General features: G+C 39.5%; 2 protein-coding genes and 1 non-coding gene across 10 annotated transcripts; 2 read left to right on the top strand and 1 right to left on the bottom strand.

The window, feature by feature from the left end:
* The first annotated feature begins 6,845 nt into the window (after positions 1–6,845).
* On the top strand, positions 6,846–17,271 carry ZBED3 (zinc finger BED-type containing 3). 8 transcript variants are annotated; one of them, XM_043592566.1, is made up of 4 exons: positions 6,846–6,978; positions 15,103–15,238; positions 15,859–15,989; positions 16,094–17,271. In XM_043592566.1, the coding sequence occupies exon 4, from the start codon at positions 16,111–16,113 to the stop codon at positions 16,810–16,812; it is 702 nt and encodes a 233-aa protein (XP_043448501.1). In that variant the 5' UTR covers positions 6,846–6,978; positions 15,103–15,238; positions 15,859–15,989; positions 16,094–16,110; the 3' UTR covers positions 16,813–17,271. The 8 variants fall into 8 exon arrangements, with proteins under 8 accessions (XP_043448501.1, XP_043448436.1, XP_043448455.1 ...); XM_043592520.1 differs by lacking the exon at positions 15,859–15,989 and adding an exon at positions 13,520–13,592 and having other exon boundaries at positions 6,853–6,978; XM_043592510.1 differs by lacking the exon at positions 15,859–15,989 and adding an exon at positions 13,520–13,669 and having other exon boundaries at positions 6,853–6,978.
* Positions 13,255–13,392, top strand: LOC122496853. Its single transcript, XR_006300967.1, has one exon. It is a non-coding gene; the product is annotated as a small nucleolar RNA SNORA47 (small nucleolar RNA).
* A 14,269-nt stretch (positions 17,272–31,540) lies between the features above and the next one.
* Positions 31,541–61,318, bottom strand: AGGF1 (angiogenic factor with G-patch and FHA domains 1). The gene is made up of 14 exons (XM_043592490.1): positions 60,743–61,318; positions 57,725–57,827; positions 56,440–56,639; positions 55,082–55,246; positions 51,882–52,070; positions 49,335–49,665; positions 48,216–48,327; positions 46,957–47,008; positions 44,174–44,275; positions 43,143–43,308; positions 41,294–41,376; positions 37,568–37,695; positions 35,843–35,942; positions 31,541–33,768 (listed from the first exon to the last, which is right to left on the bottom strand). The coding sequence occupies exons 1-14, from the start codon at positions 60,950–60,952 to the stop codon at positions 33,568–33,570; spliced, it is 2,142 nt and encodes a 713-aa protein (XP_043448425.1). The 5' UTR covers positions 60,953–61,318; the 3' UTR covers positions 31,541–33,567.
* Between the last annotated feature and the right edge of the window lie 10,771 nt (positions 61,319–72,089).

Raw genomic sequence — 72,089 nt, 5'->3', positions numbered from 1 at the left:
GTGTCCTCTCTCCATGTGTTTTCTTGTGTGTTCTTTCTTCCTGGCCTCCTTTTCTTCCCTTCAAGATGTGGTAGTAAACAAAAAGGTAGTCCTGACTTTAGACGTAAACATTCCTCAGTGCGTCTCACAGCAACAAGGTTTGATTCTGTCCATTCAACTGTATGTATGTTCACAGAAATTGCAACTTTGGGGCCAAGTGAAGTGGCCAGAAAGTGCACCATGGGCCTTTACGAGGAATTTTACAGCCCTAAGAGAAGAAAAATGTAAAATGTTATCAGGTGCGCCCTGCAAGCCTCCCACAGTCAGAGGCATGGAGTGGTCCATGGCGAATGGATGCACATAGACCACAACAGAACACAGGATAGGGAACCAATGGATTCTGCAAAGGTATTGAAATTCTGAGATAAATCCTTGTACTATTTCTTCCTAACAGTCCTGAGAAATAGAAATCCTTGTCTAATGCCTTGCTGAGAATTCCCATAGGAAGGGCCGCCACCAGTGCTTTCTTCTCGTTCCAGTGACCTGGAAAAGGCCCCCTGGGAAGCACTACTTTCTAGAGGTGAGTACACAGGCGTGTTACTGTCTGAGCAGGAGCTCAGTCTCTTCAAGGACACTGAGGCAGGTAAAAGATAGCAGGGAGATGGGGGAGTTACTTATTACTAAGCCATCATCCACCTGTTCTCTTGGTTATTACTTTCCGCTACATACTGAACAGTGTGAATCTTAAAAAGGTCTCGGCTCTGGTCCACAATATTGCAATACTCCAACAGGCCTACAGGTCTCTAGTTTGTGTTCTTCAAACACAGTTCCACTACTTCCCCAAGGCGGTATACTTAAAATATAAATGTCACTATTAATGTTCTTGCTTAAAACTTCCTTCAGGACAAACTTCAAGCTTAGTTCACTATGTTTCGAACAAAAAAGAAAAGTGCATTTATATGTAATTAGAGTGAAAATGTAAAGGTTCAAAGATACGTCTAAAAGTTTCATAAATCTTCAAGCAAAAAGCCAACCAATGAAAAAAGCATAAAATCTATGTGAACATTTTTTCTAAACATTAGATGGCAGAAAATGATAGACATAAAAAATGAAGAAGTTGGGTCTGAAAAAACCTAGAGGTGAGGATTGAATATAGTCTACTATGTGGGAATAAGTTTTGTTACAAGTGTAATAGCAAGTATAAAATGAAAACATTATTTGAAAGACACATTTATAGTTAACAAACTAAGCCTCTTCATCTTGGTGTGCATTTCTTTCTTACTCTCCCTGTTGCCGGGGCCTCACTTCCCATGATCACCTCTCAGACCACCTGCATTCAGTTCTTGTCTCAGTCACTGCATTTGGGGGGACCGAAGCTAAGAGAGTAGGTACCAGAGTGGTCCCAGAAAGGAGAAGCTTAGAACCTCCAAACCTCAGGATGGGATTCTGGACCTGGGTTGTTTACCCACCTGATGGTAACAAGAACCCCATTTCTGGTTGTAAGGGAGTGATGATAACTCTTGGTGGGCTGTAACAGCAGGAGAAAGATTCTCACCTGTAATGGATTAAGATGAGGAACAGATGAAAGAGGAAATGTTGGTTTATTTGGTATCTTTGGCTGATTCTATAAAATATACACATCCAGAAGCAACTAGCCTGATATACCATTAGAACAACCTATTAAACGGTCAGCTAAGATGTCATTTAGGGAATATCCTGTAGGGATAGGGTGCTGTCCTCTAAGGTAAATTGTATGCATTAAATCAATGATTTATGGGTCTGTGTCCCCAATAACTAGAATACACGGGTTCTCAACACTGTGTACGCTTTCAAGCACCACAAAACCTGATGTCTATTAATATGGGTATTAAAAAGTAGCTAGATCAGAATGAAATCTTGACACTTGCAACAACACGGATGGAGCTAGAGAGTATAATGCTAAGTGAAATAAGTCAGAGAAAGACAAATACCATGTGATTTCACTCATATGTGGAATTCAAGAAGCAAAACAAATGAACAAAGAAAAAAAGAGACAAACCCAAAACAGCCTCTTAACTATAGAGAACAAACTGATGGTCACCAGAGGGGAGGTGGGGGGAGTGATGGGTGAAATAGGTGATGGAGATTAAGAGTACACTTATCAAGATGAGCAATGAATAATGTATAGAATTGTCCAATTGCTGTACTGTACACATGAAACTAATATAACCCTGTATGTTAACTATACTGGAATTAAATAAGTAATGAAGTAAGTAAATACATACTTTTTTAAAGGTAGCTAGATCATACCTGTCTCCCAATTCTCAGCTCTTCAAATTACCTTCCACTTTTCTCTAGGTCAGCTAAGCTGTAGTCCTCCTAAAAGAGTAATTCTGAGAACACTTTTCCAGTCAGTCTTCCCCATTCCATTCCCCATTCCAGGAACTCTGTTCTCCAAGTTCCGTGTCTGATTTCTCTTGGCAAACTTTTCTTCCTCCCTTCCTTTTTATCTTTTCTTCCCTCCTTTTTTCCTTCCTTTCTGCTTTCTTTCCTTCAAATTCTGCCAAGATGCATATAATTCAGGAAAAACTAAGTATTCCAGGGCATCAGGACAAAAGGAAAATAAAAGATTAGCACAGGAACTGGTAGGTGTTACAAGTTGAATTGTGTATCCTTCCCCCTAGAAAAAGATATGTTGACATCTTAAGTCCAGGTACCAAACCTGGGGTTATTATTTGTAAATAGAATGTTTGCAGATGTAATCAAGTTAAGGTGAGGTCATTAGATAGGGCTTAATCCAATATGACTGGGGTTTTTATAAGAAGGAAACCTGCATACAGACACACAAAGGAGATCATGTGCAAGAAAGGTGGAGACTAGAGTGATACAGCTGCAAAGAAAGCAAGGATGGCTGGCCACCACCACCAGAAGCTAGGAAGAAGCACGGAAGGATTTTCTCTACAGGTTTTAGAGGGACCATGGCCTTGCTGACACCTTGATTTTGGACTTATAACCTTCAGATCTATGAGAGAATAAATTCCCATTATTTAAGCCAATGAGTTTGTGGTACTTTGTTACAGCAGCGCTAGAAAACTAACAGAGTAGGCATCCCATATTTGACTCAGTCTCTTCCTAGCAGCTGAAGCAAGGAAACAGTTTGTGGAATGATCCACAGTGTCCACAGGATTAAACAGTCCTATTTGCTCAGGGGATGCACAGCTTTTTATGACACTGAGAGATCAGAGAATGGTCTCCTTTACATCCTACAGAAAAAAAAAAAACACTGTAGGAATCAATGGACAACATGTGGATGACATCATGACACTAGCCCCAATAAGAAATTTTATGCAGCTATTTCCTACAAGGTGCACATATAGGAATCAGAAATGAAAAAGGAGACATTACCATCAACCTTGCAGAAATAAAAAAAGTTAATTAAGGAATAATAGGCACAACTGTACATCAACACATTAGGCACCTTGGATGAAATGGACAAATTCCTAGAAAGATACAAACTACCAAAACTGACTCAAGAAGGAAGAGATGGGGGCGCCTGGGTGGCTCAACCAGTTGAGTGTCCAACTCTTTATTGTGGCTCAGGTCGTGATCCCAGGGTCAAGGACTGGGCCCTACGTTGGGCTCCATGATGAGCGTAAAGCCTGCTTACAATTCTCTCTGTCTCTCCCTCTGCCTCTCTCCCCCACTTGGGCGTACTCTCTCACTAAAATAAAATTTTAAAAAAAATTTTAAAAAGAAAACAAGAAGGAAGAGACGATCTGAATAGACCTATAACAAATGAAATAATTAAATTAGTAATTAAAAAACTACTCATAAAGCCCAGGCCCAAATGGCTTCACTGTTGAATTCTACCAAACATTAAAAACAAACAAACAAACAAACAAACAAACAAACACCAGTTATTTGCAAACTCTTCCAGAAAGGAGGAAAGAATACTTTTCAACTCATTTTATGAGGCCAGTATTACTCTGACACCAAAACCAGACAAAAATGCCACAAGGAAACTACAGACCAAAAGCACATATAGAATGTACCAAAAGAGTATGGTCCAAGTACACAGCTCTATAATTTTATGTCTTTGAGGTAATTTCCATAAATAGTTTTCTCACAATGGGTTTTTGGTAAGGTCAGACAGCAGATTTCAAGGCTATAATCTTTGGCAAGCATCTGGTGAGTAAATATTCCATGTTACCAATGAAATGCAGGTCTTAATGCTTTGCCAACTTCCAGAGGAGGGGAGAGAAATGAGGTCTTCTGATGAAAACTAAATGTTATTTATTTATTGTTAAATGTATGATGGGGGCTCCTGGGTGGTTCAATCAGTTAAGGATCTGACTCTTGATTTCAGCTCAGGTCACGATCTCACAGTTCAAAAGTTTAAGCCCCATGTCAGTCTCTGTCTCTGTCAGTGTGGAGCCTGCTTAGAATTCTCTCTCCCTCTTTCTCTGTCCCTACCCCACTCATATTCTCTCTGTAAATAAATAAATAAATAAATAAATAAATAAATAAATAAATAAATAAACTTTAAAAAAAATAAATGCATGATGAAGGTTAGGGGAACTGCCACTACCAAAACAAGAATTGAAGAGCATTTTTCTTGCTGAAACTTGAAAAGTGTGGGGCAAAGAAGAAGAGTTATTAGGTATTTGAGAAATATTTTATAATTTATTTAAAAGTTAATTTAAAACTATAAGAAAGAGGTTTTAGATTATAAGAAAGTTTAGGCATTGAATCAAACACAGAAGATAAACAGACTCTGTTTCTCTGGACTTTGAAAATAAATCCAAAACACATCTTGCTAGGATAACAAACATGTAATTTCAAGAGTCCAAATCCTACCCTTTTTCAAATTTTGGTTAAATGCTGCCAGTAAAAAAAAAAAAAAAGGAGCTGTTCTCAAATTGGTGTGGCACTTGAATGTTTCCTCTTATATAACTTTCCACTTTCTTCTTGAATTTGTCTTACTGTCTTACTGAAGTATAATCTTCCTGAGGGCAGGAATGGTCTCTCAAATTTCCAGACTCTTACTCGGGTTTAGGACAGTGCTTTGTTCACAACCAGCACTTAGTAAAAACTATTCTATGAACTAATGAAAATATCATGTACCTCATTACATGATTTTTAAAGTACTCAAAGTAATAAAGCCTGTTGTTAGGGGCACCAGGGTGGCTCAGTCGGTTAAGCATCTGACTTCAGCTCAGGTCATGATCTCATGGTCAGTGGGTTTGAGCCCTGTCAGCTCTGCTGACAGCTCAGAGCCTGGAGCCTGCTTTGGATTCTGTCTCCCTCTCTCTCTGACCCAGCTCACGCTCTGTTCTGCCTCTCAAAAATAAATAAACGTTTAAAATAAATAAATAAATAAATAGGGACGCCTGGGTGGCTCAGTTGGTTGAGCGCCCCACTTCAGCTCAGGTCATGATCTCACAGTCCATGAGTTCGGGCCCCGTGTCAGGCTCTGTGCTGACAGCTCGGAGCCTGGAGCCTGTTTGTATTCTGGGTCTCCCTCGCTCTCTGCCCCTCCCCAACTCATGCTCTGTCTCTCTCTCTCTGTCAAGAATAAACGTTAAAAAAATTTTTTTAATAAATAAAGCCTCTTATTAAAAGGATTGCCAGATAACAATAAACTTTAAAATTTTGTTTATGAATTAAGTCATGAATAAGAGATGACTTAACCAGATTCATTTATACTAGTTACTATTCTTTTAGGCAGACATCCACAGCATTAAGTATCCTTCTGAGAAGAAAAACATTAACCTGATAGTTAATCTTCACATTGCAAAATTATCCCTTTTAAGACATCCAACCAGTTTCTTCTGAAACCATTCTTGGAATGGTAAGGAGAAATTTCATTAATAGGCTTTGAAACTTAGAAAAATGTCTAATTGAAAAAAAACTACTTGAACCAAAGCATATAAGTGGACTATATTATTGCAACCAAAAATTTCCTGTCCTCCTTTTAAGAGAATTACACAATCTCTGCCCATTGTCATATACCTTGCAAGGTTTCCTTTTGAGAGTGTACTTTCTGGCCCCACTGACAACAGGCTTTGTCATATGACTTGCTTTGGCCAATAAAATGTGAGCAGAACTGAGGCGCACAGAATGTGTTTTAAGTTTTAAGAGCAGCACCTACCAGTGGTGTATAAGAGCTGACTGTAACATTTCCAGAAATTTGGCAAGCCACTTGTTAAACTTGTTAACAGTAGCTTGTTAAAAGTAGCTTGAAATCGGCCATGGTGGGTTTTTACATCATAGGTGAGTATTTACATCATGGAAACAGCAAACACTACAAACCAGGACTCCTCTTCCCTCAAAGTTGATTCCAGCACGTGGTGAGGTGAGTGCGTCCCAAAAAAGTTGATCTTTGAACCTGGAGCCTGGAGTGAATGAAACTAGTGGAATAGAGCCAAAGATACCTGCAGCAGATATAATTTGCTTGAGAAATGAATCTTTGTTATTGTAAATCACTGAGTTGTAGGGGTTGTTACCTCAACATAATCCATGAAAAGGTGACTGATACCACTAGCTAGCGTTAAGTTTTAGAGCACCAACGAGCCCAACCTTTATCTGTCCAGACCATGGTTCAGTTGGCAACAACTTGAACCATCAGACTCCTTGAACCTGAAAAGATGCAAACTGCACTCAGACTCCAGATAGGAATCCAGGTCTTGAAAGGTTAATGTAAAAGTATAAAATAAAAATTACATTTTCTAAAAGCACTAAACAATTGTATCATTTTTAAACCTTGGCAACCACAAGTCTGTCACTCGTGGACCTGGATAGTTAAGGAGTGACTCCCCAGTCCTTTCCCCTATAGGCCACACGTTACCACCCCACCCCACTTTTACCCCCAGAAGCGTGAATTGAACGCTGTGTCTTTAAGGGAGACGCGCGCAGTGGTTTCCGCACAGGACAAAATGTCTGCGAGGATCCTGAAGGCGACCGGGCGATCCCAGACTTCCAGCCCGCCTTCCGCTCCCGCCACGCTTCGGGGGTGATGGGGTGAGTGTGCGCCACCACGCATGCTGTGGCGCTCCCGGAGGCTGGGTCAGGGCGCGGCAGGCCAGGGGTGGGGGGAGGGGACCAGCCACAAGCCTCGGGGCCGCAGGTGAGCCTTCGACCCGCAAACGCCAGTGTCCGCTATTATCACAGGCTGGCTGGTGTAGAGGCCGCCGGACGTGCCCTTCCTTCGCTGTGGTCAGGTTGTTCCCGGTGTAAAAGATGCGTGTGGCCCCAAAGTCTGAATAAAGGCACCGATCAGCTTCTTTTAGCACCTCATTTTGCTCCTCCACAGTATCCCTTCAAAAAAGTTATTTGGGAATATCGAAAATCATCTGCTCTCCTTTTTAGTAAAATTGCCTTTTTTGCAGTCACACTTTTAACAGTGCAAGTGGTTGGGTGCCCTGTAGTGTGCTCTTTCTCTGAGACTATCTTAAGGTCTCAAATTTTGGAGAAGAGAAAACGGAATGCGAGCCAAATGCTCAAACAATCCCTGCCCCCACTTCCATGATGCTCAAACAAAAGAATTTTCTGATCCTCCCTAAGTACACAGGAGCAGTTTGCTGTAACTACTGACAGTAGCCAAATGCCCCAAGCTTACCAAGCAAAATTATTTTTCCTTCTATGAAAGAAAAAAATAACCACCATCCGAACTTGTAATTAGCCCAGACTACATGGATACGGTGTTTAAGAGAAACTGTTGTAGAGTGAGCTTAATAAATTAACATAATTAGGGTAATTATTTTATGCACTTCGCATTAATCTATTATTTGTACACCCTTTTTGGCCAAAAATAGCTTGAGGCAAAGGACAATAAAAAGGATACAACAGGGGCGCCTGGGTGGCGCAGTCGGTTGGGCGTCCGACTTCAGCCAGGTCAAGATCTCGCGGTCCGTGGGTTCGGGCCCCGCGTCGGGCTCTGGGCTGATGGCTCAGAGCCTGGAGCCTGTTTCCGATTCTTGTCTCCCTCTCTCTCTGCCCCTCCCCTGTTCATGCTCTGTCTCTCTCTGTCCCAAAAATAAACGTTGAAAAAAAAAAATTTTTTTTTAAAAATAAAAAATAAAAAAAAAAAAAGGATACAACAATGTGTAAAATGGCCAAGAGCCAAAACAAGGAAATTCTCAATTAAAAATTCTTTGTTACAAAGGCCTTCAAAGTAGGACAGCTTTAAATTCTTCTAATTCATATCAAAGTATGCATTTTACAAGACAAAATGGATCAACACCCTTCCTTTCAGGAACATATGTATTAAAGTAATGTAGGCCTGAACTAAAGGTCCACTTCAGGGTAGAAAATTTTCATTTAAAAAAATGCATTAATAGAGAATACATCAGAGCCTTTTAGCTAATGGTAGAGGTATCTAAGAGTTTGGCTTAAGACATGTAGAGAACATCTCTGACTCTCCATATAATTAGTTGTGGGTCCAGTAAATTTTTTTAAAGTCCATGTGTAACCTTTATCTAATATTTTCACACTTATCCCTTTCTTGCCTGAGCCAAGTATCTACACTTTACTTGGTTTTTAACTTCATCAAAGTCTTCAGCCTGGTGATTCCAGACTAGTTTTTCTAATTGTCTCGATTTGTTTATAAACAGATTAATTCATTAATTAATATTAGTAAACTAATATTTCTACAGAGATGGACAAGTAACAGATGAGTGAATTGTGTTTTCCTTGATATTTGGGTCAATTGTCAAGGCTAATTATTTGTTTTAATTATTATGTTCTGCTTTGATTAAAGTTACTGGTGGATGAAGTAAATGAAAATGTTTTTATTGTTTCCACACAAATCTATGTGGATTTTGCATTAGTGTCAATTTCTTACTAAAATCCAGGCTCAACCTACACATACTTGTTTGTAATCCTGCTAGATTAATCCATCTGAAGTGACTGGCCTTGGGTGTGGAAGGACAAATACAGCTATAATTCCTTATTCCCTTTTGAGAACATTGCCTGGTTCTTTGGCCTTTAGCCTGCCTAATATGTTGTCTATGTTCAGGTTTAAGTGTAAAATAAAAAAAATTAGTTTGTTTTATAGGATGATTTTTAATGTTCCAGTCATGTTTTTTATGTACATACACACATATTTACACAAATTACTCATCCAGGTTTTGATCTCCCTTATTCTCTATACTGGTATTCAGGGGGGTCATACTGAAGAATCTCCATTTTAATCTGATAGGTTTTGAGAAGACTGGAACTTCAGAGAACTGCAAATAAAACTTTAAATGCAGTTTGAAGTAATTCATGTGAATTTATTATCTTTCATGGACTTTAACTTCTTACCATCCCTTCCAGATAGTGGATACTCAAATGAAACTCCCTTTGGGAGAGAGCAGAGGGTGGTACACTACTACTCTCTCCTCTTCCATGAAATAACAAAAATCTGCTTTTCTTTCAGCTTGTTTCCCTCTGAAACCAGACTAAAAAACTTCTACTGTTCATTTCATGCTAGCCGCTTTTTTTTTTTAAGTTTACTTATGTATTTAGAGAAAGAATGTGCACATGAGCTGGGAAGGAGCAAACAGAGAGGGAGAGAGAATCCCAAGCAGGCACCATGCTGTCAGCACAGAGCCCAACGTGGGGGTCGAACCCACAAACCAAGAGATCATGACCTGAGCCAAAACCAAGAGTCAGAGGCTGAACCAACTGAGCCACCCAGGTGCCCCTAGCTACTTTCATTTAGCATCAAGAAATTTTATTTTAGGAGCACCTGTCTGGCTCAGTTGGTAGAGCACCCGACTCTTGATTTCAGGGTCTTGAGTTCAAGCACCATGTTGGGCATGGAGCCTAGTTAAAAAAAAAAAAAGAAGAAGAAGAAATTTTATTTTAAAATATCAGCTGGAGGGCACCTGGGTGGCTCAGTCAGTTAAGTGTCTGACTCTTGATTTTGGCCCAGATTATGATCTCAGGGTTTGTGAGATCGAGGCCCATGTCAGGCTCTGTGCTGACAGCATGGAGCCTGCTTGGGATTCTGTCTCCCTCTCTCTGCCCCTCTCCCACTCATGCTCTTGCTTTCTCTCAAAATAAATAAATAAACTTAAAAAAATAAAATAAGAGCTTGGAGGTCTAGTTATAAGACTAAAGAACTTGGTGAGAGTTAGCACTAGTGGCAATGTGTTTTTGGGCCCTGAAGGAGGTGGAAAGGGAAGAGATGCTGAAGCAGGAATCTCTGCATGAACAGTTGTATAGGGTCCCCAAGGCCTACCCTTTCCCCAGCATGGACACCGTGTGATGGAATTCACCCTCATGAGTGAACACTGCTCTGACCTTTACCACCTGTATCAGAATTATTGCTGGAAGCATCTCTCCTCACCAGACGGTAAGCTTCTGGAGGGGATGGACTATGTGGGTCTTCTCTTGGCATCCTGGGTAGTAAGCCCTTGCCTGACCCTGAGCAGGTGCACAATGAGCAATTTGAATGAGAATGGATGGAGTGAATGGATGTAAGCAAAATAATCACATTCATTGGCACCTTTCTTATAATTTAAAAACTGTTTAAGCAGAAGAGCACCTAGGTGGTTCAGTCTGTTGAGCATCCTACTTTGGCTCAGGTCATGATCTCCTGGTTCATGGGTTCGGGGCCCATGTTGGGCTTTGTGCCAACAGCGAGGAGCCTGCTTTGGATTCTGTCACCCTCTCTCTCTGTGCCTCCCTCACTCATAGGTGTATATTCTCTGTCTCTCAAAAATAAACATAAAAACAAAACAAAAAAACCACCTCTGTCTTAAAAAAAAAACTAAGGAAAAATTTAGGGAGTTCTTATTTTTCATTTTCTTCATATTAGCTAACCATAAGTTAATAGGTGTGTGTTTTTGTTGGGTACTTGGTAAGGAAGAAATGCATATCAAAGGGCTCCAGGAAACCAGACCTCCCCATCAATTTTTTTTTCCTCCATCATTTTCTACCTGAGAGGTGAGCAACCTAATTTGCATGCAGGTCAATTTAGGAAATAAGTTTGGTTGGGGAGGGAAGGTGGATCTGTGATTCTTTGTTTTTTATATTCAAAAACCCTCAAGGGAATTCTTCCAACTTAAACTACCTATTGTAGTGAATAATAGAATGTCAAAGAGAGAAATAACACTGCCTTTAGCTACTAAGATCTTAATGTAGGCATGTATGAACAGTAAATGCTGGTAGCTTCTTTTTGCTCATGTCTTGAATTTATATGATATAGCACTGGAGAGTCCAATAGTGAGATCATCTGCATTATTTGATTTCAGCCACCAGTTTAGAGGCAGATAATCTTATCATTTCCCTTGACAGATGGAGAGATTAGGACTTGGTGAGCTGGGCCTAAGAAAAGTAGAGTCAAGTCATTACATTGAATACAGTGTCCCTTGAATGCCTGCCTGTGCTAGGGAGATGAGTGAGGTGTGGATCAAGACTCCTTCTGCTCAGGCAGGGCACAGCAAACCACCTGATATCGAGCAACCCTCCACACTGGGTTCCTTCCACAGCCAGATGGCAGCACCCTATGCCCCATCGGACTGATCCTCCAGTCTCCATAGTTAAGGTTGCTTAGCCCAGCCTGAGCTCACATACCCAAGGATTGTTTCATTAAATTATTTTGTATTTATGCTGTCACGAGCACTCTGTGAAGGCATGTACACAAGTTCTGTCTTTCCACAATGTCAGCTTTATTCAATCATAAAGCAAGGTTAACATAATTGTAAAGCAGATTCAGAATTCCAAACTCAAAGACGTTTCACTACGCATTTAACTTGGCATCGTACATGACACGCAAAACAAGAAAGATACAGTAAGGGTAAGTTAATGAATGAAATGCGAAGTCAGTCCATGAGCACACAGCTGGGATGAGGCCTTGACCAGTATGGGTCCACTGAGCGCTTCCTGCTTACTGTGTTCAAGCAGTGGAAGATCTCCATCACTTTCAGAGATCAAACGAGCAGAGCCTTCAGTGGCAGTTGCCTGATGCCAGTGGGACAGGGAAGGGTCAGCATCTGGAGAATCTGGCAATTTGCCTCAACAATCTTCCCTTTTTAAACGAGTTTCATCAGTCTAGCCCTTTCAGACTTCTTCTGGGTCTAATGATTATCGGTTCTCCTTTCTTCCAGGCTCCCTTGGTTTTGCTGGTTATCAGTTCTGGGTGCCCCCAGGCTGTTAACAGTTTTAGCAGTATCTGTTCTCAGCTCATCACCCTTGTCTGCTTTCTTGATTCATTACATCCTTGCCTGACATGAGTGACTCCATCTTGCTCTCTACGTATGTACAGACCCTGCCATATATGTAGTCTACCTAAATGTGTCCACAGATGTGCATGCTTTCTTAGTACCTTTTTCCTCTTTTGTGTTGGATGCTTCCCTTTCTCCTTTCACACTAGCTGCCACACCCTCAACCGTCCCTCAACCAACCGTGTATCTCCTTATTTTTCTTCAGATATATATAAAATCTTAATATATCCTACACAGATCTATATATTATTTAATAATAATGACATATTATATGTACTTCATCTGACTTTTCTCCCTGTAGAATTCCTCCAGAAATCCCTCTAGATCATCTAGCAGAGTTCCAATCCATGCTTTGAATGGCTGCACAAAATTCCCTGGTGTGAACACATTATTTACCCAGCTATTCTCTGACAGGTGTTCCCATGTTTCCAGTTTTTTGACATCCCAGATAATACTGTAGTAAATATCCTAATACATTACTTTACGTATTAGTACTTTTAGTTCTACAGAATAGATTCCCAGGAGTGGATCCCTGATTATATTTATTTTTAATTAATAGAAATTGCCAGATTTCTTTCCTAAAAGCCTTCACATCTCCACTAGTAACGTATGAACGTATCCTTGTCTTTGCCTCCCTTCTAGCTTTGGCTGACAGACCTCTTCATTTTTGTTAGTGCGAGGGATCTGAGACCTTATTGTTACTTTAATAGCACTTCCCTGAATAGAAGTGATGTGTATCTTTTCACATATTTCTTGGCCATCTAATTTTGTTCTTAGGTCATTTGCCTATTCATATTTCTTGCCCATTTTTTATTGGGTTATTTGTCTTTTTCTTGACAGTTTGTTAGAGCTCTTTGTGTATTAGGGTTGTGACTGAAGATGCTAACTAAGGCTTCTCTTCCAAGCCAAGATGGTTGGCTAGGAGGCTTCCCTCCCTCTGCACTGTAGGAAAAGTCGAAACAAGCTGAGGGGTTGTTTAGCAGAACTAGGAAGGCTGTTATGACTTGTGGCCACAGACTGCTGGTCACCGTTTAGATACTTAGTCTGAACAGAAGACTGTATTGAGCCAGAATGTAGCCGTATGCGGAGGACTGAGAAGGTGAGGCAGTTCAGTACTGTGCTGCCTTCCACCGGTTAAGACCTCCGAGAGCGAAGGCCTGCCAAGGCAGAGGATGTCCCTCTGCTGCCCTTGGAGGGGCAGCGCTGTGCTGGCCGACATTTGTAGTGCTGCTTGTCCATGGCTCAGATGAGGTAGTCCACTAAGTCTAAGTCCACTAAGTCTTAATTCTGATTAAGACATCAGAATCAGTGCTTCTCACTCTTTTTTTCCACCTTCACTCTTGTAACAGATGGCATTCATGTATGTGGCACTCCTCTGGGCATTCCAGATTTTGAAGAAACCCAGAGACATCTTGCAGGGAGGTAAAGCATGACTAATTGTTCACCTCTGGTACTTTTAGGGGCACATCAGTAATGATCACTCTCAGAGTGTGGCACAGGTAAGACAGTCTACAGCTTATGCATAGTTTTCAATCCCCAGCTCAAGAAAGCATATCAGAATTCAAAGTAATAGTCTTGATATTCTAGAATACCTTTAAATCTCTTTTAATTTATAAAAAAACAAGGATTCATAATACTATTCTCTCCACTTTTGTTTATGTTTAGCAATAAAACAAGGAACTCTGAAAAGAGAAGATTCCAATGTAGACGAAATGGAATTCTAAAAAAAATTTTTTTAGGTAAATTTGGGTAACAAAAACAAAGTCTAATACTAAAATCTGGTCTGTTGACTACCCATAATGTTATATAACCATAATGTTTACTAAGCGTAAAGAAAATTATCCGTGAAAGTGGTCTGTAACTCCCCTCCTCATCCTGTTACTCCCTTTTTGTGGACTTCAGGGATTTAGTAAATCTCTTGGAGGAAGTCTAGCCTTTAATTTTTAAAGATGTTTTATAATAATTGGCCTTCATGAGTAACCATATTCAAATCAATGCCTAATGTATCAGAAGATATGTAAATAGCTATTTCTTTTGTTAGAAGAAGCCTGGTACTTACTTGTCTTTTTTGATGATTCTGGTAAATTCCTTCTTTTTTAAAAATACGAGCGATATGTTAAAGGTCATGCCTGAGCCTGATTACACTTGCTTGGTGGGGGAAAAGTGAGCTTTGGAAAACTGTAATGTATCTGTAACAAGAATCTTAGCAATTGAAATAAAAGCTTACGCTAAACACTACTGCTATTATAGCAACTTATTTTTCCAACTTTGCCTTCCATCATTCCCAGTTAACGTTTAACCAAAAACATTCTGGAATTTTATCATCTGCACTGTTGCTGGTTCAAAGCCTGACAGCATGAATGGGCACTGGCTATCTCACGGCGCATTGATATTGGCCTTGATATTCCCCCTGAAATAAATTCTCAGAAGAGCTCCAAGTCTTCCACGTGTTCTCTTACTATTTTTAAAGTTCCAGAACAAAGTTGTTTAGAATCACACATTTGGTCCTTTGTGAAGCTACTTTCTGAAGAATCAACTTCACCTTTTCTATTCCCCCTCGGTTGGTAGGTTATTGCTATGATAAATTGTTTTAACAGAAAAGACTTTGCAGCGACAGTCATTGGGTTGTGTTTGGATCCTTTTAACAACATACACGTTGGACAGAGCAAGTAGCTCTTACTTTTCTTTATTTTCTTCCTTCATTAAAAGTAGTGATCAAGCCTTTTATCTTTTAAATATATAGAAGGGAACACTGCATTGTGATGAGCAATAAAGAAAACAAATTTTGTTTTGTAACTGGAGCACCTGTGACAGGGTCAGAAAAACATGAACACTCAAACATGGTGCTAGCCAGCATTTCTAGTATCTATGTTTAGGGGGCGGTTTGCTGAATTTCTTTTACTCACTGCTTGTCCTCTGAATTTACTCCTAGCACTGCTGATGGTTCTTCAGAACTCAGGATTCCTGCTCAGTGTGTCCACCTGAGAACTTACATTGGCTGGAAACCATGAGGCAATGACAGGGACCCCCCAAGGCCGACAGGACATGGCCTAATACCTAATTTAAAGGTAACGATTTAGAAAACTGCTTTGTGTTTTTGTTTTCCTAAAGACATACATTTTTAAAACTAAAGTTTTAGTGGTTTTTAGTGCTGCCATTTTCCTCATAAGCACGTTGTTTTTAAATTCACAAAACAAAGACTTATTTTGAAAAAAGTTCCCTCATTGAGAGGTTTTTAAAAGGCTGTTCAACTGGCACTTTCCCCCCTAAAGTGTAAGAAACACATTTTTCATTCCCAAAGCTTTCTTTTCAGCTCGTTTCTACAGTTTGTTCCCTAACACTAAGAAAACAAAACGGACCCTTGCTCTTATTCTGAAAAGGCAGTACATTTTTAAGAAGAAAAGGAAAGGGGCACCTGGGTGGCTCAGTCGGTTAAGGCTGTGAGCTCAGCTCAGGTCATGATCTCACATCACAGTTCATGAGTTCGAGCCCATGTGGGGCTCTGTGCTGACAGCTCCGGGCCTGGAGCCTGCTTCGGATTCTGTCTCTCCCTCTCTCTGCCCGTGTTCCGCTCACGCTCTCTCTCAAAAATAAATAAAAGCATTAAAAAAAAATAAAAAGTTAAAACTCATACATACAAGAGCACTTATTTAGCTGGTTTTTCCACTGAAGAAGCTTGGCTTCCCAGTTTTTAGTGTAACTACCCGCTAGCTGCGGACCCACGTGATTTTGAAGAGCGTTCCTAGTTCAGGGAAGAAGGCCTGGACACGTTGAACATTTTCTGAGGAATAAACCGTTAACACTGAAAAAGAACCCCAGGTACTACCCGAACGGAAGGGGTTTCCTCAGTTGTGAGCGTGTGTGTGGGTGGGTGTGGGTGTGTGGCTGGCGGCGGCCCTTACCTGTTTCTCCCTCGAACGCAGACGCCGCCGCGGAGAGAATGAGGAGTGACGAGCCGACGACGCCCATGGAAGAGAGCGGCGCGCCAGACGACGCTACGGCGCAGGGCGGCCCGTGTCCCGGCCTGGCCCCGGCCCCTCCCGGCCGCCTGGGGGCGCCCTACTGCGAGGCCTGGGGCTACTTTCACCTGGCCCCCGCGCGCCCGGGCCACGCGGCGGGCCAGTGGGCCACCTGCCGGCTGTGCGGGGAGCAGGTGAGCCGCGGCCCGGGCTTCCACTCGGGCACCCCGGCGCTGTGGCGGCACCTCAAGAGCGCGCATCGACGGGAGCTGGAGAAGAGCTCCGCCCGCAGCTCGCCGGCCGCCGCCCCGGGCCCGCTGCCGCCGCCGCCGCCTCCTCGCGGGCCCTCGGCCGAGGGCGACTGGGCGCGCCTGCTGGAGCAGATGGGCGCGCTGGCCGTGCGCTGCAGCCTGCGCGAGCGCGAGCTGGCGCGGCGCGAGGCGGCGGTGGAGCAGGGCGAGCGCGCCCTGGAGCTGAGGCGCAGGGCCCTGCAGGAGGAGGAGCGCGCGGCGGCCCAGGCGCGGCGGGAGCTGCAGGCCGAGAGGGAGGCGCTGCAGGGGCGGCTGCAGGAAGTGAGCCGCCGCGAAGGCGCCCTGGCCTTGGCCTCTACTCCGCTGCAGACTCCGCTCAAAGAAGAGCCCTTGGGGGAGAGGGACGGCTACATAATTACCAAGGTCCTGTAGGTCTGGGCCGCTTTCCACTCCCAACCCCTCCCGTGCCAGCGCTACTCCAAGAGTGGTCCACGGATCAGCCTCACCTGGGAGCTGAATCTCAGGCCCACCAAGATCTACAAGTGTGGACCCTTGAGAAGCACTTAGGAAACCAGAGCAGAACCAAAAATCACTTAATGCTGTGTGCCCCGCCACGCCCCAGGATGCCTGGGAGCACCAGCTCCAGGGCCCTCCTTTGCTGTTGGGCTTCGGTGCAAGGAGGTGGTTTTCCTGCAACTCCTTTCGGAAGGACAGCTCCGGCCTATATTACCCGGAGTCCTGTAACTTCCATACGGACCAAAGACTGCCACACCACGTGGCTGGACACCCGCCAGGGCAACCCAGGGTGGAGGGAGCACGGAAATGAGGATCGAGCGTTTTATCCAAGGAGAGTTTTATTCGTTTCCTCACGAATAAATCTTCGGCAAGTTGGCTTTGCCAGGCACGAGGTTCTGAAAAGGGGGCCATTTAGCATCCACAACTGTTCTTTACCCTGTCATCCTAGTGCCTCATCAGAACAATCTGGGAGAACCCCTGTTTGCTCCCCAGCTTGAAGAGAGCGCACCCCAGCTTGAAGAGAGCGCACCCCAGCTGTTCCCTTTCCGTTGAAGACCCAGTGGCGGCTGTGGTGCGTTTGTGCCTTACGCTTCCTTACTAGCAAAACATGAGCTCCTCCCTCCTGAGGAAGGGAGCTTGGTTCCCCACAAAACAGTCCTCACTTCTGGGCCACAAGAGAAGACCTCTCTCCCATCTGAGGTCACCTTTACTTCTTCCCGTTTGCATCCATTCCTCTTCCACCTTTACTGGACCTTTGCTCCATTACCGTTTCTCCTTTCCTCTCATTCCCTCTCTTCCCCAGACTACTCTGGTTCCTCAGCAACAAGTCTCGCCTTGTACTAAAAAGAAAGATTTGCCCAGCTTGACTGTCCCCAGCTTAACACTACCCAAGAGGGGTCCAGTCATCCTTGCTGCCTGTATTTCCTCCCCATACTTAAGTCCTTTCCTGGAGGTCAGCTTCCCATTCTACACTGGACCCGTAAGCTGAATAGAATTTGTTTTGAGCCTTCATCTTGCTAGTAAAATGAACACCCACATATACCCTCCACCTAGACTGAACACTTGTTAACATATTGCCTTATTTTCTCTGCCCTCTATCCCAAACATACATGGCATTTCATCCTGAAGTATTTCAGTCTATATATCCTAATAGCCTCTAATACAGAGTCCTTAAAATTCTCCATTGTCTCAAAAATGTCTTTTTATCTTTCTTACAAGACAGGGTCCAATCAAGGTTCATACATTACTTTTTGATAACTTTAGTCTCTTTTAGTCTAGAATAGCTCTCTTATTACTTTTTTTTCCATGACACTTTTTTTTTTTTTTAACATTTATTTTTGAGACAGAGCATGAACGGGGGAGGGTCAGAGAGAGGGAGACACAGAATCTGAAACAGGCTCCAGGCTCTGAGCTGTCAGCACAGAGCCCGACGCAGGGCTCGAACTCACGGACCGCTAGATCATGACCTGAGCCGAAGTCGGCCGCTTAACCGACTGAGCCACCCAGGCGCCCCTCCATGACACTTTCTGAGAGTCCCAGCCCTCTGGCTTCTAGAATGCCCTTTATTCTGGGTTTGATTGTTTCCTTAAGCCAATTTACGCGCTCATTCTTGGCTCATCTGCCTCTGTGCCAGTGACTCCTGACTGCCTCCAGCCTCACGTTTTCTTCCCAAGTTCTGGCTTCATGTCCAATCCCTGCTGTGTGTCTCTACCTCTGTATAGCGTGCCACTGCAGATGGAAAGGGCAAATCTCTTCAGTTCCACATCCCCACCCCTCACCCGATTATAACATTTATGGGGCTCTGAGAAAGTATTAGGTATATACTGCACACTGTACATGTACCATCCGACTCTATTCTCACAGCAGCTCCTTGAGGAGGTAATACTGTGCCCACTTACAGCTAAGGAAACGGAGATAGGGGCTAAGTAGGTTGTAAGTAGTAGCTTTGAGATCCAAATCCAGTCTATACCTCCAGATGCCCTGTTCCTAGCTGCTGCACTATCTCCCTTGCTAGTCACTGTGTGAACACCAGTTTCCTCCCTAACTCTAATTCCAGGTATACTGGCACCATGTGCCAGAGCTGTGCCAAATGCTTTATAATAAGTGCATGGGCAGCAACCCCATGACCTAATTATTCTTATGCCCATTTTGTAGAGGAAGAGACAAGCTGAGGGAACTAAGTAATGATGAAGGAGAGTGGGATTTGAATTCATCTCACTGAGGGACACCTGGGTGGCTCAGTTGGTTGAGCATCCTACTCTTGATTTTGGCTCAGGTCATAATCCCAGGGCCGTGGAATCTGTGTTGGGCTCTGCTGAGCATGGAGCCTGCTTAAAATTCTCTTTCCCCCTCTGTCCCTTTCCCCCACTCACACTCTCACTCTCTCTAAAAGAAAAAAAGAAAAAAGGTTTGAATTCATCTCACTCAATCCTAGGCCCCTAATATACTGAGGCTATTTCTATAAAGTGTCACACCTTCTTCCTTCTGGTGCCACCTGCTAAGCTCAAGCCTCACGTAGCATTCATCTGGGGTTCATCTTCCCATCCTCGTCTTCCCCAGTTGCCCCCTTCCTAACACTCAGCTTGGCCAAAGGAACTGTTCTAAGCCAGCATTGATTATATGCTCAAAGCCCCCACCCCCAGCCCCATCACCCATCGTTAAGCTTCAACTCTGTGGCCTGACATTCAAGTGCCCCCACCCTGGTGCCAATCTTATCTGTCCCTTCCCCTACATGTATTGTATGCTCCAGCCAAACTAGACTCTTTGTTCTTCCTGACTGTCCTGTTCTTATGGCCTTCCCTCCACTTAAAATGCCCCCTCAAACTCTGAGTATGAAAAATCCCACCCATTTCAAAGACCATGCTCAAATTTGACTGCCTGCATGTAGCTTTCCTTGATTTCTAATTTAGGGACGATTCTTTACTTCTCTGGGTTCATGGCATTTTGTATGTAAGTGTCCATTATTGGGCTGTTTGGTTTGAATCCAATCAATTGTACTAGTATGTCATTATCAGGAATGTTTTTCTTAAAACATTTTTTTTTTTCATTACACAAGTAATGCAAATGCAATGCCCCAATCTAGGAAGAAATCAGAAAACAACAATCCCCCAGGGAGCCTGGGTGGCTCAGTCAGGTAAGCCTCTGACTCCAGCTCAGGTCATGATCTCACAGTCCGTGGGTTTGGGCCCCTCATCAGGCTCTGTGCTGACAGCTCAGAGCCTGGAGCCCGCTTCAGATTCTGTGTCTCCCTCTCTCTCTGCCCCTTCCCAGCTCACGCCGTCTCTCTCTCCTTCAAAAATAAACATTAAAAAAAATTAAAAAAACAAAACAATCCCCCAAAGTCTTGTCATCTCAGTAAAACTTCTGTTAACTTTTTAATGTATTTTATTCTTTTGTATTCCATAATTTTTACATTATTCTAATAATAGTATTTCTATTAAGTATTGAAATTTAACTTCTTCACGTGGATTTGAAAGTTGGGCTATACTATAGGAATTTGAATTTTTAGAAGGGAAAAAAAGCTCCTACCAATGTTACTCTTCTATTCCACCAACTGTTAGAAGCGTTAATACCAGCAAAGACTGAATTTTAGAATTTTAACTGCCTCCTCAAGAAAGATGACTAATGGGAGCACCAGTAGCCTCTGTTTAGGGGACGGGGGAACAATATCAGGGGCCTGATAACTTAGTGCTGGTTGTGGGAGAGATTTTACTTTCTCTTTTATATACTTCTGCCTTGTTGTACTTTTTTTTATACCAAGCATGAATTACTTTTATAATCAAAAATAAAATAATTCACATTTCTCAAATGAGAACTCCTGACCATCAGCTTTCTACTTCCTTAGTTAAAATAAACAAAAACTCCAATACAAGGACTGATGTAATCCCCACTTCTAGAAAAGCCTAGAAAGAAACGCAGCCCTTGTCCGGTCTATCATTTGACAGAGGGGGGACAAAGAAGCCCCAGGGTGGCTTGCTCTCAATCAGAAGACTGCAGCTATGGTGGTTCACCTGACTCCACCCTCAATAGATACTGTGCCTCTTTGGCCTTGAGGACTTATGCTGGCTTGTCCAGCAAAGCATGAGGGCTGTCAGGACTCATAAGCCTGCATTGGCCTCTCTGCCTGTGTGTGACACAGTCGGCTCACAGAGTTATCCCTGGCAATGGGTGATAGGGACACACCTCACCTATATTGGCCGGGCTTCCCTGACTTATGTGCCTGGGCTTACTAAGAGCGTCATCCAGGTGCTGCCTTTGAGAGCAATGCACACAGTGGCAAGGTGGGTGGCTGGAATGGGGGTGCACAATGCCCTGAACCCAACTCCTGAAGGCCTGCCATGACGTAAAGTGATCAGTCACTTCTTTCAGTTAAAATCTGTCAGGGAGGAGAGGGAGGCAAAACAGAGTACTAACAGCCAAGGCTGAAACAGCTAGGGCCCTTTACACACCTAAGCTGTCATCCTGGGAGCTGCAGAAGGGGAGAAAGCTTGGCTTGGTTTGAGCTGAGTTTCTATTTTAAATGACTCCATGTCTTTAACGTCTTGGAAGGAATTCATAAAGACTGGGCTTTGGCTTTGCTGCCACTCATCAGGGAACTATATATCTAAATGTTTGAACTTCTTACTTTTCCACAACCTGAATCTGTTTCTTTGTCTGAAAAATGGATGAGGTCATCATTCAAGTCCTCTTTGGCTGCTGACATGGTATGATCCCATGAAATAGTCAAACATCAATTGTCCTTTGAGTCAATGAGTTGTTCTATTTAACTGGATTTTCTTGTTAATTGCAAATTTAGAAATAAATGTTGAAAGTGACATGCCTATTAGTAAAAAATAATACTAGTGGGTCCAACTTCTTCCATAGTACTGAGGTACTAACTCTATCACTCACTCCCTAGAACTGAAAATGTGTACAGCAGTAATGAGTACACTCTCTTATACTCACTCTTTTTGTCCTCATGACACCCTGCAGGTAGGGCAGGTTTAGCTGCCCATATTTTACAAACGAGATCACATACTCCAACAAGGTGACGTGGTCTTTCACCTGGTCACTTCACCTTGTTGAAGGGTGTGGCCTCACACCATAGTTTGGAGGTTGGAGCTCAATCCACGGATCCTGGGCATACCTGGGGCTAGAGCTGCACCTCCTTCCAGGCCTCCCTTCTGCTCCACCCCTTCACCAGTGCTATCCTGGCCAGAGCACCTACGGACACTTGGGTTGATGCTGGCTCCTCTCCACCCACAAGCTCTTGGGCTGATGGTAAGCCAGGCCTTAAGGAAGTGAGGTTGGCCTTTGCGTTAATTTCTTACTGCAGCTGTAACAAATTACCACAAAGGTAGTGGCTAAAAACAACTCAAGTTTATTACAATTGCAGGTCAGAAGTCTGAGATGGAACTCAATGTCAGCAGGGCTGTGTTCCTTTCTAGAGGCCTTGGGTGGGAATGCCACCTTTTCCAGCTTCTGGCCCCTTCTACCTTCAAGGTCAGCAAGGGCCAATCTTTCTCTGATTGCATCACTCTATTACCCTCTTCCATATTTACTGGACTCTCTCCTTATCTTACTGTTGGTTAACAACCTAATTCTTTCCACAACTTTAATTCTTCCCTGCCAGGTAACATATTGATAGTTTCCAGGGATTAGGACATAAACATTTGCTGGGGGGCAAGGGTGGGGGTCTATTATGTGCCTACCACAGCATTATCCTGCCTGGCTCAGGTTTGAGGGTACGTGAGAAAGGCAGAGCTTGAAGGGGGGCCCCTATTCTCCAGAAATCAATACTTTAGTGGGGTCCTAACCTTCCCTGCCTTGTAAATCTGCCTCATGCAGGTGCAGGGAGTACTCACAAATTTTTCTGAGACAGATACCTGAAAGGTGGGTGTGAAGGATGCCTTGGGGGTTAATCAGGGGCCTCCATAATGTCGAGAACTAAATATTTAAATATCTGAGCACTAATTAGGATCTGGCTGACTAGGAAGGCCAGGTGGTGATATGTGAAGAGCTGATCAAGCCTTTGGAGTCAGATATGAATTAAAATTTAAGCTTCAAAAAAAAAAAAAAAAAAAGAGAACTCAAATATTACAATGGAGAAAAATATTCAAATACTTTTAAAAAATCTCAGTTCCCAACCAGGGTATGTTAGGTGTCACTTTGGTAACCACCTTAACCTCTCTGAAACCCAGCTTCCTCATCAGTAGAATGGAGATAATACATACCTTACAGAGTTATCATAATGACTAAGTAAGATGTTATTCAGGCAAATTCTGATACACAGTTTAAACTCAGTAACTATGCCTTCTTTCTCTCTTACATGAATGGGAGTGCAAAACCAATCCAAAGGATCTCAGAAAGAGCAGGTTCCCTCAGATGATTCCTGAGAGCAGCTGCTCACAGGCCACAAAAGTTGGCCAAGTCATTTTCCTTCACGACAGAACTCCTTTTCTATCAAGACATAAGTTCCATACCTGTTATCGCAAATGAGCTAATCCAGTCAAAATTCTGTATGACTTGTGACTATAAAGTAGTCTGACAGTCTTATAAGTGAATATACGAAAATCTATCCATCTAAGTGCTTTTCCCTTCAAAGTAGTCACTTTGAAAGACTAAATAGTTTTGGAGCACCTGGGTGTGGCTTCAGTCGGTTAAGCATCTGACTCAATTTTGGCTCAGGTCATGATCTCACAGTTTGCAGGTTTGAGCCCTGCAATAGGTTCTGTGCTGATGGTGTGGAGCCTGCTTGGGATTCTCTCCCTCTGTCTCTCTTTCAAAATTTCATTTAAAATATGAAAAAAAAAATCAGATTAAAAAAAAAGGAAAGACTAAACAGTTATTCCAAAAATGTTTCCATGCTTAAAACGTCTCTGGAACTCCTCTTTTAGAGTTGCTCTCAGAGTCTCTGACACATTCTTTAAACTATAATTAAGTTGGCAAATACTCACCTTTCCAGGAAAATTTTGATTTTTGAAAAAAGCTGCCAGTCATTCAGAACCCAGCCTGATAAATACGGTAGATGGTTAACCAGATTAACATTTCAGGCTAATAAAGTGTGATTATAATAAAGCAATCATTATTTTTGTGTGGTTCATAAATTGGTCTTCATAGTGTTATATATTAAGGTTAAATAAAGGTAGCTTGGCCATAGTAGACATTAAAGCTCACTTTAGTGGGTTTATGATGTGAATTAATTCAGATAGCACTGGGAGTCATTACATATTTAAAAAGTATTAAATGCTTCTTTTCATGAAAATCTTAATTATGACATTCTCTGAAATCTGATTTCATAGTATTAAAATAAAGGCTTTAAGGAAAAGCATTAAGTGCTAATGAAAGCTTTATTATTTCGGTATATATTCTCCTGGGCCTTTGGTCAAGATAAGTAATGATCAGATGAATGAGTTGGAAACCTTCCTGGCCTCTGAAGTCTACTAGTAATTGGAAGCTAAGTAACACACTGTCACTAGCTTGAATACATTTAATAATATTCCACCAACTTCTCCCTGTCTTTTGCTTTCTGGACAATGAAATACCATGGCATCTTAACGCAGATGAAAAAAGGTAGCAGGCAGAAGACAATGTATGCCTCCATTCACATTAACTTCCTCCCCAGGGTGTCTGCTTCTCATCTTCCAGGGACTTTCTGATTTACATGTTCTCCATCAACTCCAATTTCCAATGACCTGATTCATGGTTTTGTTTATTTTTGTTTTGTTTTGTTGGTACTTCAATGATTTATCGTTCAGACTAAGAGGCACAATACCCAATGTCTGAGTAGGCAGAGTCACTATCACTCTCAGGTAACCAGAGGAGATACATAATTGAATGAAGGGCTGCAGCCTCAGTAAGGTTTTACTGTTGTCTATATATCCAAAACCCTCAAAAACATGAATACAAATTTTTTGAAGACAGAGATGATAAGATTCCCCTAAAAAGGTCCTGTTTAGGGGCGCCTGGGTGGCGCAGTCGGTTAAGCGTCCGACTTCAACCAGGTCACGATCTCGCGGTCCGTGAGTTCGAGCCCCGCGTCAGGCTCTGGGCTGATGGCTCAGAGCCTGGAGCCTGTTTCCGATTCTGTGTCTCCCTCTCTCTCTGCCCCTCCCCCGTTCATGCTCTGTCTCTCTCTGTCCCAAAAATAAATAAACGTTGAAAAAAAAAAAATTAAAAAAAAAAAAAAAAAAAGGTCCTGTTTAGAGACAGATCTGAAAACATTTGAAAAACACAAATTGCTCCCCTCCCACCCCAAGAACTTTTGCAAAAACTCTGAAATGAACAGACACTGTTTTGTTTAACACTCAGGAACTATCAAGGGCTTCATGTGACCAGTTGGCCTTTACATTCTACAAATACCATCTAAAAATAAGCTCCAAGATGACAGTCTTGTCCCATTTACTACTGTATCCCGAGTGCCTAGAATAGTGCCTGGCCTGTATTAAGTGCCCCAAGGTTATCTGCTGAATGAATGCGTGCTGTTGAAAGATTTTACTGTCTGAAATCTAGTTCCTCTTTCAGTTCTCCCTATAGTTCTCCTGCTTCTAGAGTGTAATGAACACCAGGGTGGGCCTGCTAAATGTCCCTGTCACCTTCTCCAGAAGCTTCATTCCCAAAGTCATGCAGAATCCACCCCTTCTTGGAGGATGACCTCAAACGGTCACATACAATACCTTCTACCCTTTCTCACTCTCTATCATCTACTAGTTTCCTGCTCATTCTGCAGTACTCGTTAAGAAATCCAGCTCCTGGGGGCGCCTGGGTGGCTCAGTCGGGAAAGCGTCCAACTTTTGCTCAGCTCATAATTTCACAGTTTGTGAGCCTGAACCCCGTGTCGGGCTCTGTGCTGACAGATTGGAGCCTGGAGCCTGCTTCGGATTCTGTGTCTCCCCCTCTCTCTGCCCCTCCCATGCTCATGCTCTGTCTCTGTCTCTCAATAATAAATGTTTAAAAAAATTTTAAAAAGAGAAAAGAAATCCGCTCCTGTAATCAAGACAGTATGGTACTGGCACAAAAACAGACACTTAGATCAATAGAACAGAATAGAGAACCCAGAAATGGACTCATAAATGTATGGCCAACTAATCTTTGACAAAGCAGGAAAGAATATCCAATGGGATAAAGACAGTCTCTTCAGCAAGTGGTGCTGGGAAAACTGGACAGCGACATGCAGAAAAATGAGCCTGGACCACTTTCTTACACCATACACAAAAATAAACTCAAAATAGATGAAAGACCTAAATATAAGACAGGAAGCCATCAAAATCCTAGAGGAGAGAGCAGGCACAAACCTCTTTGATCTTGGCTGCAGCAACATCTTACTCAACACGTCTCTAGAGGCAAGGGAAAACAAAAGCAAAAATGAACTACTGGGACCTCATCAAAATAAAAAGCCCTGCAAAGCAAAGGAAACAATCAGCAAAACTAAAAGGCAACCGACGGAATGGGAGAAGATATTTGCGAACGATGGATCAGATAAAGGGTTAGTATTCAAAATCTACGAAGAACTTAGCAAACTCAACACCCAGAAAACAAATCATCCAGTGAAGAAATGGGCAAAAGACATGAATAGACACTTCTCCAAAGAAGACATCCAGATGGCCAACCAACACATGAAAAAATGCTCCACACCACTCATCATCAGGAAAATACAAATCAAAACCACAATGAGATACCACCTTACACCTGTCAGAACAGCTAACATTAACAACTCAGGCAACAACAGATGTTGGCGAGGATGCGGAGAAAGAGGATCTCTTTTGCATTGTTGGTGGGAATGCAAACTGGTGCAGCCACTCTGGAAAACAGTATGGAGGGTCCTCAAAAAATGAAAAATAGAACTACTCTACGACCTAGCAGTTGAACTAAAGGTATTTATCCAAGGGATACAGGTGTGCTATTTCGAAGGGACATATGCACACCAATGTTTATAGCAGCACTATCAACAATAGCCAAAGTATGGAAAGAGCCCAAATGTCTATCGATGGATGAATGGATAAAGATGTGGTATATATATACACTGGAGTCTTACTCGGCAATCAAAAAGAATGAAATCTTGGGGCGCCTGGGTGGCGCAGTCAGTTAAGCATCCGACTTCAGCCAGGTCACGATCTCGCGGTCCGTGAGTTCAAGCCCCGCATCGGGCTCTGGGCTGATGGCTCAGAGCCTGGAGCCTGTTTCCGATTCTGTGTCTCCCTCTCTCTCTGCCCCTCCCCCATTCATGCTCTGTCTCTCTCTGTCCCAAAAATAAATAAACGTTGAAAAAAAAAATTTTTAAAGAATGAAATCTTGCCATATGCAACTACGTGGATGGAACTGGAGGGTATTTCGCTAAGTGAAATTAGAGAAAGACAAGTATCATATGACTTCACTCATAGGAGGACTTTAAAAGACAAAACAGATGAACATAAGGAAGAGAAGCAAAAATAATATAACAACAGGGAGGGGGACAAAACATATGAGACTCTTAAATATGGAGAACAAACAGAGGGTTACTGGAGGGGTTGTGGGAGGGGGGATGGTTTAAATGGGTTAAGGGGCATTAAGGAATCTACTCCTGAAATCACTGTTGCACTATATGCTAACTTGGATGTAAATTAAGAAATACATTAAATAATTAAAAAAAGAAAGAATTCCAGCTCGTGAGTCAGCCTTCTTATCCACACCTATCTATCATCACCTCAAGGAGTGAAGAGGACCCATCCACTTATTTGCCCCACTGCTCTCACTTCAATAACCACCATACCCACTCCAGAATGCTACTCCTAAAACTGTACCCTTCCTAGGGGTAGCAGGGCATAACAACACAAAAAATTGCTAATATTTGAGGACTTATTATGTACCGGGCACTGTTCAATACGACATAGGCCTTATCTCAACTTCCCAGTAACTCCATGAAGACTAATTAAAGTATACAGGCTTAAATAAACTTTTAAACATCACTCAGCTCAGGAGTGGTTGAGCTGTAATGTGAATCCAGGTCAGTCAGACTCATAAGCCGGTGCTCTTAATAGTCCACTGGGATGAAAAGAATAAAGATTTAAACCCAAGCTCTACCACTCTGCCACACAGACTTTTTGGAGGTGCCTGGGTGGCTCAGTCAGTTGGGTGTCCGACTTAGGCTGAGGTCATAATCTTGCAGTCTGTGGGTTCAAGCCCTCCATCAGGTTCTGTGCTGACAGCTCGGAGCCTGGAGCCTGCTTTGGATTCTGTGTCTTCCTCTCTCTCTGCCCCTCCCCTGCTCATGCTAAGAACAGATAAATATCAAAAAATTTTTTTGAAATAAATAAAACATAGAAAATAAAAAAAAGTCTCCAAATCTCAGTTTTCTAACTCATAAAATAGTGGCAGGAATTAAGAAGATAATATACATTAAGTGCTTAGCACAGTATTTGACATAGCACAAATGTGTGTTCCATTCATCCTACCACAAATGCTCACTGAACACCTCCTAAACATCCAATGCTGTGATAAGTACTGAAGATAGAGCAGAGAATAAGACCAAAAAGGTCCCTGCCTTCACAGGTCTGCACAGCTCAATAAATGGGTGCTCAATAAATACCAAATAGAGGGGGAAAAGCCCTCACAGAGGTCTGTCAGCCTCCACTCTGCCCCCCTTCAGTCAGTCATAGCTAATTTTGCTATAAAGTGATATAATGAGAATTAGATTCTCTGCTTAAAATCCTCCAGGAATTCCTCACTGATGAAGAGACAAAAAACCCAAATTTCTTAACACAATATTTGAGAATAGCTGTAGGTATGTGTTTCAGTTCCCCTCCCCACTGGCTCCTCTTTTGTTTTTTTTTAATTTGTTTTTTCTTAATGTTTATTTATTTTTGAAAGAGAGAATGTAAGCGGGGAAAGGGCAGAGAGAGACAAAATCTGAAGCAGGCTCCAGGCTCTGAGCTCTCAGTACAGAGCCCAAAGTGGGGCTCGAAGTCAAGAACTGTGAGAAAATGACTTGAGCTGGTATCAGAGGCTTAATTGACTGAGCCATCCAGGTGCCCCTCCCACTGGCTCCTCTTAAAGAGGTAAAACCTTTCTCCATATGAAATCTATCTGGAAGTTTGAATTGTAAACCAGTCAATGTAGACCAGTTCTGGTAACAACACAAGAACAAGAGTCACCAGTTTGGCACCTCAACCTCTTCCCACCCCCATCACCCATTCTCTCTGCCTCTGTCTCTCTCTGTCTCTGTCTCTCTGTCTGTCTCTCTCTCTCTCTCTCACACACACACACACCTGCAGTTCTGTAAGGCAGTGTCAATGTCATAGATTCTGTCAAACCATCTGAAAACCAAGCTTTAAATCCGTATTTTTCCAACTGTGGGACACAGGCCATCAGTGGATTATACAATCAATTTAGTGGCTGGAATCAGTGACTTGGAAAACAAAATAAAGAGTCCATTATGTGAACTAACAGCTAAGTACTGGTGTATAAAACTTGCTATAAATGCATACACAAGACACATACTGAGCTGTCATATAAACTGTATTTCTTAACATGGACCATGGTCAAAATGGTTTGAAACCCATTACCTCATACCCTCTATGTAGCCTCAGTTCCTTCCATGTTTCCTCAGTCACACAAAACCCATCTGTATCAAGCCGCTTGCAGTTCCCCAAGCCCACCTTGCTCTTTCACTGTTTGCCTTTAAGTACACAAGCCAGGCTGGGTACTAGGAATACAACTGTGAGAAAAACCCAGGCCTTGCCTACATGACATGTAAGAATCTAGACAGACAAATGCTATACTAATCACATTAATATATGTGAACTGAAATAAGTAGTCTAAATGAAACAAATACAGATTTTCAAGAACATTTATCAAAGGCAATCCAGTCTACTGGACAAGGGAGGCCTCCCTGAAGAAAATCAATTAGCAGAGATCTAAATGTCAGAGTTAACTATAAGGGTATAGGAAGAACATTCCAGACATACCAGAATAAAAGTGGCCTTAGGGTAAGAGAAGGTGTGGCATGTTTGAGAACTGAAAAAAAGGTTCCTGCTCTGACAGGGACCAGAAAAGCTGGCAGTGGCTAGACCAGGTAGAATGTTATGGGCTAGGATTTTGTTTTCTGTCCTCAAGAGTAATGGAAAGCCACAGGAGGATTTAAATAGGAAATGATGAAAGAGGGGTTGTGAAGACACTGTCCGTGCCTGCAGCGTAGAAGATGGACTGGAGGGAGGACAGAGTGACTGCAAGCCGACCAGCCGGGAAGCTAGTAGAATAGTCCATGTGGAGGTTCCTCAAAAAAATTAAAAATAGACCTACCCTATGACCCAGCAGTAGCACTGCTAGGAATTTACCCAGGGGATACAGGAGTACTGATGCATAGGGGCACTTGTACCCCAACGTTCATAGCAGCACTCTCAACAATAGCCAAATTACGGAAAGAGCCTAAATGTCCATCAACTGATGAATGGATAAAGAAATTGTGGTTTATACACACAATGGAATACTACGTGGCAATGAGAAAGAATGAAATATGGCCCTCTGTAGCAACATGGGTGGAACTGGAGAGTGTGATGCTAAGTGAAATAAGCCATACAGAGAAAGACAGATACCATGTGTTTTCACTCTTATGTGCATCATGAGAAACTTAACAGAAACCCATGGGGTAGGGGAAGGAAAAAAAAAAAAAAGACGTTAGAGTGGGAGAGAGAGCCAAAGCATAAGAGACTTTTGAAAACTGAGAACACTGAGGGTTGATGGGGGGTGGGAGGGAGGGGAGGGTAGGTGATGGGCATTGAAGAGGGCATCTTTTGGGATGAGCACTGGGTGTTGTATGGAAACTAATTTGGCAATAAATTTCATGTATTAAAAAAAAGATGAACAAGAAAATAAATAAATTTTACAACACTATTAAAAAAAAAAAAAGAAAATGTACCAAATTAAGAAATAATCTTTAAAAGAAATTTTTTTTTTACATTTATTTATTTTTGAGAGACAGAGCACAAGTGGGGTGGGGGCAGAGCGGAAGACACAGAATCCAAAGCAGGATCCAGGCTCTGAGCTGGCAGCACAGAGCCCGATGCAGGCCCTAAACTCACTAACCATGAGATCATGAGCTGAACCAAAGTCAGATGCTTAGCCAACTGAGCCACCTAGGCACCCCTAAGAAATAATCTTTAACATGAAAAGTTGGAAGGTGTTTGATTTGGGTGAGCCATTAATTTTCATTAAGTTCAGAACAGAATAAAAATGAAACATCACAAGTAAAAACTTTTAAAAGCAGGGAGAAAAGTCATTATGAGGAAAAAGTGCTACCTAGCTATTTAATTCTACAAAATAATTTCTTTATTTTACTCTAATGTTGACGGTTTCTTCTCTTCTCAAATTTCACCAGCTTCTCATGTTCTGGCAAAAAGAATTCAGCAACTTGTAGCTCCACTTAAAATAAGCCTTTGGGTAGCCTAGGTGGCTCAGTTGGTTGAGCATCCAACTTCGGCTCAGGTCATGATCTCAGGGTTTATGAGTTATAGCCCCGCATCAGGCTCTGTGCTGACAGTGCACAGAGGCCGGAGGCTGCTTCGGATTCTGTGTTTCATTCTCTCTTCCCCTCCCCCACTCGTACTGTCCTCTCTGTCTCTCAAAAATAAATAAATGTAAAAAAAATTTTTTTCAATAAAATAAAAAAATAAACCCTTAAAGGCTACCATAATTAATTTACACTGTGTGAATATAATTTAAAATATGAGACACAAAACAATTTTATGTGTAATCCAAACTACATAATTCACATCTACGCTTCTAAACAAACAGAAGCTCACATCTCTGTACTTTTACAGTGTACAAACTGCTTTTATATACATTTTCTCATTTTCTATTCAAGACAGACACGTGAGATAAATATTATTCTTATTTCACAGATGGAAATAGACTTAGACATTATTCAGTCCTTTATCTACCATATAGTATAGCCCTGAGACTTTAGATTTGCAAAGGGTTTTAATAACATAAATGTCACATATATTTCCATTTTTATCACCATTTTCAAGTCTCCATTTTCTTAACAAAAGAAAGCAATGAAAAAAGTTTTCTACAATCTAATAATAAAAATGGGAAATATTATATACACAGTTGTACTTTATTCAGTGAGTAAAATCTACCACAATTCTACTTTGGGCCTCCTATACTATTACCTATATACAGGGCCCAAGTGCCAGAAACACATGTAAATTTTTGTTTTCTATTTTAGAGAAAATAATGCAGAACACTTCTGTTGCCTTCAAGTCTAATGTACATAAAGAAGTGCTGGGTTGTGTAGGTGGCTAGAAACAATACAGAAAATGAGTTTTTGCAGATCTGGAGTTACAGGGCCTCTGATTATCCCAGTTTAGGCCTGTAGGGTCTTGACAACTTGTTTGGTCATATGTCCCATGTTTTGTAATAAATTTTTCTTTCCCCACACTCCTCTTTTCTTCCTAAGTACCCTGTACCATCCAGAGTAGAAATTCCAACAGGGCGTCTTTCTTTCTGAATTATCTTCCCCATTACATACTTTTTTTCAGAACTTTCTTTTCCTATTTCTAAATCTTGAAGATATTTCTTTATAGTAGATGAGGGGGGAGCTATAGCTGATATTCACTGCCAGAAAAGAGAAAGTCCCAGCAATAATTTCCCAGCAAAAAGCTGAGACAGAAGTTAAATGGAGAGGAAAAGAACAATGATAACTGGCAGGGCAGGGACATCTGTACTCAGAAAGCTGCACTGCAGTTCTCCAATATTTGAAGTTCTCCTGTTGTTACTACTCTGCCAATTTAAAGAGAAAATTCTGGCTGGTCGTGAGTTCAAAGCAGACCAATATATTTAAAACATTGGTTCAATGAATCACTCTTTTTGATATTATGATTATAATGTTTTTATTGCATTTGAAGACATTTTCAATAAATATCTTGAGTTTGAGGCCTGGGCTAGGCAATCCTTTTGCAATAGAAATCAGATTTCTCTGGCACAACTCCATTGCCAGCAATGGGATTTATCAAAACTATAAATGCCAGCACATGGAATATTTCAATACTGTACTCAATTGCTCATATCTAAATATTTCAGCTATAAAACAAACCAAGTGTAAATGCTTATTATATAGTACAAACCAACAAATTCTTCACAGAAGAAAACAATGAAAGACTAATTTTCTATAACATATCACCTGTTCATTAGTTCTTCAACAATATTACTTAGGATATTTTAGGAATAAAATTTATGCACCACTACCCCTGTTTTCTCAACATTTTCCACCTAGGTTCTAAAGGGCATAAACAAGGATGCTTGTAATCATACTTGTTTTTATAAACTTCCGATGTTTCTCTTGTTGTATATCTTATAATGATGAATATATGGAGACAAGGACAAATGTACATTTAAAATTACTGGTTATATGAATTTTGCTTATATGGGTCTTATAAATGACAAGATAAAATAACAAAGTCTGATAAACTCAGCCGTGCCCTGTGAACTTTAGTTTGCTCACAGCATAATCTAATTCAGTTACTATTTATTAGTTTAAAAAAAATGTTTTTTAAAAGCTGCAAACCACCCTTTATTACACATTTCTGAATCATGAGGGGGTAAATTGTGATACAGTTCCCTCATGTTACGGACTCTTTTGGAGGGAAAACTTTTGCACTAAAGTAAGAGTTTCCAAACTCTTTTAAAAAAGCTTGAATTGTGTTCTATGACTGACATTCATTCTACAGTCCCTTTGACCCAAGGGACGGTCGCTGGCACATCTTTTTGAGATTTAGTTTCTGGGAAGTTTTCGGCAAACCTCTCGCGTGCTTTCTCCCAGTTCTTTTTGCTCTTGTTTTGGAGAAGGTGAATGTCTTCAATTGAGGATGGTTTTCCTGTCCCCAAGCCTGCATGTGTTCGCCGAAGCTGAAGCTGGATCTGTTACCAAAAAGTGAGATGACTTACTGTGGAGTCTAAATACACTGAAATCTGCTATACCTAACGTGGTACTTTAATTCTCTGACTTAGAAAGACTGATGAAAAATAAAAACCTGTCAAATCCATCAAAAACATAAAGAAATACATACATGATTATACATAGAACTTGAACTCATTTTTCTACTATGTCTTGTCTATCAATAATGTCTATGTACTGTCTATCAATAATTACAGCTGTCTCAATACAGAAAATACAGTGCTCCTTAAATAGCCATCACCGAATTTCAATGAGATGCTGCACAATCTGTCATTAATCCCACTCTAGTCAGAAGAAAAGGTAATACTACTATCATCCTAGCCTTACCTAAGAAAGTGAATGGGTAGATTAAACATTAAGAGTCATAAAGAGGGACAAAGAGAGTCATAAAGAGAACCTGATTGTTTATTTTCATGAAAAGAGGGAAAGGACTTCTCATTATTTTGAGAACCATTAAAAGCCACCAGTTTGGGGCGCCTGGGTGGCGCAGTCGGTTAAGCGTCCGACTTCAGCCAGGTCACGATCTCGCGGTCCGTGAGTTTGAGCCCCGCGTCAGGCTCTGGGCTGATGGCTCAGAGCCTGGAGCCTGTTTCCGATTCTGTGTCTCCCTCTCTCTCTGCCCCTCCCCCATTCATGCTCTGTCTCTCTCTGTCCCAAAAATAAATAAATGTTGAAAAAATAAAAAATAAAAAATAAAATAAAATAAAAAAAAGCCACCAGTTAGTTACTAAATGCCTACTGTATGTCAAATACCCCACTTGGGACTTTACCTTCATGACACCTCTTAGAAAACAATCCTTATAATCCCCATTTTTACTGATGAAAACTGAAGTCCAAACTTGCCCTACATCACACAACTAGTAAGTGATAGAGCACCTATTCTAACAAAATAATTCTATTTAGTAGGTTTGACTACAAAACCCATGTTCTTCTCATTGTACCTCAGTAAGAAAGAAAATTCACATTAAACCTCATACTGATGTATCCATTACTTCTTTAAGTACCAGGTAATTATCAAGAAAGTTCTTTTTTTTTTTTTTTTTAATGTTTATTTATTTTTGAGACAGAGAGAGACAGAGCATGAATGGGGGAGGGTCAGAGAGAGAGGGAGGCACAGAGTCTGAAACAGGCTCCAGGCTCTGGGCTGTCAGCACAGAGCCCGATGCGGGGCTCAAACTCACGGAGTGTGAGATCATGACCTGAGCTGAAGTCAGACGCTTAACCGATTGAACCACCCAGGCGCCCCAAGAAAGTTCTTTAATCATGTTACTTTGTAAGGTTTTTGTAAAAGATAATTTAAATTTCAGGGCCCCTGGGTGGCTCAGTCGGTTAGGCATCCAACTTCAGCTCAGGTCATGAGCTCACAGCTTGTGAGTTCGAGCCCCACATCGGGCCCTGTGTGGACAGCTTGGAGCCTGGAGCCCGCTTGAGACTCTGTGTCTCCCTCTCTCTCTGCCCCTCCCCCACTCATGCTCTGTCTCTCTCTCTCTCTCTCTCCCTCAAAAATAAATAAACATTTAAAAAAAAGTCTCGGGGAAAAAAAAAGGATAATTTAAACCTCTGATGAACCATGGGGACTGAAGAATTAAACCACTGTACTGTCTTCCAGACATTATTCCCTCTACTGCTTGTTACATGACCTGATTATTTAAATCTAAAACAGATTATCTATCTAATACAGAATCTGCCTGTTTGTAAAGTAACACTGTGATTGTTCCTACACTATTTAGTACCAGACATAGCATGGAAGTCATTAATAACAACTAAAAGACACAGAAGAACCTATGGCTCAGGAAATGACATTTACTATCCCAGCTTGGAGGAAGGAAAAAACTCTAACAGGTTTCCAAAAAACGTTAAAAACAGAACACATACACATATATATATTTGGTAATTGTGAATACCATTCAAAAATAGTAATCTTGTCTGTGTTTGATATTATATTCCTGAAACGTAAGGCAACGCCTGGCACATAGCAGGAACACAGTAAATATATCTGCTATAAGAATAAAGAATGAAAGAAAACACAAGTCTTACCGGAATTTTCATTCCTCCACCATCCTTCCCTAGGCCCTCTCCCTTCTTCCAACCCATCTTCTCCAACATCTTCCGACCTTTGTTGCTATCAGTAATTTCACTTTAAAGAAAATTAAGATAGGTGTTGATTTCTAAAAGAACATGTAGGTCACATTTATAATAAACTAATAATAAAAGTAATTGGTGCAAATACTAAAGACAATTGTTTGGCACTACCTAATAAAGATACACAAATTCCCCTCCCTATATTACTTAACAGATAGTAGTGCACCAAAAAGATATGTACAAGAATGTTTCTGCAGCAAATCTAATAATAACTACAAGTTGAAAACAACTCAGATGTTATCAATGGTAATATGTATAAATTGTGGCATACTCACGTAAGAGAACATTATAGAGCATTGAAAATAAAATATACCTAACAAAATACTGTTGGACAAAAAGAATATAGACACAAAATAAACAGTGAATTACTCATTTAAAATTCAAAAACAAGTGAAATTAATCTGTTCCTGTTGGAAGTCAGGAGAGTGGCTGCCTTTGGAAAGGAAAAAAAAAAACAAATAGCTATCAGGAGGAGGCACTAGGAGGGAAGGTTTCTGGGGGTTACTGATAATTTCCTATTTCTTGATAAATGTGTATTCTGCAATGTGTTAATCATACAATATATTATTAAAATTGATACTTAATTTGTGTATTCTTTGGTATGTAAGTTATATATCAATAAAAAGGTAAAGACAAAATGAAATAAAAGCTCTCCTTCACTGTGTGCATTTTGTTCTATGACTTTATTTTATGCTAGTTTAAGGGTATTTTAATTTTATGTTCTGACATTGTATTTTCAGTACTACAAAATATGTTAAATTAGCTCTTCAATAACAATAAACCAAGCAATATCAGACCAATATTTCATTTTTATTTCTGCCTTTACTTTAATACAATCTTCATATTTTTCAGCCATTACATCAAAAAATATTAAACTTTAAAATGTGCCATGTTGTTGAGTCTACCTAATTAAGAATGCTATAGTCTATCAAATCTGATGGATATAAGATGCAACGCTGTTTTATGTACCATAAAGAAAAAAACCGCTGTCCTATGTAACTAAAACTCTATCCTAGTAGTGTATCTTAGAATTAATAAAATATATTTAATAAAAGTTTATAATTAGCTGCCAGTCGTACCTGAAAGATTTAAATTCTAACTAAACCTTGAATTTATATTCTCAGGAAAAAAATGTAGCTGATAAAATATTAAAAGCAGAAATATGGTCATATTGTATAGGCCTCAAAATTATATTCTTCATATTATCACTGCTACTTTACCCAAAGAACAGTACTGAATCAAAAAATAAGACAAATAGTATTTCAGGGTCAACAAGAATAAAAGTGGATGAGTACTGAAATGATTATAAAAGATACCAGTCCATACTAATTTCTTACTAGCCCAACCTTCTAGATATCTAGTATACAAAAATATGTTTACTCAAGTGGGTGGCTAAAATGTTAGCTATGTGTATATATGTATGTTTAAGTATGTGTACTTATGTATATGCTAAGCAATTTTCTAGGGAATGAAATTCTAATTAGAGGAATACTTCCACCTTGTTATGAGCCATTCCTTTAAAGGCTACTTATCAGAATATACAACCCTGTAAGTTATATTACCCTACAAATGTGACTATGGTACAAAGAATGTTTCAAGCAATTCAAATGTAGTACTTACGAGTGAACGGATGCAGGAGCATCATCTCTTTGGAAAGTTCCTTCACTTCCAACCTGCTCCCTACGTTTTCCAGCTCTATCTTTATATTTTGGATTCTTCAATGCCTTTTCATCTTCATAGTCTGTATTCTTTATAAACATGAAATATTCATTGAAGAAAATAAAACTGATACATACATACAAATAAAGCATATTTGCTTTACCTGGAAATGTGGTTCAAAATGGTCTCTATTAAAATAACAAAGCAGGCCATGATATAAATTGATACAATTATGTTAGAGTATGCTATTTTTATTCTATCTCCTTTAAAATGCTTATATTGTGTCCTGTGTCAGGCTCCACACTGGGCATGGAGCCTGCTTAAGATTCTCTCTCTTCCTTGCCCTCTGCCCCTCCCCCCTCCCTGCTCACATGTGTGCTCTCTCCTCTCCAAAAAAGTTTGTATTATTTCAAGTTGTAGAACATAAACTGTATGTAGAAGATAATATAAATGATACATAAATCATAAAATGTAATCATAAGAAATAATACAGTGAAAATACTGTATGTCTTGACTAATACCATGTATTCATATGAACTGACAGCATTCAAAGAAATATGTAGAACCCCTGGGGTTGGCAAAAATCTTTCTCCTTTTCTCTAAGGAAATCAAAGTTCAAAAGGACCTAAAATAGTGTGGCATTATTCCTTGAAAGGGAAAAATATAAAAAGTGTGGTACTCTTTTACAGTAATAATAGCTTTTTGCTTCAACAGCGTTCCATTTATATGATTAGACAGCTGCTCAAGAAATGTTTACTGAATGGAGACAGCTGGGTGGCTGTCAGTTAAGCAACTGACTCTTGATTTTGGCTTAAGCCTCAGGTCATGATCTCACAGTTGTGAGGTTGAGCCCCACATCGGGCTCTGTGCTGGGCACGGAGTCTACTTAAGATTCTCTCTCTCCCAGTCTTTCTGCCCCTCCTCTGCTCGCACACACACATGCTTTCCCTCAGAAAAACAAAAAAAACCCCACATCTAATTCTGTCATTTAGCAGCTGGGTGACCCTTAGCCTACTTTCCCAAATGTAAACTGGAAATACTAATTACCTTCCTGGTCCACTTATGGGATTAAATGGTAACCGCCCCACCACCTTTTTTTAATTGTTATTCCAATTCAATTAACTATAATAAATTGCACATAAAATATACAATTAGGTGCTTTAGAGATTTGTATATACCTATGAAACCATCACCACCATCATGATAATAAACAGATCTATCTCCCACAAAAGTATCTTCATCTTTCTTTGTAATCCATCACTGCAGACTCTCCCTGTGCATCCTTCCTCTCTTGTATCCAGGCAACCACTACACATTCTGTCATGATATGTTAATTCGCTCTCCTAGAATTTTATATAAATGGATGTATACAGTATGTACTCTTGTTGTCTGGCTGCTTTCTCTCAGCATAATTATTTCGAGTTTCTACCATAGTGCAGCCTGTATCAACAGTTCATGCTTTTCTATTGCTAAAGAGTATTTGACCATATAGATTTACTACAATTTGTTTATCCATTCATGATGGATACATGAGTCTTTTCCAGTTTCTGGTTACTAGAAAAAAAGCTGCTAATACCACAATGAAATACCACTTCACACTAATGAGAATGGGCAATATGCAAAAGACAAAAAATAACAAATGCTGGTGAGGATGTGGAGAAAAGGGAACCCTCATGCACTCTTTGTGGGAATGTAAATTAGTATAACCACAGTGTGAAACAGGATGAAGGTTCCTCAAAAAGTTAAAAACAGAAATACCACAGGATCCAGGAATTCTACTACTGGATATTTGCCCAAAGAAAATGAAAACAGTACTTCAAGAAGACATATGCACCCCTATGTTTACAGGAGCATCAGTAACAACAGCCAAGATATGGAAGCAGCCCAAGTGTCCATTAATAGATGAATGGATAAAGATGTCGTATACACACACACACACACACACACACACACACACACACACACACACAAATATCACTCAGCCATAGAAAAGAATGAGATCTTGCCATTTGTGACAACATGGATGGGCCTAAAAGTTACTATGCTAAGTGAAATAAGTCAGAGAAAGACAAATGCAATACAATTTCACTTATGTATAGACTATTAAAACGCAAACTGACAAAAACCAGAAACTGACTCATAAATATAGAGAACAAACTGGGGGTTGCCAGAGGGGAGGGGAGGTAAGGGATGCATGAAATAGGTGAAGGAGATTAAGAGGTACAAACTTCCAGTCACAAAATAAATAATCCATGGAGATGAAAAGTACAGGATAGGAAATATGAATATTTTAATAACATTATTTGGGGACCAATGGGAACTCCACTTACGTGGTAAGCGTCACATAATGTATATAATTGTCAAATCACTATGCTGTACACCTGAAACTAATATAACATTGTATGTCAACTATGGCAATAAAAAATTTTAAAAAATAAAAAAAAAGTTTTTTTAAAGAAAGAAAAAAGCTGTCACAAACATTTGCTTACTAGTCTTTGAACATATACTTTCTCTTGGGTAAACACCTCGGAGTAAATGGTTAATCACATGGTAGGTGAACATTTAACATTTAAAGAAACTACTATTTTCCAAAGCAATCAAACCACTTTATATTCTCACCAGCAGTATATGAGAATTTCCAATTCTGCTACATGACTACCAACACTTGGTATGGATAGTCTTTTTAGTTGGTTTTAATTTACAATTCCCCAGTAATACTGAACATCTTTTCATGTGCTTAGTTGCCATTTGTACACTTGCATTGCTGAAGGGTCTACTCAAACCATGTGCTCATTTTTAAATAGTTTTTTTACTGAGTCTTGGGAGTACTTTATACATTCCAGATATAAGATCTAGGATTTTTTTTTATCAGATATATAATCTATAAATATTTTCCTGAAGTCTGTGGCTTATCTTTGCTTTAATAGTGTCCTTATAATAAGAAGAGAAATTTTGGAGGAAGTGCAATTCATTAATTTGCACTTCTATGGATTGTGCTTTTGGTGTTAGATATATCTTCAAAACTACTTGTTTTTCTTAAAGGTATGCTTCTAGAAACTTTATTGTTTAAAGTTTTAAATTTATATTTATGATCCACTGTGAGTTCATTTTTATAAGTTACAAGGTTTAGATCAAAGTTCTTTTGTTTTTGCAAATGGCTGTACAAGTGTTCCAGCATATTTATTGAAAAAGGCCATCCTTTCTGCACCAAACTGCCTTCACACCTTTGCTAAAAATCATACACATTACACCCCCATACGTTTATCTATCTATCTATCTATCTAATCTATCTATCTACCTATCAATTTATTTCTCAAGTCACTATTCTGTTCCCCTGATCCATTTATCTTTATTCCAATACTGTACTAATTACTGTAGTTTATAATAAGTCTTGAGATCAGGCAGTACCAGTCCTCCAAGAACATCCTTCAAAGGTACCATTTTAATGCATATTTTTTAAAAACCAGAAATGGCTATTCAAATGTTGGATATTATTATCATTTTTCTACTCTAGCCTCAACAGTTGTTGAGGTAAACAGTAACCAACTTACAGAAATCACATAAATCTCAAAATCATTATAAACAGCTCTATTTTTATATATAAAATGGACTAAACATACCTAAAGACATTTTTAACTTAGAACCAGATGAACAATTAATACATGTAACAATATTTAACATCCTTACCTGCAAACCATATTTTACTCGTATTTTCTTTAATTCTTTTCTCCTTTCCAACTCTTTTTCCTCCTTACTTAGTGCTGGACCAACTAAAAGGAAAAAGTGAGCTTCTTTAAAAAAAAAAAAACTAAACCTGACAGATTTTACATAAAATAGTGTTGTTTAATAATAAAATACTAATCCACCTGCATATCAACTATAAGTTCAAATAAGCATTAATATAAAAGAATCTTGGGTTGTGGTGATGTCCTTTCAGCATTTTGGTAACTAAATCTACTTGGAAAATAAACCAAAACCCAAAAGTTATAAGAATGTTACAGTATGGACACCAAAAGAAACACTGAATTTTTTAATATTATCATATTTAATATTATCTTAACTTTTTAATATTATTTTAATAGAATCCTAAATGCAGAAATATGGTTAATTTTCCAAAGGAATACAGGCATGTTCAAAAGAAAAATCACTGAACCCAAGATTCATATTATTGTGTAATGTACTGTAACTCATTTTCATAATCTAGTATCAGAAAACAGAAAATAGGGGGTCCTTGGGTGACCTTAGATTAGTGGATATTTTTTTAATGTTATTTTGAGAGAGAGGAAGCGCATGTGTGCGCATGCATACACACACAAGCGTGCACACATGAGCAGGGGAGGCAGGGAAGGGAAGAAAAAGAGAGAGAATCCCAAGCAGGCTCTGTGCTATCAGCAGGGCTTGATCTCACTCACCATGAGATCATGACTTGAGCCAAATCAAGAGTCGGACACTTAACTGAGCCACCCAGGTGCCCTTGGATGAGTGGATTTTAAAGCAAGATAGCAACCTCTTATGGTGTTACTATAGAAAATAATGGTATATTGGGGCACCTGGGTGGCTCAGTCGGTTAAGCGTCCGACTTCAGCTCAGGTCACGATCTTGCGGTCCGTGAGTTCGAGCCCCGCGTCGGGTTCTGGGCTGATGGCTGATGGCTCAGAGCCTGGAGCCTGCTTCTGATTCCGTGTTTTCCTCTCTCTCTGTCCCTCCCCCATTCATGCTCTGTCTCTGTCTCAAAAATAAATAAACGTTAAAAAAAAAAAAGAAAGAAAGAAAATAATGGTATATACACAAATGATGTATCAACACAAACTGTTATCAACCAATAACTCTTAATACCCTGGTCTATTATTTTCTATGTTATTATCTGACAGAGTTTGTGGATGACTTCTTCATATCCCCACAGAGAAGTCAAAAGCAAACTAATCTTTACTATAATTATGTCACAATTCTTTTTTAAATTTTTTTAAATGTTTATTCATTTTTTGATAGACACAGAGTGTGAGTGGGGGAGGGGCAGAGAGAGAGAATGGGGGAGACAGAATCTGAAGCAAGCTCCAGGCTCTGAACTGACAGCACAGAGCCTGATGAGGGGCTCGAACTCACAGACCATGAGATCATGACCTGAGTGGAAGTCAGATGCTTAACCGATTGAGCCACCCAGGCGCCCCCACAATTATTCTTTTGAAGGACATTTAGCTATCACTGCAGTGCTGCCTCCAAAGCCTACTAAACTGGATTAGCAAAAATAGCTCATCATTACCTTACATGTCAGAAAGCAACCTAATGCTGTAACAGCACAGCTAAACTGCTACACAGAAAAATCAACTAAAATCATAATCTACTAGTCTAGGTTTCAAATTTCAACTATATGTCATTCCTTAGTCTCATGTGATAATATTCACTGAAATCCAAATGTATCTCAATATAGTGTTATATCAAATAGATATGAAAGTTGGTAGTTGATACGTTTTAGAACACTCCAGTGAATTAAGTAAAAAACTTATCATGCTTTCATGTAACAATACATTTCACATACCAAAAGATTCATCTTTCTTATCAAGACGAAGGTGAGCTCGAACCTGTCCTGGTTCACAGCCGTCACAGGTATCACTGCCAGGGTGGATGTGAAAGGACAGTACAGTCTCTCCAATTTTCACTTCGTCACCATGCTCAAGTACATAAGGGTCACATTTAGTTTTAGGCTAAAAGAAAAAATTACAAAACAGAAACCCAAGTATTACATGAGATTATTTTATGTCTATGCTAAGTAATGTCTGATTAAAAAAAAATATTTAGGATGGTTCTCACTGAGAAAGACACACATATGCACATACGGCATACATTTCCACAACTTGAGGATGATAGAACTTTCAACTAAAGAAAGCTGAACTGAGCAACTTCTAACTTTTATATTATCAAATCCCCTAATCTCCCTGGCTCCATGCACAATCCTATAGAAATACCCAACCCAAACATCAAACAATCTATTACCAAAACAAATATCTATCACAGTCAAAAAGATAAAATGTTAAGGGGATAAGGGCACATTTCTCTTTTTTCCTCTTATTGTCTCTGATAATTCAGTTTTACTTCATTTTTTATTCTTACAGACTAAAAATTAAGGTATTCCCCACTCCCTTCCATATAGTTTATTATGTGCTAATAATAATAAGCACCTTAAAGAGTTCACTGGATAGACACAGCCTCTGTCTTCAAGGAGTTTCCAGTTTAGCAGTATTTCCATTAAAATAATTTTTTTAAAAACACCAAAAAAAAAAAGGAGTGCCCCTAAAGTTACTATAAGAATGTTTACTCTGAACAGCTTTAAAATGCATTTATTTCTAAAATAAGATAAGATATACAATTATGATAAAAGTCAAGAGTTAAGTATCCACTTATTATATACATTTTTCAGCTCTTTCTGGGAACCCCCTTCCATGTAATACATTTGGGCTTGAACAGTAATCTGAACCAAATGATAAGTATAATAACTATGGCCTTCAGGAATAAAAATTTCAGTTTGGTTTTTAAAACTGATGTGCAAGTAATTAATAAATATACACTCACCTGAAGAATCTGTTTTCCGTTAACAATTGTACCATTTTGACTACCTTGATCCACAAGGACATAACTTTGTAAGTCATGGTCAAAATAAATTTCTGCATGAAACTTAAAAAAACAAAAAAAACAAAAAAACCCTGAAGTAATTATAAAATTTAATACTTTTTAAACCACAGATAATTTCTCTATGATAGGATAAGATAGATTTAAGGCTCTGATAACTTTAGCTATTTAAAAACGATTGTTTTTAAATAAGCTCTAGGCCCAATGTGGGGCTCGAACTCACAACCTCGAGATCAAGAGCTGCAAACTCTACCAACTGAGCCAGCTAGGTGCCCCAACTTTTGCTATTTTTAATACTTTTTTTTTCTGAATACAGAAATATTGTAATAGCCCTGGCAGAAAAGTGACGGCTACAGAAAAAAAGTTCCTTATAATTCCATCTATCATTGCCATTAATAATTTAGTGTGTGTCTTACATTTTCTAGTTTTATAACATAGTTCAGATTATATTACAACAACAATTTGAAATTATTTTTCACCTAATGTAAGTATTGGTCTTTATCATTGAAAATTCTTAATATAAAAGTTGATTTAAAATATTCAAGGTGAACTTTTAAGATTTTATTTTTTTTTTTAACTTTATTTTTACTTATTTTGAGGGTGATACAGAGCAAGCGAGGGAGGGGCAGAGAGAGAGGAAGACAGAATCCCAAGCAGGCTCTACGTGGTATCAGTACATAGCCTGATGTGAGATCGCGACCTGAGGTGAAATCAAGAGTTGGGTGCTTAACCAACAGAGCCACCCACGCACCCCTAAAGATTTTATTTAAAAAAAAATTTTTTTAATGTTTTTATTTCTTTTTAAGACAGAGAGAGAGCATGAGTGGGGATGGGGCAGAGAGAGAGGGAGACAGAATCGGAAGCAGGCTCCTCCAAGCTGTGAGCACAGAGCCCAATGCGGGGCTCAAACTCATGAACTGTGAGATCATGACCTGAACTGAAGTAGGATGCTTAACCAACTGAGCCACCCGGGCGCCCCAAAATTTTATTTTTGTAAGTAATCTCTACACCCAAGATGGGGCTTAAACTCACAACCCTGAGAGTCACATGCTCTAACTGAGCCAGCCAGAAGCCCCTGAAGATGAACTTCTCAGGAAGTTTTTCCAGATTTTCAATACTCAGGACCAAGCATTCCCTCCTTGCTCCATAGTACTTTGTTTACATGGGGTGCCTGGGTGGCTCGGTTGGTTAAGTGTCTGACTTTGGCTTAGGTCATGATCTCACAGTTCATAGGTGTGAGCCTGCATTGGGACCTGTGCTGACAGCTCAGAGTCTGCAACCTACTTCAGTTTCTCTGTCTCCCTCTTTCTCTGCCCCTCTCCTGCTCATACTCTCTCTCAAAACAAAAAAAAATTTTTTTAAAGTAAACTCTATCATCAACATGGGACTCAAACTCATGACCTTGAGATCACGAATCACATGCTCTATGGACTGAACCAGCCAGGTGCCCCACCTAGTCTGCCTTTTGAATTTGTTTAAAAAAGAACTTCAAACTTAAATTATTCAAAATTATCTTGTCTTCTGTGATTTTTTCCTTTTTCTAAACGTAGAAGTTCTTCTCCTATCCAGTGGTTAAATACATGTTTCTATTTTTTCCCCTAATATTAAGTGTGTGGGTTTTTTTTTAATTTTTTCATCAACTTGGAAATGTGTGATATATACTGTCAAACTGATTTCAGACAGCAAGAAACTATTTACCCCATCACTGAACACCTTAGTTTAAAAGAAAGAAAGAAAAGGCAGAAACGCCACCACACAACTACCTATATTTTAGATAGAGTGGGAGAAGGACTTCTTTGCTATTTAAATCACAGTTTTCTTTGGAGGCAGAAAAATTAAGAGTCATAGTAAAGTAAAAAAGCAAGATAATTTGCTCAGGGTTAAAATTATGAAAATTTCCTCCCTTCTAAAGGAGTCAAAACAAAGTAAAAAGAAGTACACTTTTGAACAAATAATGGAAAACAAGTTTCATCCCCACAAGACAAAAATCACATAAAACATATACTTTAAATCCGTATTACATTCTACTAAATAGAAACAAAATGGGGATTATGAAAGATCAGAAAAAAAGATAACAACCATAAAAGAGAAGCAGAAAACAACAGAAAATACACAAGAAGATAATATCAAGTATACAGAGTCTCAGTAGCAAAACCTTTTGTTTTTCTTCTTGTAACTAAAATTGTAACTCTGTTCTTACTGTTTCATTTGAAAACCCAAGTGTTCTTTTTCCTGAAACCATTACAGGAGCAACTAGGAAGAGTTATAAATGGAGAGCCTTGGGTGGTGGAGGACAGATTGTTCTGGAGTTGTAAAATACTCTGGACTCAAACACAACCGTCTAGTAACAGCCTGAATCGCAACCGTCTAATAACGTAGCTTGAATCCAGGTCTGATTCATTTTTAAACTACAATCATATCTAGCACATTTATTTCATTTAATAAATGTTTGTTAAATGGGTGTTACTTTAATACTTAAATTAATCCACATTTCTACTCCTGCTCCAAACTGTTAAAAATTAAATATAATTTTGTTTACTCAAATTTTGATAAAACATTATTTTCTCAAGCAGTGGAATAAACAAATCTAAATTGTTTTCATTACCATCACTACCTAAACTATTAAATTTCTATTAAATGAAAAAGCCCCTAAGTTTTCTGCCATAATGAAGATTCATAAAATCAATATCTATGAAGCTACACATTTGAAAAGCCAAAGAGCTTACCTTACTAACACCAACTTCAGGGATTCGGAGAGTATGCTCCATATCTTTTTCTCTGCAAAGTAAGATGTCTTTAACAATTTTTGAACCATATATAGATTAAGCACTTATAGTTAACAAAGAAACAATTTAATATTTAGAGAGAGAGAGAGAGAGAGAGAGAGAGAGAGAGAGAAAGAGAGAGAGTGAGCAGGTGCATGCACGTGAGAAGGGGAGAGGCAGAGAGAGAAGAAGACACAGAAGCCGAATCAGGCTCCAGGCTCTGAGCTGTCAGCACAGAGCCCGACACAGGGCTCAAACTCACCAACTGTGAGATCATGACCTAGGCCAAAGTCACATGCTTAACCAAGTCACCCAGGAACCCCAACAATTTTTTTTTTTAAGATTTTGTCATTGTTGTTTTAAAATATAATGTTAAAATACAAGCCTTTCTATTATACTAAGTCCAGTTTCCTTAATCCTACTCTAAATTTCCTATTTGAAAGGAAGTTCCAGGATCACTTTTACTTTTTGAAACATCTACCCCAAGTTAATATTAACATCCAGTAGGACACCTGGGTGGCTCAGTCCATTAAGCATCTGACTCTTCTTATCGGGTCAGTTTACCATCTGATGATTCTGAGATGGAGTCCCACGTGGGGCTCTGCATTGAGTGTGGAGCCTGCTTGGGATTCTCTCTCCCCCTCTCTCCCTGCCCCTCCACCACGCTCATGCATGCACACTCTCAAAACAAAAATTTTTAAAAATAATAATAAAACATCCAGTGGGACAACATATCCTATGTACTAGTATCAATCACCTATTCCAAATCTGTTGACTATTTGCCACTTCTATTACTGCATGTAAAAGGACCATACTATTCTCAAGAATTTAAAGTTAAGATACTATATAGAATCTGAATTAAGAATAGATTTTTCTTTCCGGTTGGCAAAAAATGAAATTATCCTACTCATGATTGAAACCTACCTCTCTACCAAGCTGGTTACGAGTCACAAAGAAACAGAGGAGGAAGATTAAATACCAGACGAACACTTGTATTTAAGTAAGTAATTTAAACCTAAAAAGTTAAGAAAATGACAAAATCTCTGTGAGAAAACATAAGTATCAACAATATTTTCTGAGTGGAAGAGGGAGGAACATGGATGTCACTAAGTGTCTGCCCGGCAAAAAGTGTTTGCACATTTCAAGGTAACAGCTTGAGTAATGTACAATCCACTGGAATAAGATAAATATACAAACAGAGTAACATTAAACATTTTTACCTTCCAATTGTAGCAGGATTAACAGCTGTAATGATAAAAAGTGATCCTGTCTCCAACACTGGTGATCTAATAACAATTACTCTAATACATGGGGGCCAAATTTTTTCCTCATCTGTTAAAGAAAAAAATCAGTAAAGTATTAATCCAAATGCTATGGGAAAAAGTTAGAGATGTCTAATTTCTAGGCAGGAAATAAGAAGCATCCATAAAATAAAATGTATTGATCAAAATCTTAATTCTGTTTGAAACAACCTTCTTAAATTCTGCCATATGACATACATAATAAGTAAGGCTTTAACACTTAAGATTTAAAGGGATCAACCTAGGGGCACCTGGGTGGCTCAGTCAGTTAAGAATCGGACTCTTGATTTAGGCTCAGGTCACGATCTTATGAAGGTTTGTGGGTTCAAGTCCTGCATGAGGCTCTCTGCTGTCCTCACAGAGCCTGCTACAGATCCTCTGTCCCCCCTCTCTCTCTGCCCCTCCCCAGCTAGCACTCTCTCAAAACAAAAACAACAACAAATTTCTCCTAAACAAGAATTCTTATATTAACTTAGAAAAACTGAGTCCTCCTTTTTAAAAAAAAAAGGGGGGGGGGGAGTGGGGTGACTATTTTCAAGAAGAAAGTAAGTTCATATGGCCTAATATGAAATCTTGGGTTTTAAAAAAGTATACCTTTATGACCTCAAGTTAAAAAATGTAAGACTTACCCTAATACTTATGTAGCTTAATTTATGGACTACATGTTTTTAAAGGCAATTTATTTTTTCCCTTCAATTTCATAAGTGGCCTCCAAAGATCTAGCCCACTCAGACAGACAACACATGTATCTTTAGGGTTAGAATATATGTAACTTGGTTTTGTTCTACTGATTAGGCCATTCGATGCAATAAAACTTTAAAGGTCCAAGTATTAGTCATGTATTCAAATCCTTCCCTCTAAAAATAACCAAGTGGTAGCCCACATAATTTTCAACACTATCATTAAAATAATCAGCTTCAAACAGTTTATTTTTTGGCAGATACATTACATGCGTTTCTAACATTTTTAACGTCTTGCTCTTTTACAATGACCAAACTGGGTTCTTTATAGAAAATTAAACAATGGTTATTTATTCACCTTCATCCTCAGTATCTTCTGCAGTTACATTGTCCTCACTGGTAATGTCTTCATCATAACTGTCCTCTGTCTGAGAGTCTGTAATTTCACCTTCTTCTGGCTCACTATCAGTCTCCATGATTTTCTCATCTTTAAATGACATTGAATTATAAATGTTTTCATTAAGAGAAGATTCTACAGTCTTTCCACTAACTGGAACAGTGAATTTGGTGGGACTGTTTTTGTAATGAATGTCCATTTTGGCTTTCTTTTTCACATTTGCAAAATCTTCTCCCTCACTGCAGCCTATATGTTCAAAACTGGATGCTTTTTGATCTTCTGAATTCAAATCCTGGAAAGAGGTAGGTAGGGAGGTAGGAACAGAGAAAAATGTCTTAAACACGACCATCTTCTAATGTTTAATGCCAAATGTTTCAATGAATTAGTGAAGATATACGTACATTATATATGAAATAACAACAGCTCTTACCTATAACCCCTCTTCCTCTCATGCTCCCTTTCTTGCTTAATGACATTACCATCCATTTATCATCCACATCAAAAATCGTATAGTTATCTTTGACATCCCCTTCACTATTACATGGAATCAATTACCAAGTGCTATGGACTATGTTTATACTTTATCCCAATTCTCTCTCCTTATCATTTGTCCTAGTACAGGCTCTTACCACATATTGCTTAGACCATGCGACAGCCTAGACCACTGCTGTCCAACAAAAATATAATGTAAGCCGTGTATATACTTTAAATTTTCCTAGAAACCACAGTAAAAAGGTAAAAGCAGGTGAAATTCATTTTATTATTTTATCTACCTAGTATCTACAAAATCTTATCATTTATTATATATAAATAACATTTTATCACTATAAAATGATTGATGAACGTGAGCACACTCAAGTAGGAGAGTTGGGGAGTGGCATAAAGAGAGGGAGACACAGAATCTGAGGCAGGTTCCAGGCTCTGAGCTGTCAGCACAGAGCCCAAATTGGGGCTTGAACTCCGGAGCTGTGAGATCATGACCTGAGCCGAAGTTGGAGACTTAACTGACTGAGACACCCAAGCGCCCCTAGTATCACAAGCATTTTTAAAGTTCCCCTCTGTCTTTATATATTACCATTTTAAGACCTAAAGAATGTTTTTTAAATTAAACATACTATCATTTTCTTTTTTTTTAATTTTTTTTCAACGTTTTTTATTTATTTTTGGGACAGAGAGAGACAGAGCATGAACGGGGGAGGGGCAGAGAGAGAGGGAGACACAGAATCGGAAACAGGCTCCAGGCTCTGAGCCATCGGCCCAGAGCCCGACGCGGGGCTCGAACTCACGGACCGTGAGATCGTGACCTGAGCTGAAGTCGGACGCTTAACCGACTGCGCCACCCAGGCGCCCCATACTATCATTTTCTTAACCAGGATCTTGCAGGCCATATGAACTCTTCATTTTTTTCTGTTCTTAAAAATATTGCTATATAGGGGCACTTGGGTGGCTCAGTCAGTTAAGCATCCAACTCCTGATTTCGGCTCAGGTCACGACCTCACGGTTTTGTGAATTCGAGCGCTGTGTCTGGCTCTGCATGGACAGTATGGAGCCTGCTTGGGATTCTCTCTCTCTCTCTCTCTCTCTCTCTCTCTCTCTCTCTCTCTGCTCCTCTCCTGTTCATGCTGTCTCTGTCTCTCTCAAAATAAATAAACTTAAAATAAATATACTGCTATATAACAAAGTATTTTTCTTTCTTTGGATTTTGAAAATTACTACAAAAGAGATTTTCCAGTTAAAGAATATGAACATTTTTATGGTGATTGATACAAAAGGCCCATCTAGGGGCGCCTGGGTGGCTCAGTCGGTTAAGCGGCCGACTTCGGCTCAGGTCATGATCTCGCGGTCCGTGAGGGCTGTGAGTTCGAGCCCCGCGTCGGGCTCTGTGCTGACAGCTCAGAGCCTGGAGCCTGTTTCAGATTCTGTGTCTCCCTCTCTCTGACCCTCCCCTGTTCATGCTCTGTCTCTCTCTGTCTCAAAAATAAATAAATGTTAAAAAAAAAAAAAAAATTTAAAAAGGCCCATCTACTTTCCCCAAACACACCAATTTCCACTTCTAATAAATATGTAACTACCCCGTATTTGCTAGCAACTCATTTAATGTTTGCTAACATAATAGGTAAGAAATAGCTCAACATGATTAAGAAGTTGAACTTTTATCTACACCTACATACAATCTGGGTTTTTCTTTTATTATTGTAAACTGTGCAATTACACAATTGACTGAGGGTCTGACTGCTCTTCTTCCAAATTATGTAACACATGAATATTTTATCTGCCCTAAATCTACCTCCTTCAAACTTTAAGAAATTCCTTCTATTTGCAGTGACTGAGAATTTGTGAAAAAGTACATGTTTGCCCCCATGTGAATGCTCCTTGGTTGATAGATTCTGATATCTTGTTATCTTGATATGCTTGAAATATAGTTACTGAATTATGATTTTCAGTTTCATCAAAAACTTTGACAGAATTACATCATTATATAAATTTTTAAAATTATGAAGACATTACCTTTTCCTCATTTGTTATAGAAGAATCTGGATCCTTTCTTTTCTTCTTCAATTTTTTATCCTTACTTTGTTTTGTGCCACAAGTCTGATAAGGTTGCAAATCAACTCGAGAATGAAATTGGTATCGACCACTTTCCACATCACAGTAGTAATAAATTCCGGTGGAAGGATCATAATATAGTTGATTTTCCTTTCAAAGACAAGAAAACAGTAAGTTCTAATCAGATAAGATGAAATAAAATTTAAAAATAAACAACATAAACCAAATACATTCAAAAATAGTAAAGGTTTCTTTTTTTTAATAAATGTTTCTAGTATTTTCTGAAGATAATGAGTAAAGATGACAGAAAGGAAAACGCTTATAATTTTCCAAAATACTTTGCCATGCAATATTTGCAGTGATTTTCTTAGTATGAAAAACGAATACATTTAAATATTAAACTGAATCTCACGAAACTGGCAATATTTGACCATTTTCACATTTACAAAAACAGGAATTTCATATGGTTCAACTTAATACATTAATGAAAAATGACAGCAAAAAAACCTTTCAGAAGTCATGAAAACTAAGGCATGCATCAAAAACAGCTGACCATAAAAGCAATTCCAGACTTATTATCCTTATGATTACCCAATAATGGTTTGGTAGTATAAAACTCCCAACCATTCTCTCAATGTCATAAAACAAATACCTGCCTTTTAGTGTTCACGACTAAAAGCTCTGAAGAAAAACTGAAATTAAAATTAAGCTCTGGGGCGCCTGGGTGGCTCAGTCAGTTGAACATCCAACTCTTGATTTCAGCTCAGGTAATAATCCCAGGGTTGTGGGATCTATTCTCTCTCTCTGTCCTTCTCCCCAGCTTGTGCTTGCTTGCTCTCTCTCTCTCTCTCTCTCTCTCTCTCTCACAAAACAAAACAAACCCTCCAACTTACAAAAATTAAGCTCATAAATACAACATAATAGTTTATATAAAGAAAGTGATAAATAACTGTCTTTACTAATTCTACCGTAAGTAATTAAGTAAAACAGCTACGCAAAAATGAATTTTGGCAAATTATGGATAAAAACCACAACGATTAATTTATATAATCATCTATATTTATTAGATACTGGCCCATATTTTATAATCAAGATTTAATGGAACAATCTATGTTTTATTTACATCATAAACCTATGTAGATCAGAGTTGGAAACATCTTACAATATACTAAGGTTAACCAACTAAACCTGCCTGGAAAAGACTATTTTCTAAGAGTTGATATTAAATTTATTTTGTTTAATTCACTTTGCGGATCTCTTACAAAAATACTTAGAATTCTCACTATCTTTCCTGAAACTAAAAAACTGAATGGAAGTGATGATAATAAAACTTTTATAACTCAAACCTATTTAATCTCGTGTCTTTCAGTCCAAAACACATTTTCAACAATAGAAGAAAAATGAAAATTAAAATAAAAAAATAAAATGAAAGCTGGCACAATAAAAAGGGCAAAACAATTATGTCCCTAATTTACTAAAACACAACCTACACAATGTTACACATAACCACTTATAGAAGAGATGTAGGAGGAGAGAGACAGAAAGGAAGGTAGACGAATGATGAAGACTAACATCATATACGTACAAACTCTGTATTCTCCTCAAAACCAAATAAATATTTAATCAGCTACTCTCTTTGGTAATAAAAAACGTTAATTTTTGGGGTATTAATTAGCATTGTCAATTAGCATACCTCTGTGGAAGAAAACCCTTTCTTCATAAGGGATTTACAAAGAAAACCAAGAGCAAACTGACAAGCTAATGAAATCTTTCATCTAACTATTTAGTATTATCATTATGTTCCTTCAATTAGCTAACAATAATTCCAGTGATTGGAACGGTGAACATCTGCTCCACTTTGGGGTACCACATTCTAGAATTCCTGAGGAGATCACATGCCTAAGCCACTGAGGTTGAGGTATATACATATGTAAGTGCCATCATCATTTTCATCAAATCCTAAATGAAATCCCATTTCAAGTACCAGACGGCAACAGCCATAATACTGAATTATAAATCATGAACTTTGTTTTCTCATTCTGTCCTGGTCAGTGGTCCATTACACACATAACATGTCTGATTCCATACTAAATCCCTAGTTCTCACTGTTAACATTGATTTTTAAAACAAGTGAAATGCTGGGGCACCTGCGTGGCTCCATCAGTTAAGTGTCTGGCTACTGATTTCGGCTTAGGTCATGATCTCACGGTTCGTGGGATCAAGCCCCATGTCAGGCTCTGTGCTGACAATGTGGAGCCTGCTTAGGATTCTCTCTCTCTCCTTCTCTCTTTGCCCCTCCCCTGCTCATGCTCTCTCTCTCTCTCAGAAATAAACTTAAAAAAATAAAAATGAAAAAAATAAAAAGAGAAATGCTTAAAAGCCAAAGAAGTTTTAAACTAATAATAAACATGCTATTGAGAATTCCAGAAAAAGACTCCCTTTGGGGCTCAAATGGATTAAGTATTTGAAACAACTCTAAAGTATCTCAGGCCAAGCCTAGCATTAACAATGTCACTTCCTTATCAATTCTATGAAAAAATATTAGTTTAGGTTTTTAAACATTGTACAACAATATAGTTAACTGTTTTTATTAATACTCTAAGATCGCTTCTTGGCCTTTTGGCTACGATCAAGTGTATTGATACCCTAACATCTCTGCATGTTACTTGACATATAAAAGGTTATTAGAGGGGCGCCTGGGTGGCTCAGTCGGTTGGGTGGCCGACTTCGGCTCAGGTCATGATTTCACAGTCCATGAGTTTGAGCCCTGCGTCGGGTTCTGTGCTGACAGCTCAGAGCCTGGAGTCTGTTTCAGATTCTATGTCTCCCTCTCTCTGACCCTCCCCCGTTCATGCTCTGTATCTCTCTCTGTCTCAAAAATAAACATTAAAAAAAAAAAATTAAAAAAAAAAAAAAAGGTTATTAGACCTTTCGGAAATATTAATCTATAATAACCACAATTAACTTATTTAGTTAAGAACATAGAAATGTAGCATCATAAGCTATTCTACAACTCTTTACTCATGTCAAATAGCTGTGAATCAAATAGTTTTGAATTTAAACACAGCCTCTTGCTTTTCTTAATTCAGTTTAAGGTTGAATACTTGGTATCGAGCAGCAAGGACACAACCATACAACACTAAACAGTCGGAGATACTTACAGAATCATAATAGAAGCCGGTGCTGTGATCAAAATACAGTCCGGTGTTCTCATCATAGCTAAATCCAGTCTGAGACACTGCAGCTTCTGCTGCAGCTCTCAAACTTTCAGCTAAAGAAGAACCTTCTAAGGATGTATCTTCTGTTGCTAATACGGACGCTGGCTCCTAGGTAAGATACATTCATGTCAAGTAAGACCAATACTTCCTTGTGTCAATTTAGAAGTTGACAGAATTAGAAAAAAAGTAGACTTAAAGCAATTTTAAATAATAAGACTTCAATTTCTGCAATAGAAAGAAATGGCTATCAATTACAGTGTGGTCCAGTGTAAAAAATAGTTACTAGTGTTTTAGTTAATTCAATTTTGACCCAGTTTTGAAGATATTAGAAGTGAGTGAGTGACCATTACTCAAAAATATTGCCTGATACTATAGGGTAATAATCTACAAAATATAGACTCTGATACATTCTTTAAGAATATCTTCGGATCCTGGGATCCTGATTGAAAGTGAAGAAACACATTTCTATGACACTCAGGCAATAGTGGGAAGATATTTGACATTAAATAAGAATTAAAATGATTTTAGTATGGGGGTGCCTGGCTGGCTTAGTTGGTGGAGCATGTGACTCTTGATCTCGGGGTTGTGAGTTTAAGCCCCACATCGGGTGGCAAGATCACTTAAAAAATAAAATCTTAAGGGGCGCCTGGGTGGCGCAGTCGGTTAAGCGTCCAACTTCAGCCAGGTCACGATCTCGCGGTCCGTGAGTTCGAGCCCCGCGTCAGGCTCTGGGCTGATGGCTCAGAGCCTGGAGCCTGCTTCCAATTCTGTGTCTCCCTCTCTCTCTGCCCCTCCCCCGTTCATGCTCTGTCTCTCTCTGTCCCAAAAATAAATAAACGTTGAAAAAAAATTAAAAAAAAAAAATAAATAAAATCTTAAAAAAAAATTCTTAGTGTGAACAAGATATTGTGGCCATTGCCCAAAATTTTTTGGTTGGGTCAAAATATAGTGATAAATTTTCTTTTAGCTTATGTATATCACAAATTTTTAGAACACAATAGAGTAGAAAAACTATATATATTAACAAGTTCCAATTTTTGTTTCCCAAAAACTGTTAGTATTCACTGCATAACTATGCACAGAATGTTTATAACTCTGATATATGTCATAAGGGACCAAAGAAGTCTATTTTTCTATATAATAACAACAGAGAAAGATATGTTTAGGGCATCAACAGTTTTTTTTTTTTTCTTTTCTAAGTTTTATTTACTTAAGTAGTCTCTACACCCAACATGAGACTCAAATTCACAGCCAACTGAGACAGCCAGATGCCCCATCAACAGTTTCACGCTAAACGTTACCTGTGAATTTGAGGCAAAATGGTCTTCCGTACATTTAACATGTTCCGTTATATCAGTACCAGCGTAAGCATCATTTTCTACTTGTGACTGGTCTTCAGAATTAAAAGTAGAAGCTTCGATATCCTGATCTTGGTGAACTGAGGGTTCAGTCACTTTATTTGGAAGACTAGCATCCTTATAGTATGTCTGATAATAATAATCTGTAGCAAAAACAAATTAGGTTATATCATATTAGAAAAACATATATAAAAGAAGTTAATTCCAAACCACTGGCACTGAACACAAAACAGCACACAAGGCAAACATAATGTATTTTTATAACTGTATACAATTTAACAGATTAAAATGGATAGTGCAGATAAATCTGCAGAAGTAGGTATCTTTGATTGTAACATCACCTTCAGTACCCCTGCTGTCAAACTAAAAAGGAAAAAAAGTGGTAGATTTGGATTTTTCCATAGCAAGAGTAAAAAAAGGAAAAAGGTATATAGGTCATATTCTGTCAAAAGAAATGAGCTTCTCATCACGTACGACCTTAATATAGTTGCTTATCAAATGATCATGGGATAAAGATCAAGCTGATTTTTTTTGGTCAAGTTTCTCTCATGATGCTGACTTAAATGTGTGTGTGTATATATATATATATATATATATGTGATCATATTACAGACATTATATTAAATATCATATATATAACACGTGTGATCATATTATATATGATATATATATATCATGCATATATGTAATGTTAATTCTGCTGCTGTGTTTAACAATTTAGTCAAATCACATACTGAATTTAAAAAAGCAAAACTTAATGCAAAGATCATTTCTTGTGATCCGTATTTATTAAAACTCAGTTGCTCAGTTATTTTGCCTCACAATGTCATTGATGAGGTCATAGCTGTGAGCTCATCACTCTCACAAGAGCCTAAGAGAATGGCACTGAACACAACACTAAGTGGAATGCATCAACAAGAAAACACATGTGCCTGGTCACAAGGAAGGCCAGATATGAGTAGATGGTTCACAGCATGGCAAACATTACTCAGTTAATGTGCCACTGAAAACATATTAGCAATACTACATATTTACAGGAATGACATTTCTATTTTCCCACCAGAGCAGCATACAGATTACCTGAAAACACCAAATCATATGGAGAGAAGTCAATGTAACAGTTCTCATGTTTATTTCGATATTTGTCTATTTTAAGTTTAAAGAAAACTCTGCCTTAGCAGGATGTGAATGTAACAGCATTAAGATAACTTCATTATAAGCTGAATACCTGAGATTGACCAAGGAGGGTGGTTCTCCGTTTGTACTTCTACATCAGACTTTTTATTATCCTCGTTTCTCTCACAATGGAGTATTTTACTGAGCTCTTCTACCTAAAAGAAAACAAGACTTAAGGAAAAGAAATCGTATAACAACCTAATAATATACACACCATGCTCCTGAAATTATAAGAATTGTATTTCTTGGTAAAAGTTTTAGAGAAGCACCAAAGCTGCTAGTCCCCTTTTCATAAAAATAAAAAATGCTATAACTGACTTTCTTTCACCTTTCACATTTGCATAGGGAAATGTTTTCTTTTTTTTAGGTTTTTAAAATTTTTTTTAGTTAAGTAATCTCTATACCCAATATGGGGCTTGAACTCACAACTCCGAGACCAAGAGTCACAAGTTCTTCCGACTGAGCCAGCCAGGCAGTCCAGAGATGTTTTTATTCTTATACTCTCTTGCCAAATCTCAAAATATTTCCTCCAAAAATCAGATGAATTAAATTAACAGGACTTTTCAAAAAGGATCCCTTATTTCTAACAATACAAATGTTTTTATACTAAAATTTTAATCAGTTCTCCCTAAAGAATTAATTTTAAAAAACATTAATTCTTACTCATCAGATGAAGCTATCTAGTATCATGCAGTGTCCTCCACCTGGAAGTAACCATTCACCTAAATATATTAATACTCATATGCTTTAATGCACTTTTTTTCTTTAAACAGCAGACATGTTCTTTTTTTTTTTTTTAATTTTTTTTTTTTCTTTTTCAACGTTTATTTATTTTTGGGACAGAGAGAGACAGAGCATGAACGGGGGAGGGGCAGAGAGAGAGGGAGACACAGAATCGGAAACAGGCTCCAGGCTCTGAGCCATCAGCCCAGAGCCTGACGCGGGGCTCGAACTCCCGGACCGCGAGATCGTGACCTGGCTGAAGTCGGACGCTTAACCGACTGCGCCACCCAGGCGCCCCCAGACATGTTCTTTAAACAGTCTGTTCTTTAAACAGTCTCATGACTAAGTAACTGCAGCAAAAGGGAATGGAGGTGTGCCTCAGGGGGCTATCTATCCTCCCTGTGCCTCACTGAATGCCAAGGTCACAGCAGCAGTATGGAAACACCCATAAGCAGATGAGAAGCAATCCCATAAATACATCTCATTTGGGAAAGATCTCAGTGTGAGACAACGTCTATTATAGGCATAAAACTAAAAAACAAAAAGAAAAAATGAAAAAGTTAAATATTTAATGACACATAAAGCTTAAAAGTCGAAAGGTGGTAATCTGATTACACACAGATTATCTAGCCACCTCATTAGTTATCAGATCCTATTAGTACCACCCAGTGGAACTAGAGTGAACCAAACAAGGCACCAAGACCACAAAATTTAAGGAGGCACTCATTCTCAGCTTCACAGAAGTAGAGGGTCTGTACCAGACAATGAGTACTCCTTAAATTTTTTGCCCTGGGTTACTGATTGCCTTGCCCCAGTCCTGGCTCTGGCTACTACCACTATTACTAGATAATTTACTTAGTATTTGCTACATCCTTGGCACTGAACTTAGTACTCTGGATAACCTCTCATTAATTCTTCCAAAAACCTTACAAAATAGTGACCCTAATCACCATTTTGCATGAGAAATCTGAACAAAGTAATTTGCACAAAGTTCTTTTGACTCCCAAACCTGTATTATGTTTATCAGTTCACCCTCAATTCTCAAGCCACTCCAAATAAAATACTAGTGATTTGGGATGACCGTTAACATTGAAACCATACCCACCACCAGGGGAGGCTCACTAGGAGGAGGGTAAAGAGGAGTTACTATCAACAGTAGACTCATGGTTTTTTATGCATTCCAATTTTCATGTTAAGACCACCATATCAAATTAATACTAGTAACAAAATGCTGGCTCTTCGAACACTAAAAAATGTTCTTTTAGATCTCTGTAACAAGCAGTACTTTAACAATTTATAATTATAAAAGGTTTTTTTTTAAAGGCTGTCATATTTTGCTCCCCTTCCCTCATATTTTAACTATTTGAGTAATCTCCTAGCACAGTCCTTATGCATTCATGTTAAGTGTTCAAGAACTAGTTACTGAGCAAACAAATATATTTTCTATAATGTCCTATCAACAACCTATACAACGGACACACAAGTCACTGCACCTCGGCAGTTATTTTCACAGATCATTTGATAACAAAGCATAACAAAGTTTGCTACCATTTCATGTAGAGCCTTTATGTGCAATTTTGGGAAATGTACCAGTATATCACAAAGAACTAGACAATTTAACTGACATTAATAATTAAAGGGAAATAACTTGTTGGGAGAGTGTAACTGCCCAACAAATCAAGCTGAGGAAAAAAAAATATGCTCGTTTTTAAAAGTGAGAAAAAAAGAAGTGTGACTGCTTAAATATTTATGCTTACTCCATTTTATGGAAATGAAGTCAGCTGGTTAAAGTCTCTAACAAAGACAGTATGGGCCTCCCTACTTTCACCAGAAAACTCAAGATGGTAAATGCCCAGAATAACAACCTGGCAAATATATAGCGTTCAACAGTGTGTAAAACTCTAAAACCATTTGCTCACACTTAATTTGCTTGTGTGGTACCAACATTCTCATTTTATGGCCAACCGAGGCTCAACATCAGTTCACACCAAGTGAGTGATAAATGGGATCCTACTTCAAGGCCAGAGCTTTAACAAACTCAAAAACGATCTAGAAAAAATAGTATAAATGTTCCTAACGCCAAGGGAACGTTACAAATGAGAACAAAAACTAAGGTAATGAAGTTCACTTCCCACCATCAGCTCACGCACTTGTCTAAATCGAGGAACCCAAACTCTTAGGCTAGTTCCAAAAGTACTTGGATTTGTAACAGCACTGAACTTTTATTTCAGGTAACTCTATAAAGCAGTTCTGGGACCCTGCCAGGCAGCCCTTCCAAGGCTATCAAAGGCTCCGGAGGCATCGCCTTGGGTGCAATGGGGCACGAGGCTGGAAGCGGACCGCGCACCTGGGTGCGGAGCTCCTGGTTGTTGCTCTCTGCGCTCTGGTACAGCCGCTCCGTGTGATGCAGCAGCTTCTCGATCTCCCGCACCTGCCGCTTGCAGCTCCGCAACTCGCATTCCAACTTCTCCACCTTCCGCCTCAGCTGGGCCAGTTCAGGCTCGGGGGAGGGTGGTGACGACGGCGACAGCGAAGGCGACGGAGCCTCGGAGGCCATGGAGTCTTGCGCAAGGCGGCCCGCGGGCGTGGAGGGACTGCGCTCACACTGAGGTGGTCGCCGGCGGGACCAAAAGCCATGAGAGCCCGCGGGCAACCGAAGTTGGCCTCAGACCGGCCGGGCCCGATCGGCCCCTGGCCATGACACCTTAAAGCTCCTTGCCAGTAGCCTAGAAAGACTGCGGGCAATAAGCAAGGGGACAGAGGATGAGCCCGGCCCAATCCGCCAGACTTTGAAACGGGGAAACTTTATTGGCAGCTACCTTCCCCACAACCGAAAAAGCTGAAAAAAACGTTGGCGAAATGGTCGGCCAGAAGAGCAGTGGCCAGAAACTCGGAAGCTTCCTGGGTCGAGCCGGAAACGCTGGTGGTGGGCGGGGCCAAAGCCTAAAAGGAAACTACGGAAACCGGGAAGGGCCTTACGACACATGCGCATTCTCTCTACCGTACCACCGAACCTCTCTGTGCGCCTGAAGAGAATCGGTATGAAACTGTGTGCGAGGCCCTGGAAGCTAGGTTGAAGGTCGCTTCCTCTGGTTGCGTTTTTTGCACTTGCCTAAGTCAGGGAGCAAGAATTCGTGTCTCCTCAAAGGTCCTTATAGCTGCTCTAAGAATCAAATTCACATGAGACACACTAACAAGAGAAAAATCAAATTTAATAGGCGTAGGTATGGGGAAATGCACATAGAAGAGGAAATTTCAAAGATAAGCAAAATGAGGTTTTTATGTCATTCTGAACTAAAAAGAAGGTAGAGGTCTGGGACTTACGAGGAAAGGAATGCACTTCCATAGAATGATAAAATGGGTAGATGTTTGGTAATTAGATGTTTGCCCTACCATGCAGATGGGTCACTCGGATAAAATTTATCTCTGTTAAAAACCCTTATTCTGGAAAAGACCCAATTTAGGTTCTTCTGTGGGTAAGGAAGGACAAAAATTTCTTCGAGCTCTCAGGGCCTCAAGTGACTTCAGCTCAGGATAATCCACATGGCAAAGTGGCATATTGGGAGGGGGGCAGTAACTGTCCTAAACCCCTTCACCTACTAGCAAAAAGTTTTCACGCTTTTTGCAGAGTCCACTTTCTAGCTCCTCATTTCACAGATGAGAACACGAAACTCCAGAAATAATTTGTCATGGTTTATAGAGATCATGCCAGACAAGGACTAGAAAATAGTTTTCGGATGCTCTGCTTACTTACCATTTCTGCTGATTTTGTGAGTTGAGGCCCCCAGGAGATGAATGCAGATTCATTAAGTCTGAGCCGAGTTGCAGAGAGGAACATCTCTGGTGAGAAAATAAGCAGTTATATCCTGTGAAAACGGGAGAGAAAAATGCTCTGTTTCAGCAGATTTATGTGCTGCTTCACCTGTGTAGAACAGGCATTTGTTCACCAGCCTTTAAACTGATGAGGGCCTCTTGAAATATCTTTCTTTCACCACGGTCAATTAGAATTACAGCCTGAGCTCAGGAGGATGTGCCTGAGACTTTTGGAGGTCAGCAACTATGCCTCGCCAGTCCTTTCCCAGGGTCCAGCACAGTGCCTGTCACAGAGCAGCTTTCCTTAAGTGTTTGCTGAACACAGCCAAACAAAAGAATTCCATTTGATGTCCTAGTTCAGTGTGCTTTTTTGTCACTTGCACTGCCCACAACTTCAGTCACAGGCAGTGAGTTCTGCAGTGGGGATCTCCCCTTTCTCAGTCCTGCATACATTATACTTTAGTCCCTAAGAGCCCTTCTACAAGGCACCCTATGTCAAGGTAACAGTGATATCCTAGCCATCAAAGGATATTTAGTGAGAAGGCACAGTATGTCCTCCCTCATGTAAAATAGAGATATCCTGCGAAAAAACCAAGAAATCAGACTTACCTTAATGCATTATGACTCTGGTCAATAATTTATCAAAACCTTTTAAAATAAAAGCTGTATCTTCCACTCTGTCCACCTTTGGGGGGTAAGAAATCCCATGAATACCACCTATAAGGTAGCTTTGAGACAGAGCTCACTTCTTAGGTTCTCATTTTACAGATGGGAAATTTCAAGTTTTAACTATTAGCTATTGAATGAATAAATATTTATTAGCTACAACTTGAAAAAGTGTTTCTTTCGTTTGTCTTAAAGGTAATCCATTTAAGCCTAAATTCTGGCTTCATCATGCTGCTATTCTATAACTTCTGACCATTAGTCTGGAAGAAAAGATGACAATTTCATTTTTAAAGAAAAAAAGAGGAAGCCTAGTGTGTCAGTAATTGCATTAAGGTTAGTAACAGCTGTTACTCTACAGTAAACAAACTAGGAGTTTATTCTATTACATTAAAGATGTATGGATACAGGATTCCAGAACTGGTATAGTGGCTTTACCAGGTCTTCAGGAACCAGGCTCTGTCTCTGTGCTCTGCTAGTTTCAGAGCATTATTTCCACCCTTCCAGTCAATTCATTGTATAAGATAGCAAGGTACAAGAGAACGTTCCCGAAGCGCCACTCAATGACTTCTGTTTATATCTCAATACCCACCTTTGCTACAAGTGTGGCTAGGAATTGTGTTTATTCCCAATAATAAAGGGTTCTATAAGAATGGGAGAGAATATATATGGTGAGTAGTTGATCATCAGTTTTTACCACAGGTAGTTTTCAGAACAACAGTTACTTACTATAGTGGGCAGGGCCAGTGCCCTAGAGAAGCATACTACTTTTCATTTTACTTTTGTAATGTTTTTTTTCTTAGTCATTATTTTGTACCTCAGATTTTAGTCATAGTTCTTAGTTCACGACACATTATCAACATTGGCCTGTGAATGGTTCCTAGTGTTACTCTATATCCCCAGTCCCCAGTCCCATTACCTCCTTTCTGCCAATGGGTAACCACTCTCATGTGTCTGCTATATGTCTTCAAGTTTATTTACTTTTTTTTTAGTCATCTCTACACCCAACATGGGGTTCAAATTCATGACCCCAAGATCGAGTCCCATGCTCTTCTATCTGAGCCAGCCAGGCATTCCTATATTTCTTTACATATAAATCTATCCTTATATGTTTTGTGTGTGCATTCATTTTACATAAATCATATTTGGTTTTAAATCTTACATTGTTTCTTATTTTTCCACATTAAGAGATGTTTTTAAAATTCATATATATTGCTATGTATACATCTAAGTGCTCCATTGTATTCCAAAGTGTAAGTATACCACATTTAATTTGTCCATTAGTTGTCAACATCTAAGTTATCTCCTATTGAGATACCAATTATTCTCCATTGATACCACGATGGAAACCCTTGTTCATCCCACTTTGTTGGCCTGTGCATTCATTTCTTCGGAACATGTAGCAAGGCATGTGACCTCTGGTTCCTAGGGAGAACATTTCACTCTTTTCCACTACATTGTTTTCCAGAATGGCTGTATGCTCCCTTTGCTAAAGAGTCAGAAACTACCCTCCACCTTTGAATCTGGATTTGGCCATGTGATTTGCTTTGGCTAGTTGAGTGAGGTGATTTCCAGAACAGTGGACTAGTTCTGAGCCTACATCTCAAGAGGCCTTAGTATTTCTGCTTGCTTTCTTGGATTTCTTCCATTGCCAAGAGAGGAACATACTCAGGTATGTCTGCTGGTCTTAGATGGGGGATAAATGACACATAGAACAGATTCGTTCCAGCTAAGATAATCCAGCTAAGTCATCCTAGAGCAGAGATCCCAGGAAACCCTTAGACAGTTGGCAATCCCAGCAGACATCAGCCAGAGCCCCCCTCACCCCAGGCTTGTGAGAAATAATAAATAATGTTTACTGGAAGCCACTGAGTTTGGGGATATTTTTTATGTAGCAATAACTAACTGATACTCAACCTGATCTAGAGCCACTCCAGGAACCTGTAAGTTTCAGCAGGCTAGAGTCCAAGTACCAGAGATATTCCTATATCCTGCAAGAGAAGAATATTGTCAAGTATGTAAAACTTGATTTATATCCAATTTCATTTAGAATGTCATCAATTCTATACTTAATGAACATTCACCTGTCATAATTTATCTTGGATCCAATGGGTAGCAAACTCTCTCTTATCTGATCCTACTGTTTGATGTCACACAAGAATATCTGGGGAGCCATAGCATTTCAATAGTTCTAATTTATTGCTCCATATTACTTTTGGTCAATTGACCATTACCTATTTCCACCCACTGGAGACCCAAGGAAAGAATGAGTGGGTGTAACACTAAAACACTGGAGTGATGGTAAAGGAAGGAGGCCAAAGGAAACGAGGCAAGCCCCTCTTCTCCACCCCCAACTGAAATACTTGGATTTTGCACCTTCATTTTATGATTGTACACTGAACTTAAAAATTACCATATTGTAGGGACACCTGGGTGGCTCAGTTGGTTAAGCATCTGATTCTTGATTTCACCTTGGGTCATGATCTTGCAGTTTGTGAGTTCGAGCCCCACATCAGGCTCTGCACTGACAGTGCAAAGCCTGCTTGGGATTGTCTCTCTCCCTCTCTGCCCTCCCCTGCTTGCACTCTCTCTCTCTTGCTCTCTCAAAATAAATAAATAAATAAACAAACATTTTTAAAAATTACCATATTTTAAATTTTCCCATGTGCCCCTCCTCCACCCAAATCACTACTCCCCACACAAATCACTGATATTCAGAATGCTGACTCTAAGGAGAATCTGTCTCCACTGGACCAATTCTAGGTTTTCAAGATGCAAAATCAATGCTTTAGACTGGAACAGTACTTTCTCAAACTCCACTTTGAAGGACCATTAAAAAAAAAGTTCCAATTCATGTAGATTGATACTTTGGTAAAATACAACAAAATCTGGAAGCGAACTGGAGAGAATAAGGGATGCCTGAGCTGTTGCTGGGTAGTATGAAATGATTCCCCTTAAATAGTTTTCAAGGTGTGCAAGTTGAAGGTTAGGGATTTTAGGCTATTCTAGGCTGTTTGAACAGTGCTTCTTTGAATGCACCTGGTCATCAGGTCAGGAATTGTTAGTGTTAAAATTTGATAAAAAATGCAAAAACTAGCAACTATACATCCTGCTAAATTCTTTTGAGGCCGTTCATTGCTTGGTGGTGACTTTCAGGCATCCTACAGCATAAGTGAGAAGGTGCCTGGCTAATTCTTTAAAATCACTCAAGCCAGCCTATTCTGAACTATGTCTAATTGTCTAATGCTGGGAACATAAACATCTTTGTCCTGAGACTGAGCCTGTAAAAAACTTCTATTCAGAACGTTGACTTCATTCACAGTGTTGCCTTCAAAGATCATGGGACTTAAACCCTTCCTGGATTTAACTTTAAAATGTTTTTGTGTGTGTGTGTGTCAGACATTGCTAGTGGTCAATCCAATAGACATTCTCCTTTCTTCTTACAAGAGAACCCAAATTTTGTTTAGTGTAGCAACAATACCTAATACCTGTATTTCTCACCCTTCCTTGCAGCTGGGTGACCATGTGACATACTTAGGACCAATGAGGTGTAATTAGAAGTCTAGAGGCAAGGTCCCTGCGAAACTATTGATTTCCAATAAAAAATGATAGATTCAACCTTTTGTCTTTGCCCTTGTCTTTCTTTTTATCTCCCTATCTGGAAAGTGGTGATTATGCTGGAGGTAGAGCAGCTTTATTGTGACCATGAAGCAATCATGAACATGAACACCACACCCTAAGGAAAGCAAACCAGAAGGATAGAAAGAAGGATCCTGTTGAGGCCAGGCTTGACTTCAAAATCCTCAATGCTTCTCTTTCTTCTTATTCTCCCTATCCTTCATAATCCTCAACACAACTATTCCAGGTGCCATAACCCATCAATGAAACAATCATGTGTGATAAAGCTTTAACTTGTCTGGGTAAGAACTGGAGACTTTGGGGACACAGAAGAAGACATAGGTCTTTAGTATGGTTCAGCCAATATTCTCCTTCATCTTTATTTCTAAAATATGAATAAAATCCTCAATATGGGGGCACCTGGGTGGCCCAGTCAGTTGAGCACCAAACTCTTGATTTTTGGCTCAAGTCATGATCTCATGGTTCATGAGTTCGAGCCCCCCAGGGGGCTCTACACTGACAATGCAAGCAGAACCTGCTTGGGATTCTCTCCCTTTCTCTCTCTGCCCCTCCCCAACTCTCTCTTTCTAAAATAAATAAACATTAAAAAAAATCATCAAGGTGGGCTTTAAAAGCAAAATTGGGCAACATCTATTTGTCCAACAAATATTTAGGGAACACCAGCTATGTTCCAGGCACACTACTGGGCTCTCCGGGGGTACAATGGTGAATGAAAATAGAGCGAGTTCACTGTCATTTACAGTCTAGTGGGAGAGATAGACAGTGCTTAAGAAATCACATAAAAGTTTAATTATAAAACAAGATTACTCTATCACTAGAGACATATCATCCATTGAATGCAATTTATCCCAAAGAACCACAAGTCTAAAAATGTAATGGAAGTTATGCTTAAAGGACAAAAGTGCTAAAAATTATCAGAGAAAATAAAGTAAAGGAAATGTCCTTAGAGAAGTTAAGGAGCTAAACTAAAGGATAGGTTTAGGGGCTGGGTTGGGAGCAAGGAAACATTGCTCTAGAAGAGAGAGTGCACACTGGCCTGGAAGAGCTGGGCAGGTAGATCCGAGGAAGGACCACCATGAAGGCTATGGATGCAGGGCCCAAGAACTGCTTGGAAACTGAGCCATCATCACTTGTCATTTGCCCTGCTTTGACTCAAGGGAATTTCTCCACCACCTGCACCAGAGGACTCTGGTAACTGTCTTCCCTTGGGATCCATGAGGACTCCATTGCTACTGCATTCTCTCCCCACTGATCACCTAGGAGGCCTTGCAGACCACCCTTTCTCCCCACTTTGCTGCCCAGTGCATACAATACTCCCAAGACACCCAGGAACCCCTTGGATAGGGAGAAGACTGAGGGGGTCCTAGACTGGACACCCCAGCAGAGTGCATGTGTAGAAGCATTGCACACTTGTCCTTGACGTGTGGGTTGCCGACTGAATGTATCGTGATGCCGGAAGAGTCTTCTTCCCTCCCTGCCCTTCTCTCCCCAAGATTGAGCAATAGCTATTGACTTCTCTTGTAATAATTAAAAGTATTTAAGAATATAAGACAGAAAATTAAAATTAAGCAAAGGACGTATCAGAGTGCCAAGAATACATATCTACCTTCTTTATGTTTTGAGACAGGGCCTGGACATGATCCTATCATTGATTATAGTACATGTACTTTTTGCCTTGCTTTAGTCCATGAGAATTTAATGGGAGATCACAATGAAGGATTCTTTAATCACAAAAGTCATGGCATTAATTTGTTGAAACAGTCTCTGGAAGAATAAGGACAGAATGTGGGCCTAACCACTTCTTTGTTATCATCACATGTTGATTAAACAGTCATGGTATTTAGTTTCCCACTAAATGTATCTTGATATAACACAGTTATGAATAAACTAAGGCTCATCTGATATATGCCAAAACCCTAAAAGAGAAAGACAAAATTTGGTGTTTATGCAGCTCATTAGGGTTAGAGAGGACCTCTAACTTACACTATTTGAGTGTAAGATTAACTTGATAAATTAGTGAAGTGGTATAAATGCACAGGGATGTGTGTGGATGAGTAAAGTAACTTTTAGAAAGAGACAGGTTAGGGGCGCCTGGGTGACTCAGGTGGTTAAGCCTCTGACTTCGGCTTGGGTCATGATCTCACAGTATGTGAGTTTGAGCCCCACGTTGGGCTCTGTGCTGACAGTGTGGACCCAGCTTCAGATCCTCTGCCTCTCTCTCTCTGCTCCTCCCCCAAAATAAATAAACATTGGTCACTCTAATGAGGGGTCACACTTGGACCACAGTTGAACTCCCAAAACTAAACAAACATTGAAAAAAATTAGAGACAGGTTAATTACATTTTAGCTGTGCTATATGCTAACTGCGTGACTTTGGGCAAGTTATTTCAGTGTACTGTGCTTCAGTTTCCTAATTCCCAAAATGGAGATTAAATAATACCCTTCACATAGGCTGGCGGGTAGATGAACCACAATAATGCATGTAAGGTGCTAAATTTAGCATTTGGCACATGGTAATGTTAATTATTATGATTATTGCTTTCTTTAATAAATGTTTACGTAGTGCTTGCTATGTACCAGACATTGTCTAATTACTTTACAAAAAGAATTTATTTACGTACTATTATGTGCTAGGTAGTACTTTGAGCACCGTACGCATATTAACCTGTTTCTCATCACAATCCTGTGGGATAGGTACTATTCTGACCATGACCACCTCCACTTTACAGATGAAGAAATTACAGTCCACAGTTTAGTAACCTCATTAAAATAACACAGCCAGTGAGAGCCAGAGCTGACATTCAAATTCAGACAATCTGCTTTCATGGGCAGTGCTCTTAGCCATATGCCATCAGGTCTCCGCACATTATCACCATCATCATCATCACCACCACTAACACCACCATTATCTTGAACCATAAACTGAATATGATGCACAAGGCATTAATATATATGTATGCGGATCATTAAAGTTTTTTCCTACATAATAGATCTTTTCATAAAATGTATATGTCACTTTTGTAAACAAAATTATATTTTAAGTGCAAAAATAAGCTTACTAATGAAGAAAGCATATATGGAATTGTTCTAGAAAAGTTAAAAAGATTAATAGGACAAAATATCTGTAAGGAAATTTAAGGGCTAGTCAATAATCCCCCGTCTTCTTTTAAGGGATTGTTGTAAAATCATTTTATTAATCATGCCTACTTGTCTCTCAAATTAATAGAGTGGCCAAATGTGAAAGTTTTTTATAAATTATTTTTTAAAAACCTCTAGAAATACAGTTACAATTTTCTGGGGTTTATTCCCTTACGGATTCAAAACAGAATTCATTTGTGCATGTGTGATATAAATAGACATATCCATGCATTCACATCCTTGGAAAGTTTTTAAAGAATTATATACTATTCTATCCATGTTGGTTGCCACTGGCAACATAGGATTGATCTGACAGGGATTTAACTTCTCTCAAATCCTTTTTATGGGGACCCCAAAAACATGAAGATATATTGCAAAACGCATTTCGACCAGAAGGTGGCAGTAAAGCATTAGTATTTCCCAAAGATTCCCCTGCCTGAGAATTAACTTCTGGTAGGTGTAATATATCATAGGAGACAAAATATTGCCTGGAGGTTCTGATCATCCAGATCCTGTGGGCACCTCCCTATCCCCACTTGTCCCATCCCTGGCCTGGAGGAGCCTCAGACAGAGATTATGGGGGTATAGTGTGGTAAGTGCTGCCCTCAGAAACACACAGGGCTCTGGGAGCAAGGTCATTTATCTGAAAAGTATATCCCCATCTTAGAATCCTCATTTAAGTTAACTTTATTGCATAAATGGAATGATAACTGGGATATTGTGATCATCTTATTTTAATTTTTTGATGAAGCTTTTCCATGTACCAATTTTAATGTGATTTCTCTTTGTTCTTCATATAAGGAATGACAAAGAAATACTGGGAGAAATGGCATACGCTTTAATATGCCCCCCTCACCATTCACTCCAGGCAATCAAGAAGCCCCCTCAAACTGTCTTCATGCTGGAAAATGCACATTGGTGTTCTCTAGTATAGACTGGGCTTGGAATTCTTAAAAGAAAAAAGTTCCTCTGACAATCGTAAGGAAGAATTTATTTAGGACCGTTGTTCTAGGTGTAGATGCCAAGACGACTGCAATAGAAGAAAGAGATTGGACTCAACTCCAGATGCAAGGAGAAGTGGCGATTTATAGTCAAGTTGCTGAGGGGGAGGGTGGAGGGAATAATTTCAGGAGACTCATGAAAGGACACATACGGGGGTGTGGTCTGCATAGCAAAGGCAATTCCACAATCAAGTTATTTGCTATCTCCAGGAATTAGCTTACCTTGGGAAGAGCAGCCACTCCCTATGTCTTGCAAGTCTTGGGGATGTGAATGCACCATAAAATATAGAAACAATTTTGAAACATGGGTAATACAAGTGCTTTGCTTCTAGCTTCTAAAACACGATTTCTGTCAACCAACCAAGCACCTCATGAAATTAGGAAGGAATGAGTAAGCAAGATCATCTGATTTCACCTAATAATCTTGACAGGTAACATTCACTTAGTTCCCTTCTATATGCTACCTCATGTGCTACGCACCTTAAATGACTAACCCTATTTAATCCACATATTTGTATCTTGATCATAGTGATGCTTATATGTGATAAAGGGCTACAGAATTCTACACAAAACTCTAAAACAAAAAGGATCTGAGCGGCGTCTGGCTGGCTTAGTCATTAGAGCATACTACTCACAACCACTCACAAGCTTGGAGTTGGGAGTTTGAGCCCCATGTTGGGCCTAGAGCTTACTTTAAAAAAGAAAACAAAAACAAAAACAAAATTAGTGTACGCAAAAACGGGTGAAATATGAGTCAGAACTATGGCCTAATTGTTCTAATTGTATTATACCAATTAATTTCTTGGTTTTGATCATGTATTATAGTTAAATACGATGCCCCTGGTGGGGTAAGCTAGATAATGGACACATGGGACCTTACTATCTATTCTTGTGAATCTACAATTATTTCAGAATAGAAAGTTAAGAGTCCTTCAAGGCCAATACTATTATTATCATCCCCATTTTACACTGGAGGCAACTAGGGTTGAAATGGTGAAGTAACCTGCCTAAGGTCATTCACACAGAACGTGTGTGGTTCCAATCCAGAGCTGATGTACTATCAACCTCCCTCCAACATAGGGAATCTTCAGATAAAATAATGATTCCTGCTACTCAGAGAATGTTTCTAGGTTCCAATAAGTTTTTGAAAAATACATCAATAAATTCAATTACCCTACACTGCTTGAAAGTTAATCTGCAGCACACTTAGTATAGGAACTGGGACAGGTCTTTAGCAAGAAATAATGACATGACAATGTTCCATTTTATGGGCTTCCTTCAGCAACAAATTGTAGAAAATCAACACCTTCTTTTTTCACTAATGTAGAACACCAGGTATCAGATTAATAGTTATATAAAGAATGAATTCATTTCCCAAGAAAAATCTTAGACATGAGTCATAAATAACACACAATGTATTTTGTACAATTCAGTCCTCTC

Source organism: Prionailurus bengalensis, chromosome A1 (assembly GCF_016509475.1).
Source record: "Prionailurus bengalensis isolate Pbe53 chromosome A1, Fcat_Pben_1.1_paternal_pri, whole genome shotgun sequence".
Taxonomy (NCBI): domain Eukaryota; kingdom Metazoa; phylum Chordata; class Mammalia; order Carnivora; family Felidae; genus Prionailurus; species Prionailurus bengalensis.
Note: the sequence above shows the minus strand (reverse complement) of the source record. Positions and strands in the feature narration are given on the sequence as shown.

Excerpts from the sequence above, each read along its gene's own strand:
- ZBED3 (XM_043592501.1), top strand. The coding sequence starts at position 16,111 with ATGAGGAGTGACGAGCCGACGACGCCCATGGAAGAGAGCGGCGCGCCA.
- AGGF1 (XM_043592490.1), bottom strand. The coding sequence starts at position 60,952 with ATGGCCTCCGAGGCTCCGTCGCCTTCGCTGTCGCCGTCGTCACCACCC. Across the intron at positions 49,666-51,881 it reads CTATAACAAATGAGGAAAAG|GATTTGAATTCAGAAGATCA; the intron begins GTAATGTCTTCA and ends ACCTCTTTCCAG. Across the intron at positions 37,696-41,293 it reads GAGTAAAATATGGTTTGCAG|AATACAGACTATGAAGATGA; the intron begins GTAAGGATGTTA and ends ATGTTTATAAAG.